Source organism: Vipera ursinii (assembly GCF_947247035.1).
Source record: "Vipera ursinii genome assembly, chromosome: 2".
NCBI classification, from domain to species: Eukaryota; Metazoa; Chordata; class Lepidosauria; order Squamata; family Viperidae; genus Vipera; species Vipera ursinii.
Window position 1 is genome coordinate 279,731,735 of NC_139513.1, and position 72,089 is coordinate 279,803,823.

The 72,089-nt window shown below is 40.2% G+C and overlaps 1 protein-coding gene across 1 annotated transcript; it reads right to left on the reverse strand.

The window, feature by feature from the left end:
• Nucleotides 1–8,112: 8,112 nt before the first annotated feature.
• ST8SIA3 (ST8 alpha-N-acetyl-neuraminide alpha-2,8-sialyltransferase 3) lies at nt 8,113–31,933 on the reverse strand (the record flags this gene model as incomplete). The annotated part of the gene is made up of 4 exons (XM_083352609.1): nt 8,113–8,395; nt 9,952–10,509; nt 26,837–26,959; nt 31,755–31,933. The coding sequence occupies 4 exons, from the start codon at nt 31,931–31,933 to the stop codon at nt 8,113–8,115; spliced, it is 1,143 nt and encodes a 380-aa protein (XP_083208735.1).
• Between the last annotated feature and the right edge of the window lie 40,156 nt (nt 31,934–72,089).

Sequence of the window (72,089 nt, forward strand, 5' to 3'; positions counted from 1 at the left end):
CCCTGCGCGCCTACGTGGCCGCCCTGCAGCACCTGGCCTGCACCGCCTCTGCCTCTCACCTATTCTCCAATTATTTGGGTTTACTTCTATTTGTTGTTGTTGTTAGTTGCGAAGTCGTGTCCGACCCATCGCGACCCTATGGACAATGTTTCTCCAGGCCTTCCTGTCCTCTACCATCTTCTGGAGTCCATCTAAGCTCACGCCTACTGCTTCAATGACTCCATCCAGCCACCTCATTCTCTGTCGTCCCCTTACTTCTATAGAATAGAATAATTAATCTGTTGTGTTGAGAAAGAGCAGAAAATATTGAACCCTGCTCTTACAACACACCTAACACAGGCACAAATTTATCTGTGCCACTTTACTGATTTCTTTGATGGCACCCAATCACAATAATTGAGTCAAATCACTACTTTGGGGCTACAGGGTATCTCACCCTTTTCTGAGACATTCTTGGCATCCTTCCTGTGTGCCAGGGAAGCACTAGTAAGACTTCATGATATTACTAACCTCGTCTTCATCTGCCTAGAATTCATCAAAGAACATGACTTAAGCATGGCAGGCAAGCCTTGTGTGTTCTGTACTGACAGTTCTTGTCAGTGAACACTGTAGCAGAGAGTCCAGTTTTGTAGCTATTTTTTTTCCTTCTCCAGCTTTTCTTTTCTTTTTCTTGGAAGACACGGTAAGCAAACTGATCAATTTTAGGTTTAGGTATTTCCACAAGACGGCTATGGGGATGAAGTTAATTTAACGTTAATAATGACTGAGTCTGTTTGGGGTTAAATCAAACCCTTGGGGGTTAACTAAGTTGGTCAATAAAAACAGAGTGTGCTTAGAAGTGGGATTTGCCTGGCTCAATCAACCTAGTTAATGGCCATGAAGTTTTCATGAGACGTTTGCAATTCTAGGCTCTTTGGTATAATTGAACATTGACTCTCAGGTTGGCTAGAGATTATGACAAGTCAACGGTAAGGTTCTGTGGGAATGTTCTGGAGAGACAGGAGAAAGAAGAGCCACAGCTGGGGCAATGGTCAGATAAGAGATGTCTCAGCCCACAGCAAGAATAGGGTGTGTGAAAAATATCTTGCAAGGGACCCTCCCTAGTTCCCTGGAAAACAAAGGTAAGAGGGAGAGATAGGCTTTCAGTCTTAACAAGACTCTGTTACTATAATCTTAGGAGTTAGCACTCATGGTTTTGGTTTCTTGTTCCCCACTATCTTGAAGGGCTGACATCGATCTTGAAAGTCAGAAAGCCCATCTCTTTCCTTTACTTTCCATGAACACAACTGGGGGATATCACATTGAAAGTTGTCTAGCCGATCAATATTTCTTAAAAAACATGGTCTATTGTGAAAAACAAGGGAGAGGGAGGGCATGATGGCTCAGTGGTTAAAGATGATGAGCTTGTCAAATGGAAAGCTGACAACCTGGTTTGAGACCCAAGCACCACATGAAGGGGTGAGCTCCCATCCCTTGCCCCAGCTCCTGCAAACCTATAGTCATGCTGGCCACAGGACCATGGAAATATCTTTGGACAATGTTGGCTCCCTTGGCTAAGAAACAGAGATTAGCACCATCCCATAGAGTTGGATACGACAGGTTAGGGGAAAACTTTAACCTTTACCTATTGTGAAAAACATGATTAAATGCCTGTGATTCAGACTCAGCAAGAGAATTGAGTTCTCTGAAGTTTATGTAGCACAAGGGTGTCAAACTTGCAACGTCATGTGACATGTCGTGACATATTGCAACTTTTTAGCCATTGCCGGCAATGGAGTGGGCACAGTTTCGCTATGACGCATCCGGCCAGTGGGCCGGAAGTTTGACACCCCTGATGTATCATGGTTTACACCAACTCCAGCTCAATGGCCCTGGAATTACTGTTTCTAAATACAAATGGGCTGTTAGATTATGATTTTTTTTAACTGCAATTTTGGAAAATAAAAGGTTTAGAAAACAGCTACTGTACAACTGACTTAAAAAAATAACACCAACTGATTAATCAGATGGAATTTATAACCTTGACTGAGGGAATATTAGTCAAATCTAAATCTTATCGACATCAGTGAATCTTACTCTCAGATATGTGTATATATAAGTCTGCTATTGATTGATTGATTGATCATGTGCCATCAAGTCGTTGTTGACTCCTAGTGACCCTTTAGGTGGATTTTCTCCATGAAAGCCTCAGATAGGGCAAAGCAAAAAATGGGAATGAAGATTTGGAGATTTGTGTACTCGAAAAAGCAACTCATGAAACTATGGACGGTAGTTGAAATCCTATGGCTAGTTGTGGAAAGAAAATGGATCAAGAAGATACTTACTGAGAACATGGTGGCTTAATATTGCGGGAACCACTGACAGTGTTGATCTAAAAACTGTCAGAAGACTGACCCGCTACTGATTGAGCTTCACTAACATAGAGGGACTTTTCCTCCCACCGCAATGAATTAGAGGTTAGAACTGCACAGATAAGCAATTAATCATTTTAATTGATTGATTTGCATTGATTTGAGATGGATAAAATATTTCTGAAGCAAGATTACATTACGGTTTTCGGATAAAGCACATATGTCATAGCAGTGATCCTATCTGGAGATACATTCACATTTATTCTTGGATGAGGAGAAGGGACAAGCGCCTCTTTCAAGGGGGTGCTTTCTTCATTTATTTGGTAAACATGTCTTGCAAAACACATGTTTGTGTGTTCACACACATGCATCTACCCCAGCCAACTCATGCTGCATCTGCCGTTTGGATGAGCAGGAATACTCTTCAGTTGCTGTGATTTTTTAAATCCCAGTTATAAAAACATGTCATTGATCAAATGCTGTATCCTTTTTCCTCATGCTGGGGAATTCTGGGAGCTGAAGTCCACACATCTTGAAGTTGCTGAGTTTGACAAAACACACTGTTTTAGAGGAATAAATGTGAAGAACTGAATCCTCAGAGAAGCAGTGATTTACAGATTTAGGGTGTAGATATGGCATGTGTTATCCAAAAAAAAAATTCTAAAAACCACTCCGGGTTTGGGGGAAAAATCCTTTGAAATATGGAATCCTTGCTTATCTCTGAGCTTAGCTGTAGACATTTCATTATCCAACTGTAACATCTTCAGTGTAGCCTGAAATGTAGCATCTTCTTCATAGTATGCTAGTAGCACTGAAGACGTTACCTAATTGGGTAATGAAACGTCTGCAAGAAAACATCCAAGCTCAGAGAACACCAAAGTCTCCACAGTTCAGCCCTGAGTTACAAATATTCTCTTCCATTGGTACTTTTAATTACGTCAGAGAAACATTTGTAGCATATTTGCTGAAGCAGAGATATGGCATCTGGATACTTAGGGTTGATTTGATAACCAGGGGATGTTCACCAAATCTTACTAGTTCATTATTTCTTAGAACATTATTCTCTAATAGGAACAATGATGTAATCCAATAAAGCTTCAAGGAGTGGAAGGGCTACCAGATAAAGGCTGCAGAAAACCAGACAGACATTAGACGGCAGAAAAGTAATGCAGAACGTCTGCTTCTTTGCTGTCATCTAGTGTCATCTGAAATTTTTGCTGCTTAAATTTGACAGCCCTATTCAATTTCAGCATTCAGCATTCGAAATGGGAAATTGCAAAAATGCCCAACATCTCACTGTAAGATAATTCAAAATTCTGAAATATGGAGCATAATGGACATCTTAAGACTCAGGGGTTCTATTCTGCTCAGCCAAGTGGCTTAGGGATTGGATCATCACTTCTTTGTAATTCACATCCATGACTTCATCGGTTGAAGAAATGTAACGGTTTTGTCCCAGGAAGGTTTATTTTTTTTTCTCCTTTTGGAAACAGTGCTTGAGAAAAGAACAGACTGACCCCAAACTTCTACCTTGCTATGTGTAGAGAACCGTGGAGATGGCCTTGGATAAAGAATGTAACAGCAAAGATGAATGAAACCCAGAAAGGGAAAAATGCTTTAGAAAAAAACTTAAAATGACTCTGTCTTGACACTGTGTAGTACAAGGAAGGAAGGAAAATGCTGTTAGGCTTTCCAGGATCTTGCCAGCCCTTTGAGATATGCCAGGTCAGAAATCAGATTCAACAAGAACTACTACTAGAACTGTATATACAGAGAGTTGGGGAGCAGGCAACCACTAATCACCACTACCATCATCGTAGCTAAACATCTGTCCCAAAGGTGCTTTTTCAAATGGCAACTGGACTTTCTTGTTTTTCCTTGAAGACGTTTCGCTTGTCATCCAAGAAGCTTCTTCAGTTCTGAGCTTCAAAATTTCAGAACTGAAGAAGTGTCTTGGATGAGGAGCGAAACATTTTCAAGGAAAAACAAGATAGCCCAGTTGCCTTTTGGAAAAGCAGCTATAGGACAACCATGACCTGGATGACTGGGAAATCTCTACAGACATCTGACTAGCTGTGTGTCCAACAATAATAATGTCACCTGATTTGAGAGAGACAAGGAAGATCAAGGAAGCACTGGAAATAATAAAGCAGCAAATAACAGCTATAGCTGAGAAGGTCTGTATATATGAAGCTTGAATTGCACATTATAGGTAGAATTTCCCATTTCAGTTGAATCAGAAACACTTCTATCCATCCATCAATGCAGAGAGAGCAATGAACCAGTCAATACCTGATGAAGAAACAGTGGAGTTCTAGGTGTAAATATGGCCCCACCCAAAGAAATACAGCAAGAATGCAGCTTGGGTAAAGGAGGAGGATAAGAATAAAAAAGAAGCTAAAAGTGAATTAATTTGTAATGCAACAGAAATAATGGACAAAAGGGCAAAGAAGATTGAGGTTTGGTCAGCATCAGATGAAGATAAACTGTATGATTTTTGGTTGAAACATTTGACTGGTCTACAACCACTCATTGGCAAGCAGTTTAATAACTAACTACAAGAAGGTGAAATTGAAGATTGGTTAACATCTGGCAAAAATTATCTCATAAGATCCAGCAAAAGAGGCAGCACCAGGCGATTACAGGCCGATTACCTGCTTACCAACAATTTTCAGATTACTAACTGATGTGGTAGTTAATACAGTCCCACACTATTTAGTTGAAAACCAGCTCTTTCCACCTGAGCAGAAAGGAAACTGCTCAAACAGCAGAGAAAGAAAAGATCAGCTCCTAATTTACAAGATGATTCTGGAAATTGCATGAAAAGAAAGACCAACTTGAATCTAGCTTGGACTGGTTACAAGAAGGCATTAGACTCTCTGCCACATGATAATCAAATGCCTAGAAATAAAAGGAGGCAATAGAAAATATCAGCAGCTTTGAGCAAGGATCAATGGAACAATGGAAGACACAGTTGCAGGTTGATGGTGATAGATTGGAAGAGGTTAATATCAAGAGAGGAATCTTTAAAAGAGATTCACTCTCACCACTATGGTTTGTCATATTCATTTGATTGATTCCCCTGTCCACAATACTGAACAAGTCAGGCTATACAATCAAGCATCTGTCAAGCTATTTTACTTCTTTACATGGATGGTCTGAAGCTGTATGGAAAAATGCCATCTGAAATAGAACCACTGTCTTAACACTGTCCAAGCTATATTGTATATATTGTCCAATAGAGTTTGGACTGGACAAATATGCCACCCTTACTCTCAACAGAGAAAAAAATAGTGAAAACTGAAGGAATCAAGATACCCTATCAAATAACATCCAGAGTCAGGATGAAGATCTCTACAAATACCTGGGCATCCTTCACACTGACAATATCAAGCACACTGAAGTTAAGAGGAAAGTACTGAATACATCAGAAGAGCAAAAAAAAAAGATCTTAAAGACCAAACTCAGAGGTGGAAAAGCCACGAAAGCGATTAATATTTGTGTAATTCCAATCATTAGATACCCAACTGGAGTAGTGGACTGAATGCAAGCTGAACTAGGAACTTGGACAGGAAAACCAGAAAAATAATGACAGTGAATCATGCCTTCATCTGCTTAGCAATACTGACACTCCAATACTGAGCATAGGTGCATGTGGAATGTTGAAAGATCACAAGATAGCTGAAGAAGAAAAAAGAGCATTTGAAGAATATTTGAAAGACTGAAGAAGCTAATGTACCATGAAGGCTTACTGAATACTGAAGAAATCAAACTAGCCTATAAGAAAGACCAAATGAAGAACAGAAAAGAAACATGGTGAAGCAAATTAATATATGGCCAGTGCAGAAAAAAACACACAAACCACTAACAGGTCAAGCAGATGACAACAAGACCTCATAATAGCTAAGAACAGGAAAGTTGAAAAAAGAATCAGAGGGGCTAATTCTGGCTGCACAAAACCACATCTTAAGAACAATTGCATATCAAACCAGAATTGAAAAGACAGCAACAGACACCAACCCTGCCTCTGCCAAGAATCTGAAGAAACAGTGGATTACTTAGCTGCTGCAAGAGGATTGCACAGGCAGATTACAAACAACAGCATGACAAGAAGCAATAATGGGCCATTGGGATAGCTGCAAGAGATACCGCTTGCCTGCAAGCAAGAAATGGTGGAACCACAAAATAGACAAAATAATAGAAAATGAAGAAGCTAATGTGCTCTGGGAAATTGTCTGAAATTCAAACAGACAAGTCTACCCCAGATTTAACAACTGTCGATAAGAAAGACAAAAAAAAGTCTGGCAGTCAACATGGCAGTACCTGGAGACAAAAGCAGAATAAAAGAAACAAGGGAAGAAAAGCACAAACTACAAAGACCTGTAAATAGAAGTAGAGCAACTTTGGCAAAAGAAAACAACAGTAGTACCCATAGTACGCAATAGGCCCCTTGGGTTCAATTCTAAAACATCTGGAGCCCCTTGGGTCCAATTCTAAAACATCTGGAGCATCACTTGAACACAATCAGCACTGACAAAATCACCATCAGTCAATTGCAAAAGGCATCTTACATCCATGACAATACCTTTAATTATTAAACAACATCTGCCTATCCCAGCTCTTTGGGAAGGACTCATTAGGTGGACAAAAGTGCCAGTCTAAACATCTGGCTGGCAAACAACCATAATAATATAGTAATACATTCATGTTTTGCTAAAGGCTGCCACATTCTTTCTCCAAGACCATCTCTGTAGTTCTGTACAAATGAAAACATGCAAGGTAAGGGGATTTTTGTTTTAAATTTGCAGGAGATAATTGGCAGGTCAGAAACATACTGCTTTTATTTAAGCAAACACACTGTGCAAAATGATGGTGTTCTTGCACAAATACCACGCACACAGAATTATTTTTATACTGATAGTGCCACAGGACCATATTAGCTACTTAGTCTGAATTGCACTGATAGTAGCTTGAACAAGTCGTTTCAACAGGAGATCTGAAAAGAAGAAACGTCTTTGAAAATTGGGTCAATGGCCAAATTGCTATTTGGGTATTCAGCTGATCATCCGTGCCATATATAGATGCTTAAATGCATGGAAAATATTGTTGACCTTTCCTTGATTTTGATCTCCATAGAGAAAAACTAGACTTTGGGAACAATTCAATCATCTCTTAATCAGGAGACATTCTCAGTGATCTTAATAGGCCTACTGCCTATTCATACTGCCCTAAACCATCATTCAGTCCAAACATTAGGAAAAATTCTCATAAATTAACACTGGCATGTTCTACTATGAATAGCAATAGCATAAATTCACCCCTTCCCCAAAGAAATCCAGAAACAACAATAAGCTAGTCTGAATAAGCAAACACAGAAGTTCTAACCATTGATAATGTTCTCCTTTTTTTTCCTTTCCAGAATGTGAAAAATATATGACTATGAAAATACTTTAATATTCTTGGCAGCATAGCTAAGACATTCAAAACTTTTCTGCTATAAACAGCCTGGATTTTCCTACTTCAGGAAGATAAGAAATACTTCTGTCTTGCAAAATTGGCAAAGCCACTCTCCTAGGCTTTGAAAACTGGTAATAATAAACGGGAGACCACTCCAGAATTAAACGCTTCCCTGCCTTATTCCCACCAATGCCTTTCCTTTTAGAATTCTGCTTTGAAAAATTGCAAATTCAGTTGGGGGCACTTTTCCCCCCCCTTTAAAAAACAACAGCAACAATCTTTTGGCACTTCAGGTATGAAATCCTTAGGCACAGTGGGATAAAGTCAGTTTTGCAAGTCCTTCACCGTGCATTCGAAAGAGCTGCTGGAATTCGGCGGGCAGCTGATGGGATTCTTGCCATTTCGTAGTAAACTTGGTTCCTTTCTTGTCAAAATAGTGGTAAGGAAGATCCTCTTTATTGTTTGGGTTGAAGCCAAAGGGCCAAAACCCATACAGGTGGATTTCATCACAAATCGCGGATGCAAGGGTATACATCAAGATACCTGTGCTGAGTCGCTTGGGAGCCAAATGCTTGTTTTTCCAGTACCTGCAAAAGAAGAATCCATAAAGTATCATTATTTTGGGGAAATCCTATTTCACATTCATATTTTTTTCTGAGGTTCTTGGATACTTTGGCAGAGCAGGGCCTTTTTGGTGGTGGCAATTCTCAAAGTTCCTTTACAGAAATATCCACCTATCTCCTGGCTTCTAGCTTTTAGTTTTTTATTAAATGTACATGCCGCCTGTCTCACTGTCCTGTGTGACTGGGTGGCTTACAATAGTTTAAAAACATAGATAGAAAAATGTTAAAAATGTTAAGATTAAACAAGTAAACTATTATTTAATAATATGAATGTAACATATTTTCAATTATATTACCAAGATAGTTATGGTGGAAATGTGGATACCGTTATCAACCTTTTTTTTGTTTTTTATAGTTTATTTTTATTCTTTTGCTTGATCTTGTTAGACATCTTTATATACTTTTTGTTTTCAATAGAAATGCTAACTATTAAAATCATTTCAGTGTTATTGAGCTGAAGAAGCTTCTTGGATGAAAAACAAACGATTAAAACAACAAAGTCCAGTTGCCTTTTGGAAAAAAAAAGCACTTTGGGGACTATATTTATTTTATTTATTTATTTATGTTAATCACATTTATATCCCGCCCTTCTCAGAAGACTCCGGGCGGCTTACAATTTAAGCACAAACCAATGTGCTTAGCAATAGCCTTCATTCTATGTATATGCCTGCTTATTAGGGCTTTCATACACACCCCAAGTGGCATTATTACAAAGTCAGCTTAATTGCCCCCAACAATCTGGGTCCTCATTTTACCTACCTCGGAAGGATGGAAGGCTGAGTCAACCTTGAGCCTGGTGGGATGTGAACCTGCACTAATTGCAGGCAGCTGGTGTTACTTAAGGAGGCATTAGCCCACTGCTCCACCAAGGCTCCTATAGTTGTTATCATCTTTGTTGATCATCATGGATGATCATGGTTGATGATGATCATCTTCATTCATAACACAGTGGATTCCCCTCTTATTTATTAGCCGATAAGCTATCTGAACAAATCAAGATTTTCACCTCTGTACTGCACTGGGATGATCTTGGGGAATTTCCTTGCTTTCTAGTCTTTCCTATTTGAAAAGCAGAGGTATCAAATTAATTGATTTTTTTAATGCTTCTTCATGGTTTTCTTTATCGTTGGATGTATTAACTAAGCATTTAATTTTTTAATTAGTTCCGTCTTGCGTGACACTTTCTATAAGGTGCCTCAGAGGCTCTTTTTATATGAAGAAGCACAGAATGAATCCAATAAACATAATAAGGCAGCAAGTCAGATGCCACTGGCTTTTTCTGCAATTTTAAAAAAATTACTGGTCTACTCTATCTTTTGAGGCTCATTTAGAGCAGTTGTTTCTTCTGCGATCTGTTCAGATCCTTCTTAGTTTCTCAGGTCGGCAATGTAAGCGAGATGCTATCTGGGTTCACAAACTATCCATCCTCCTTACAACTGCCATAAATTTGAATATCCTTTGGTCACACCGAAAACAATCGAAGCACCAAAAAGTTAATGATGCACAGCAGCAAATCGCACCTGTTAACATGTTGCATTATATTTCCTGGCCAAGCCAACTGGACTTTTAATTGTCCTCGATGCTCAATAAAGAAGTCTACCAAAGTTCTGGTAATAGTGGCTGAAGTATGGAAGAAAAAAGCTGGAATCCATAGAATAGCTCCATCCAGCTTCTTCAAGCTTAGAAAAAAGTTATTGCGATCTTGAATGGTCAAGAGATTGTTGTAATACTTCTCCAAAATGCTCGGGTTAAAAGTGGTGATGTTGGTTTTCCTTCCAACATCTTTCTGGAATGCTTCGGTGGGTGCAAAATTGCAACGAAAAACAAAATCGTATTTGTCTATTTCCTGCCCGCACTGACTCCCGAGAAGAATCCCACTGTTTCCCACAACGGCGCAAATGTTGTAGTGCTTGTTCTGAATCGGCGACGCATCTGGGAGCAACAAGCGGAAGCTATTGCTAATGGAGAAGACATACTTATGGCTGGAATAATCATAATGCATCAGCTGTCCAATCCGTACCATGTTCTTTGTTAAAGAAAAGTTTTTGATCACATCCACGTGCTGAAGGATTTCTCGTCTAAAAATAATAATAATAACAGATAAACAATGACAATGCATGGTCTCATCTGAAGCATCCAGTTATTGGCAGTGTTTTAGCATTAAAAAGAAACATAGGGTCTCAAACCGTTCGTATACAGGCAGTCTTCAACTTATGACCACAACTGACCCCAAAATTTCTGTTGCTAAGTAAGATGTTTGTTAAGTGAATTTGGCCACATTTTAGGACCTTTCTTGCTACAGTTGTTAAGTGAATCACTGCAACTGTTAAGTGAATCTGGATTCCCCATTGACTTTGCTTGTCAGAAGATCACAGAAGGTGATCACTGTATCCTGGGTTGCTGCAACGGTCATAAAAATGAGTCAGTTGCCAAGCACCTGAATTTTGATCACACAACCATGGGAATGCTACAATGGTCATAAGTGTGAAAAACAGTGATACGTCACTGTCTTCAGTGCTGTTGTAACATTGAACTGTCACTAAATGAATTGTTGTTAAACCGAGGACTATCTGCATTAGGTACAACGGATAGATTCGGTTGGGTTTTTTCGAAAACAGATAAACTTTTAGCATGATGCGCATTTATATTTTTTTAATAGATGAATCAACCACTACTAGGAAAGACTTTAGTTTGGGGACCCTGATTTTCAGTTTGATTACATTTCAGCTTGATTCTAACTATATTCCATTTTGTTTTCTCCTGATGAAACAAACAAAGATGTTCCAATTCTAATTCCTTGAGTAGAGGCCCCCCCCACCACAAAAATCCCATATACACATGTCCACAACTGCACAGTCATCCCAAACTCCTGTGGCGAATAAAAAAATAATAAAATAAATAAATAATATCGATACAAATACACATTTATTTATTTATTTTATTTATTTTAATTCCATTTATATCCCGCCCTTCTCCGAAGACTCAGGGCGGCTTACAAGCTTAGCAGTAGCCTTCATTCTATGTATATGCCTGCTTATTAGGGCTTTCACACACACCCCAAGCGGCATTATTACAAAGTCAGCTTAATTGCCCCCAACAATCTGGGTCCTCATTTTACCTACCTCGGAAGGATGGAAGGCTGAGTCAACCTTGAGCCTGGTGGGATGCGAACCTGCACTAATTGCAGGCATCTGGTGTTACTTAAGGAGGCATTAGCCCACTGCTCCACCAAGGCTCTTTAAAAGCATATAGACAAATTAGCAAGAAGGAAACAAACAAACCAACCCAAAGCTATCAAATACAGACGGATAACTATCAAGCCTAAAATAACCAGTAGATCTAAAATATAAAATGAGCACTATATTCTAATAGACCATTAATAATTTAGAGCATATTTCATACCAAATTCTAGTTAAGACATATCCCTATTGTACAGCTGAAAAACTTTAAATAATAAGCAACCTCTGGGCTGTGGCCCACTAGCAGGCCATGAGCTATTTGCAACTGGGTCATGGAAACGGGGTCAGCGCGCGTGCACACACACGCACCCCACTTGCACAAGCAGGTGAGCGTGTGCATGCATGCTCCATTTGTGTGAGCGGTGGGCGTGCAGGCATGCCCTTGCACAAATAGAGTTGTGTGTTTGTGCTCACACAGAACCATCCCTCTCTCCTCCCCCTCCCCCCCATTCTGCAAAGCCAGAAACATTGGGGAACTCTTGTGTAGACAATGTTAGGAGCTGTGGTGGTGCAATAGTTGGAATGCAGTATTGCAGGTAAACTCTGCTCACTGCCAGGAGTTCAATCCTGACAGGCTCAAGGTTGACCAAGCCTTCCGTACTTTTAAGGTCAGTAAAATGAGGACCCAGATCACTGACAGCAATATGCTGATACTGTAAATCGCTTAGAGAGAGCTGTAAAGCACTATGAAGCGATATCTAGATTTAAGTGCTATTGCTAATGCTATTAATTAGATTAAATGAAGTGGTATCTAGATCTAGTGCTATTGCTAATGCTATATATCAGCTTAAATGAATAAATTCTAGAATCCAAATTTGAGAAGTATTATAGCACATTTCTATGCAAAAAATCATAGTGCAAAAATGGTTTCCAAAGAAGACTGAATAGTAACCTTTTAGATAACCAGTAATTCTAGGTGTTGAAACATCCTTACAGTTTAATTACCTTTCTATTCAGGGGACTAGAGATCTTTTCCAATAAAAAGTGCATAAAATCCTTGTAGTTGTTATCATATACAATGCCATTTCAGTATATTTGGAGGGCATAACTGATCACATAATTTAGGGCTGCATTACTTTTCTGAAAAAGAGTGACATAGACTGGATCTATAGTTTTAATCTTCTTTTATCCTCCCCCAAAAAAGCATAGATCTGGATAAGGAAATGACCATAACATTAGGGATGAAGCTATTGATTTCCTAATAGAGGCTTTATTAGGTTTACCTGAAAGTGGACTCCTTCAAAATCAGGTGTGCCATCTGGTATCAAGAGATCACGACCAATACTCAGTTGTTCTGCCCTTGTTGGACTCAAATCCAAAGACGACACAGTGAAATCTAATTGAATCCAGTTCTTTATTTGCTTACACCTAACAGACTCTTGCCAAACTAAAGCTATAATCATCTAACTTGCATTCTTAGTTTTTGAACTTCTTCCTTTTTTCTTCATTTCACAATTGCTTCTAGCTTTAAAAAAAAACTGCCACAGATGTTGTTTTAAAGTCCTCGTTGTCTTTCATTCATTTGCATTCCTATTCAAATTAATAGTATGCTTAATTAAACAAGTGTATTAGGCTAAGCTGCAAAATATCTTTAACTATTAGCATGTGACTTGACTTTTAAATATTGGCTAATTGCACAATACTTAACAATTATGCAGCAAATTAAATACACATCATAACTTATTACTTAAGATAAATTCTGTGTTACCATGAAAGAAGATCCATTTTTGCCTATTTATTAAGATGCCATATCTTGAGAAATGATTATTCTATTTATGTATGTCATTTAATTTATCAGACTATTCACTTGGTTTGGCATAGTTCTTATTTAATTTTTCATTCACATAATTTTTTGTCTGGTTTTATCAAAGGTGCCCATCTTAGAGCCACTGGTTAAAGACAATTTTGTATGTTGTAACCCTGGATGTTGAAGCTGTGTACCAGGTGGGAAGACAGGACTTTAATCAATCATGGCTAGATAGGGCTAGTTCTAGGATTATGGAGGCTCTTAGCCATGGTACGTTAAGTTCCTACACTCAATGATGAAAAAAGAATAGAAGGAATTATAAAAAAGGAAAGTCAAAACTGAAGTTTGTCTTAGACTCTCTGATCTTCTTGGATGCTAAAGGCCAGGTGGAAATGATTCCATTGCGAGTCCAATGAGGTCTGCTGGCCTTTATGACTAGGCCAGGGGTAGGCAACCTTGGCTCTTTTATGACTCGTCGACTTCAACTCCCAGAACTCAGGAATTCTGGGAGTTGAAGTCCACGAGTCATAAAAGAGCCAAGGTTGCCTACCCCTGGCAAAGGCAAACAGACAATGTTCCCACTCCCTGGAGCTGGCTCTGGTGCTGAATGAAGGTCAGAAAGATACATTTATTTATGTATTTCAATTTGTAATTGTCCAATTTCCAATGACTCTGAGTGATTCACAAGAAACCATAAAAGAATACAACAATTAAAAACAATGCAACAATAGAAGAGGTGAAGAAGACAGAACCAGGCAGCAAGGAAAATACACTTTCTCCTTGAAAGGGACTACACCCATCTTAGCCAAAGCATGGATGATGAGCCAGGTCTTCAGGGCTCTCTGAAATGTTAGTAGGGTGGGAGGGAAATTTTGTTCCAGAAGGCATGCTCTGAGCCCAGAGAAGATGCACTTCTAGACTCCTGATTGAGGGCATTGTTTAACTGAAGGAATTCAGACATGCCAGCCCTGTCAGATGGAATTGGCTGTGCCAATACTAGAGGAGATTTTTCTCAATTGTCTTTTCTCTTTCTCTTTTCACTGCCTATAATATAGACCAGACATGTCAAACTCGCGATGTCACATGATGTCACACGACGTATTGGAACTTTTTCCCCATTGCTGGCAATGGGGTGGGCGTGGTTTCCTCGTGACGCATCCAGCCCACGGGCCAGCAGTTTGACACCCTTGATGTAGACAGTGAGCTCCTTCACCTCTCTTCCCACAGTGTTGTAATACCATCTAATGAAGGGGTCTTCAAAGGTGGCCCTTTTATGACTTGTGGACTTCAACTCCCAGAATTCCTCAGTCAGGCACGCTGGCTGAGGAATTCTGGGAGCTGAAGTCCACAAGTCATAAACCTGAAACACCATAGTTCCCTGATGCCTGAGTTGTGCCATACAATTTCAACAAGAGGACACCAGTGCCATGATGTCGGTCTGCCTCTGGGAACTTCCAATGAAATCACTGAACTGCTTGGCATTGACGTCTTGCCAATTTGGAATTAATCTGAAGAAAAAGATTACTTTTAGGACCTCCGCAATGTCCTCATTCAACCAATTTACCAAGAATATAAAGTATGTGTGTGCAGGATTGGAAACTTCTATCAGCTCAATTTCTGCTGTTGCTTAGTGATGGGATGCTCTGGCATCCATTAGCATTTGAACATGTTGTCTAGGAATTCTGGAAGTTTTAGTCCCAGAGGACATAAAGTTGAAGAAGGATGGAGTAATGCAGGGGTCTCCAACTTTGACAACTTTATGCAGTGCTTTTTTTGTAAAAGAAAAAGGTGCCGGAACTCACACATGTCATACAACCTGCCTTGCCTACCCCACAAGGTTCCATCCAAAAAAGGTGCCGGAACTCCGTTCTGAGCGTACTATGAGAAAAAAAGCCCTGACTTTATGACTTGTGGACTTCAACTGGCTGGCTGAGGAATTCTGGGAGTTGAAGTCCACAAGTTGTAAAGTTGCCAAGGTTGGAGACCACTGGAGTAATGCATGTCATTAATTAACAAAGAACTAATCTGAAATTGATTATTCCACAGAAGTAGGCAATCTCGGGAATACATTCATCTCCCCCCAGAATAATTTTGAACTTCACAGAGAGATAATGCTTAGAAAATAAAAATGGCAAGTATTTGTAGTTTGAGATTTTTATTAGGAAATTATTTCCCACCAATACAGGTAAATTATGTGGGAGCAAGAACTATTTTACATACCTATTTCTCAAAGTACACAAAAAGCAGTTACAGCTGTGTCAATTTATGAAAAAATATCCCAACTCCAAATGCCATTTTAGATGTTTTTTGAACTGCAAACAGATGGCTGAAAAATCTGCTTAATATTTTTAGATTTTTGCTTATTCCCCTACTATTAACATTAGCCATATTAAAGAATAGTTATGGAAATCTCAAAAGCTTGTATATTGTTTTGCACAGTTTGGTTAAGTCCAATAGAATTGGATTTACCTGATATAATGTAATTATAGTTTTGGGATCATCCTGCAAATTGAGAATTTTAGATTCTGGAGTTTTTCCTTTTCCTGGGAGAAGGATAGTTTTCAACTCCAAAAAAATCAATTTATGTTTGTGTGCGTATTCATTGATTTTGTTTAAAAAAGAGTGTAGTTCCTGGCTGCCAAAAAAGGCTACTCACCTTTGCATTAAGTAAAAAGGCAGTTGCTTCTCAAGCTTACTAGGGGAACTTTTTGACTGAGAACTAGATTTGTTCCAGTGAAACAACCTGCCTCCAGAAGTGGTGAATGCTCCAACACTGGAAGTTTTTAAGAAGAGACTGGCCAGCCACTTGTCTGAAATGGTATAGGGTTTCCTGCCTGAGCAGGGGGTTGGACTAGATGACCTCCAAGGTCCCTTCCAACTTATTACTTATTACTAAAACCTAACATTTTGTCCTTGACATTACTATGGCATTCTCTTTTTGGCTATACACCATTGTAGAAGATTGTTTCACTCATCAATGCTAATATTATGATTCGTTACATGTAAGGTAAATAATTAGACATTAGATGGAATTGATAACAGGAAATGCTGCTGAAATTATTAGCCTTATAATTTAACTCTCTAACCTTATTTTCTAGATACGTATTTGCTCTATCAAATCCTCAGCTTCTCTGGTGCTCACACCTTTAGCAATAGCAATAGCATTTAGACTTTATATACTGCCCCATATGGCTTTAGAGCACTGTCTGGGCGATTTACAATGTCACCATTATTTGCATATTGCCACCAATAGTCTGGCTCCTCATTTTACCAACCTCAGAAGGCTGGAAGGCTGAGTCAACCTTGAGCCCCATCAGGATCGAACTGCAGGCTGTCGGCAGAGTTTTCCTGCAATACTGCAGTTAACTACTGTGCCCCCAGTACTCGCTTTGCTAAAATAGAACTGATACAGAATGAGTTAAAGACTTTCTCATTCTGATGCTTGAAGAAGTGGTGGGTTGGAGATGACAGAAGTTGGAAACCAATAATCTGCATTGCCCCAGGATGAAAAAAGTTGTTTATAAGGACAACTGGTAGACTGCAAATTGCACAGAGTTCCTCTCTGATGAACATTTAGTACAAGCAGGCTGATGGGCTTGTATTGATTTTTGATTTGCATGTACCACATAATAACTTAATTGGAATACAGGAACCAGTGTTATCCCAGGTCAGCACTGTTTTACACTGACCAAAGTGGTTTCTTAGTTTTTCAGGAAGAATTTTTTCCACCCTTCCTGGAGATGTCAAGAGTTGACATATTTTATCATTAGACTATATCAATCCCCCACCTCAATCTTTAAGTCTTCAAATCCTCAAAAAAACTATGTGGATTAATTTGAAATCTAAAATGAAAAGAAGTCATGATAACTATATTTAATAATGCTTTTATAATTAATTTAACTAGTGCTTTCTTTCCTTCATTTTCCTCTGTTTTTTCATTATTGATATTTAATCAAAGTTTTACTTCTAATATAAAATATTATAGAATCAAATAAGTACAGCAGGGGTCCCCAACCCCTGGACCATGGACCGACACTGAGCTGCAGCCAGCCAGGAACCAGGCTGTGCAAGTGAGTGAAGCCCCATCCATGTACATGTGGGATCCAGACAGTGCATGAAACCACGTCCCCCTGGGTCCACGGAAAAACTGCCCTCCACGGAACTGGTCCTTGGTGCCCAAAACGTTGGGGGCCGCTGAAGTACCCTATTTCTCTATGTCAATAATATTAAGACATGTCTTAGCAAAAAATAACCTGTGTGGTAAAGGATTCCTTAAATATAATATCTGGTTTCATTGGAGGTTTTTAAGAAGAGATTGGACCTAGAATGCTTGAGCCAGGAGTTGGAGTGAGAATTTAACTAGAGTTGTAGAATTCTGTTATGGAGTCAAGGATCGGAGATAAAACAAAACTCATAATTCTTTTTTTGGTAGTATAATGTTTATATGTTACTATATGTAGTCCTCAATTTATGACCATTTGTTTAGTGACCAAAGTTAGAATAGCACTGAAAAAATGACTTATGAACATTTTTCACACTTATGACCTTTACAGCATCCCCATGGTCATGTGATCATGTAGCCTTGGTGGAGCAGTGGGCTAATGCCTCCTTAAGTAACACCAGCTGCCTGCAGTTAGTGCAGGTTCGCATCCCACCAGGCTCAAGGTTGACTCAGCCTTCCATCCTTCCGAGGTAGGTAAAATGAGGACCCAGATTGTTGGGAGCAATTAAGCTGACTTTGTAATAATGCCGCTTAGGGGGTGTGTGAAAGCCCTAATAAGCAGGCATATACATAGAATGAAGGCTACTGCTAAGCTTGTAAGCCGCCCTGAGTCTTCGGAGAAGGGCGGGATATAAATGGAATTAAAATTTAAAAAAAAATCAAAATTCAGACGCTTGGGCACTGACATGTATTTATGACAGTTGCACTGTCCTGGGGTCATGTGATCACCATTTATAACCTTCCCAACCTTATTCTGAAAAGCAGAGTCAATGGGAAAATCTATATTTGCTTTATGACCAAATGATTCATTTAACAACTGCAGTGGTTGACTTAACAACTGTGGCCAGAAATGTTTTAAAACAGAGCAAAACTCACTTAACCATTGTCTTGCTTAGCAATAGAAATTTTGGGGTCAGTTGTAGTCATAAATTGAGGGCTACCTGTAGATTAAGATTGCTAAAGATTAGCTTTTGATGAAATGTTACATGCATGTTCTAACTGTCATCAGATTGAATCCAATCATGCTTACCCAACAGAACTTGAATCTGGAAATTGAATCAACTGGAATAAATTAAGTTGATTTTACTAGACTGAATCCAGGTACAGATAATTGTTTGGAAGATGCTCTGTTCTATAAGTCACAGACAGATGGAGTAGACATCCTATTCATATATAATATTTAATTTAATAATTTGATTTCTATACCGCCCTTCTCCCGAAGGACTCAGGGCGGTGAACAGGGCAATACACAATAAAAATCAAATACAAAAATTAAAAAACCATTAAAAAACCATTAAACATCATGCCCATAAAATCAATACATATTAAGTTAAAAACTAATTTTAAAAACCCAACCCCATCCCGTCAGACCAGGCCAGCTTGTTCGAAAAAGAATGTTTTAAGATCGCGCCGGAAGGAGCGAAGGTCGGGGGCCGTCCGGAGCTCAACCGGTAAGCGGTTCCAGAGGTCTGGCGCGCCCACAGAGAACGCTCTCCCCCTGGGGGTCACCAATCGCCATTCTTTGATCGGCGGCACCCTGAGGAGGCCCTCTCTGTGGGAGTGCACTGGACGGAGGGAAGTTGACGCCGGTCGCAGGTGTTGCCGTAGGTAATCCGGATAAAAGAATGGATAATTTACATTTTCCAAGTGTTTTCTAGCTTGTGAAGATGGATTATTGACACCCATGCTTAGAAACGATTGGAGGGGATGTATTATGGAAGGTGGTCCAAGTTAGATTAAAAGTATTGTTAGCACAATTTCTTTTACAATAACATTATAACTAGGATGTTGTAGTATTTGCTTCAAGAAACACTTTTCTTCATGCCTAGCATACAGCAAGACCACTTTGCCCTGTAATCAAGAAACCAATGTAATTTTCAAACTCTGCTGGACGGTGAATGAAATGTCATTTTGAATGGAGCTGCAATTTGATTGCTACACAATTTTGAGAAAACCTTTTCAATAAAATAATAATATCTTCTGTTTCAGGAGGCAAGAAAGAATTTGGAAAAAGGAATTCCTTCTGCTTAAATTGCTTGAAGAATAATGGAGCTGAAGTGAGCTTTTCCAGTATTATAACTTGGCCTCTTGAGCAACATTTGTCTGTCTATCCTTTGCAGACGCAGAACTCTTTAATATTCAATTTGGGGAACATTGAGAATATTAACATTTTCCCTAAAGTAAATAAGCCTAATAAAAATGCCATTAGGGTTTGCATTTGCTCATCATAAGTAAACAACCTGGTTCTGATATAATTACTTATTTGCTATATTCATCTTCCTCTTGATACTGAAGGGTACAACTTGTTCCTATCCCAAAATTCTGCAATGTGGCTCAAGAGCCTTTCTAAAAGTGGAGACCACATTGCTTTTTAATGAGATAAAGGGGTAAAGCTTTTAGAAGAACTAAAGTAGAAGTACTAGAGTGTAGTGCTACACTACAATATATGTAGTTCTTCACTGAAAAGTGAAAGAAGCAATAGATATAATAACACAGAAGCTGTATTACTGTGTTTAATGAACTCAAGTTGAATTTATCGTAAGTATTGAAATATATAAGTTTTTTTCTACATAGGAATATTGAATTGAAACAAGAAATATCTCCTTATTTCTAGGTTGGATCAAAGAGAAATCTAATCTAGAATTAAGGACAAATTTCCTATTTCTGAGAACAATTAACCAGTGGAATGGCTTGCCTTCAGAAGCTGTGGATTCTCCAACACTGGAGGTTTTTAAGAAGACATTGGACAGCCATTTGTTTAAAATGGTATACTGTCTTCTGCTCAAGCAATGGGTTGGACTAGAAGATCTCCAAGGTCCCTTCCAATTCTGTTATTCTTTATTTCTGTCCTGGCTTCATTCATGTCTCAGTCTTATCTCACCTTCAGTGCATGCCCTAACAGTTATAAAAAATCAAGTGCATCTGTTGGTCCATTAAAAGTTGTGCAGACCTTAGAGTATAGAAATGTAGCTGTGTGATGGAAAAATATATGCTATATCTGACATCAATATTACTCTTAAAATCTGTATTAGTGTAGACTCTTTCATTTTTCCTATAACATCTAAGAAATCTTTCCTTATGTCTTTTGATGCCTTTTGTGCATGTATGGAAGGCAGGGATTGCCCATTTTTTAGTTGTCTTCCACCTTAATATGGAGTATGGCAGAACAACATATGTAGTATGATGGTCCAACACAGACTGAGTATTACAAAAAGCTATCCCTATTTTTCACAAAGGAAATCTTTATGAGATATTAAAAAATGTATCATTCTGGACTTCTGGTTTAATGTAGCGGTGTGACGGATGCAGGAAGATGGTGCTCTGTCTTCCGCGTTTGATTTTGCCCTGCTGGGGACCCTAAAAAGGATTGAAAGTCGCTCCAGAGAGGCAATGAAGAAGAAGGGGACCCTCATTGATTGTGGGAGGGTGGCAGCCCTTTCATTTTATCCTCCAAACTGGCAGGGGAAAGGCTGGATACATTCATGTGGCCAGTCAGAAGCTGCTGACAACCAAAGAAAATAAGTACTAATGAGCAACTTTTGAGCAACATGGATGGCACTGGGTGAGACCCTATTCTCTCTTTATGACTTTAAGACTTTTTCCTTGAAAAAAAAACCACCCAAAGCAAAGAATCCTCCCTGAGGAGAGAGGGAAGGGGAATTTCTGCCCCATTCTCTCAGGAAAAGAAAAGTAGCAAATTAATTGCTTGGGGGAAAACAGAAAATTACAAGATTAATTTGGAATCAATACATACATATATAAATAGCTTTGAAATTTGGGGACTAAAAGTGCTTTTGAGGTTTTTTTGTTAAAAAAAGAGAGTTGAAAAGCTTGTAATATAAGTTTGGACTTAAAAAGCTGGAAGACAGCATCAATGACATCTAGTAGCAAGCCACAGGACTACAATTTATTATGTTTAAGGGAAACTTGGCTTGAAACTCAGACCCAGATAAGACTTCTGTTGTCCTTGGAAACTTTCACTTTTCTAGACTTCAGCTGGGAAAAGGGGAAAAAACTCTTGGGCTGCTTATCTGTGCGACAGAGATGATAAACTATTTTGAAACTGGCCTGCCTGGACCACGAATATAAATACTGACTTTTAGAGCTGTGCCGTGGAGGTATTTACCTGTAGAAGAAACATACATTATGGAATGAGATGATGGAATACTTTGGATTATAAACCTTTGACTGATGAACAACTTTTAATTGCTTTTTTCTCTCTGGACAGAAAGAATATGTTTTTCATTGGACAGAAAAAACTTGAGTTTTACTTATATTTGCTTAGGGGAGGCTTAAGGATGGATAACTTGGAGCACAAATGACAATTGACTGAAACTTTTTAAATCCCTAAATAGATTGGACTATAGAAACCACACATAAAAACAAAATGGATCTTCTATACTCAGCTTTAAATGGTAAAAAACCATCTCTAACACTTATCTCCGAAGTCTCCAGCTTGACATATCAACAAGAAAATGTTGACAAAGCTCAGAAGGAAATTCTTTGTATGTTAAAATTAATACAAGAGACAATTGTCTTAGCTCATGATGAGACTAAAAATAACACAAAGGAGATAAAAGAACAATTTTCTAATCTAAATCCAGAAAATGACTATAAAGAAGGAATTAGTAACTCAGAAAATAGAAAGAAAATTAGAGGAAGTGGACCCAAATTTGGAGGACCTAAAGGAAGGAATTAACAAACAGACTCAGACAAATGAAGAATTAAAAGATGTAGCAATAATACCGGAAACTGAAAATACATATTTCCTGTAAAGATCTCAGAACACTCTTGTGGATAAGGAAGAAGAGCCAATTGAATGGAAGATAAAGCTGTTGGGAAAATTGTGGGAAATTGGAGAAGGAGGGAGGCTGTTCAATGAATATTAACGGGCTGAGCATTCTTCCAAAAATACCTTAACCAAATTGTCTTACTTATTCCAAACAATATACTGTACATAAAAATAGAGGAAGAACTACCTGATGATTCAAAGGCACTGACTTGGAAAGTTAGTTGGCAAAGGAAGAAAGCTGGAGTAAGATTGAAGACAATAGAGATCCTGACCCATTAGATGGCATATTATAATATTAAAGGGATGTTTGAATATGGCTAAGAGAATAGATAACTGTTAGAAATAGAAGTGCTATTAGAACTAGAAAGATAGGATTTATAACTAGAATTTTACATTTCGGTATGAAAAGGGAAATATGAAAATGCTAAGAGGGTTTGAACAAGGGAAGCTGTTGGTTGCCCAAATATAATTTATTATGAGAAAATTATAAGTGATAGAGACACTTTGAACACTGTTGGGAAATTATTATTTTTTTAAAAAAGCGTGAAAAACAGGATATTGATTGAACAAATGAATATTAAGTGCAAATGCAATTAAAATGTTTTGGTTAGAAAAGATATTTTAATTTGACACTACTGATATTACATATAATATTAGAAAAATGTAACAAAGATGCTGGTATTCAATTGCACATGTATTAACAGCAACAAGAACTGTATTTGCTCAGTATGGAAAATGTCTAACACCGGAAGAAGAGAGGAAGCACTGGATGGTGTAGTATTGTATCTAGATTGAGGAAGTTAATATGTACCACTGAATTATTCATGAAGCCAGACAACATGCTGTTTATTAAGTACTTTTGATTGTAAAACTAGAAAATTAATAAAATACTTATACAAAAAAAAAGAAATGTATAATTTTAAAGCAATTTTGGAGGTTGTGCACAAGACTTAAAACTTCTATTTTTATTTTTGCTGGATGCTTAGTATTAATACCACACAGTTTCCCAGGGTGGGGGAAATAAATATAGATGGGGCAAATATTTGGATGTGGTGGAATAAAGAAATATCAAGAAAGATCTGTGTAATCCCTCTTCTTGCACTTCTTCCCGATTACCACTTCTTCCCGATTACCAATTCTATCTTACATTATAGATATAGTTCCTGATACAAATCCATGGTCAGAAATAATAATTATAATTATAATCTTATTCTCTCTCTCTCTCTCTCTCTCTCTCTCTCTCTCTCTCTCTCTCCACCCTTTATCCACTCATTACTTTATAAGTAACTCAAGGTGGTGAACATATCTAATATTTCTATTCCTATTCCCCTGCCCCCACGCACAACAACATCCCTCTAAGGTGAGTTGGGCTAAGGGAGAGGGACTTGTCCAAAGTTACTCAGCTGGCTTTCATACTTCAGAGGACTAGAATTCATAATCTGGTTTGTAGACCAACATTTTAACCACTGCACCAAACTATGTTGACATACATTATGTTAATAATGTTATTACAGATTACAAATTACATGTTACGCACACATATTAACTATGTTAACATATACCAAGCATACTGAATTTGATATAACAGAGTTTGTATTTGAAAGCCAAACTTTCTGCTTTATCTGTAAAAGAAAAAAGCAATATTGTATTTATCTGACAAGGCTGTCCAATCTTACTTCCAAATAATTTAGTTTTAAAATGGAAAGATAGCTCAGATTTAATAGCACAGTAATAGAGGCAGATGATTTGGGTTTTTTCCCCTGCATAATATTTATTTTGGAATGGGTTATTTAAAATACTATTATCTTCCTTTCAGATAATCATGAGGAAAAAAATGGGGAGAGATTTCTTTTAAGAGTAATATAATATGAACTGCATTGAGTATTTAGGAAATTTTGTTGAATACTGTACATGCTAAGAATGATGTACTTTTTCTCTGTTACCCATAAATAGAACAAAACTTCAATTATTCATAATGAAATTAATATTCTTTGTAGGAAGTGATATTTCTTTTTCTTTTTGAAAAATCTGGTTTGGATATAACAGTATAAAGAAAGTTGCGGTAGGGTTCCCTGGAAATAATACGGCATTGTGATCCTCTTGATGGAGAAATTCTATAATGAAATTGAAGCTAAATGGACTGTTGCTTCCTTAATGAAATTTCAGATTGTGTTTGTGTCTGTCCTATAAAGAATATTAGAATGGAACCTGAGTTGATAACATGCTTCACCCAAATTCCATTGTATTTGTTTTCCATTCCAATTTTTAAAGCTATGTAATCCACCGTCCATCTTCTTCTCAGTGCAATACCGAATAAAATGTAATCAAATCAACCGTTAACATATCTACTCTTCTTACACAGAACTGAAGCTATTTCCATCCTATTTTATTTGATTTGATTCCCATCTCCATCATCTCCAAAATTGTATTTAAAATAGTGCAATATTGAAACAGCTTGGTTATTTCAACAAAATAGGTAATTTCTAGCTAGGTGGAAATCCATATATTTCACTCAACATGGGTGGCTGTAATCTTGGCTCTCTGTTAGCTAATGACTAACACATTATTACAGAGATTTAAAAAATGAATAGATTACAAAGGAATGGCTCATATTTCCTATATTCCCTCTCTTTGAAAAAAAAAATTGTCCTCATGCTATTGGCAGCTAAAGGGCTGTCTGCTAATGGAAGTGTTTCTCAATCTAATATATTCTAGTCGGTTTATTGTTCAGCTCATATGGCACTGTAAAAAAAACACTTATCAAGTTTCTTGGTATAAATAGTGTTTAAAGAGTCTGGTTATAATAAAACCTGATTTTATGGCCAAAGCTAACCAGGATCACACCTCTACTTTCTGCTGAACAATAAACTGGCTAGAATAGATTAGATTGAGAAACACTTCCATTACCAGGGATCCCTGCCAGTTAATCCCAGAATCTGCCACCACAGTTTGACCAGCTACATTGTCATGCTGGCAGAAACATCGAAAAAAGAAAGCTACGGAGAAGGAGGTAAGTTATGCCAATCCTCCAGACAATGTCTCTCAATCTTGGCAGCTTTAAGATGTGCGTACTTCAACTCCCAGTCTACATGATAGCTGGGGAATTCTGGAAGTTGAAGTCTGCACATCTTAAAGATGTTAAGATGGAGAAACCCTGCTCTGGACTATTGCTTCCTAGACAGTTCCAGTCCTAAAGACTGAACTGAGTTCTCCTTTCAAACATCTCATTCTGAAACAATGATAATTTCAATAAATGTAATTCAGACTGGGTAGCCTTCTGCTGCTTTGGCAAGTTACTACTAAGCAGTGCTTTTTTTGTAAAAGAAAAAGGTGCCAGAACTCACACACGTCATAAAACCCGCCTTGCCTACCCTACAAGGTTCCATCCAAAAAAGGTGCCGGAACTCCGTTCTGAGCGTTCTATGAGAAAAAAAGCCCTGCTACTAAGTATCTAGCAACAGAGACTTCATTAAGGCAAATTAATTCTCTAGGAATTGGGGATGTGACATGCGGAGGAAGCATGCAATTTCACTCTGTGTTATTGCTATAGTTACTTGTAGTTCTTTCCTTATATTATACATATATTGCATTCATTCTTTAATTGCCCTGCAGTTGCTTCACTCTATTTGGTAGTATTGGTCTACACCAGGGGTCTTCAAACTTGGCCCTTTTATGACTTGTGGACTTCAACTCCCAGAATTCCTCAGCCAGCAAAGCTGGGAGTTGAAGTCCACAAGTCATAAAAGGGCCAAGTTTGAAGACCCCTGGTCTACACTGATGCATTTATTAGGCACATTGTATCATACTATCCTGGGACAGAATAGAAAGCCTAAAACAGAAGTCTCCATTGGTTTAGAGCAGAGTGGGGAACGATGGCCCTTTTATGACTTGTGGACTTCAACTCCCAGAATTCCTGAGCCAACATATTGAATTGAAGTCCACAAGTCATAAAAGGGCCATCATTCTCCACTCCTGGTTTAGAGTCTTTGTACAACCTGATCTCTTTTGAATGTACAGGGAGAAATATTGCTAAAAAAAAAAAAGAATAACGGTAGCCCAACATCTTGTATATTCTTGGCAGGAAAATTACAACCTCACTTCATATTAATACACCTTGGCTTAATTCATATAATTTAAAACAGCAAGATATCCAGTTCAGTGTCCCCAAATGATCCCTTCATCTTTCAGACTCAAATGACTTGAGAGATAATTAGTGCAGACATAGAAATGCATCTCAATATTTGGGACATTTATTCCCTAAGACACTGATACAGAGGTTGGATATTTTTTGACAACTTTCAAGGGCACAGTTGTCTGTTGCCAAGTGGCTGTGCTTAAAAGGGTGGATTTGCCTCAAATCTAGAATCATCCTGAGCCTAGCATCACTTGTCACTTTTTTTCTCACCTTTGTTGTAAGAACGCTGTTCTGTTGAATGTCCACTTGGGCGATTTGTCCTGCACCTCCTGATTCAAGGAATTTGTGTTGGGTACAAAGGAAGGATCAAGGAACTTCAGTGCAAACTGTGACCTAAAACAGTTCACATATTTATGCAATCAGTGAAAAGTATTTATGACATTAAGGGCCAAAGTAAGGATGTTATCATTTCTACTCACTCTTACCACCTCTGTCCATTAGAAGAAGACATTCTCTGATGTATGAGTCTCAACATCTAAACATGTTCAGATAGGTGGAAATTACCAACTCCTTTTCAGATGAGCATTTGTTAGAAAGGCTATTTTTCTATATGGAGGAAGGTCTTCATTCCCCAGAGGAAAATACAGGTAGTCCTTGACTTACAACCACAACTGAGCCCAAAATTTCTATTGCCAAGCGAAACAGTTGTTAAGTGAATTTTGCCCCCATTTTATGACCTTTCTTGCCACAGTTGTAAAGTGAATCATTGCAGTTGTTAAATTAGAAATATGGTTGTTAAGTGAATCTGGCTTCCCAGATTGTCATTGTTGGTCAGAAAGTACAAAAGGGGATCATGTGACCCTGGGACACCACAAACATCATAGATATAAGTCAGTTGCCAATCATCAGAGTTTGGATCACATGACTGTGGGGGATGCTGTAACGGTTGTAAGTGTGAAAATTGGTCATAAGTCACTTTTTTCTGTGCTGTTGTAACTCCAAACTGTCACTAAATGAACTGTTGTAAGTTGAAGACTATCTGCATTCCAAATATTATTGCCCTTCTTACAGCCCAGCTGCCAGGAAATACATTACAAATAGGTTGCATTAGCTATAAAACTTGTATGCTATGACTGGAAACAGGATCAGAATAGTTTAGCAATTCAGTTTCTAATTCCTGAAATTGTAACTGGAGACACCGTCACCTGGATATGTTTTAGGGGGTCTTCTTTTTCCTGTAAAATGGATACTTTATGATTCTGAGTATTCCATGGCACTTAACTGAACTTTATTGATCTCCAAAGAGCCCAGCTGGTTAGTACTTGGAAGAGAGACAACTATATGAGTCCATGGAGGTTAGACTTTAAAAGTTTACATCTATCTATCCATCATCTCTCTCTATCATCTATTGCAAACGACTTCTATAGTGCTGCAGTTTTGACCTGTTCTCCCTCTTCTCTAAGTTCACTTTTTAATCTCTCTTTTCAAAGACCCAATATTTCTTCCATCTAGTTTTCCATGAGTATCTGCTCTCTAACTGTATGTTCTCTACTTTCAGACTCTTTTTTTGTTTAACCCTTCCTCATTCTGTTTTTCATTTCACTGTCTGGTTTGTTCTCTTCTTTGCAAGACTATGTTTCTAAGATCCCCTCTATTGTGGAGATTAATCACATCATCAATTCTTTGAATGTTCACTTGTAAGCACCTAAATTGAAAGCATTTATGAACGTTATCATTAGGAAAACTCGTCTCACTAAACCAAGGATTGGAGATGTTTATGATTGTCCAAAGATAAACAAGAGTTTAAGCTGAAAGGAACCCCTGGAAAATCAAGAGGGAAGGCAAGAAATGAAGCTACCAAGCAGCCAAGTGGTGAACAGAAACATTCCAAAAAGCAGAATCATATTCTGTGACATTGAGCTACAATTTCCATTATTCTTTATCAGAAAGTAGAGATTGGGAGAAATATAACCCCAATTTCTGGTACTTTCCAGATTCAGGAACATAGGATTTCTCTGTTGTTTTGGATGATATTTACACAGCAGTTTCCAAAAAATTGGTTCAAGGCTATAAAAATTACAACTTTTCTAAAGGTTGTACAACATTCTTTGATTCCAATGGAATGTTTACTAGATTTTCATGAAATGCAAGCAAAATGACTATTCACAGACATCACTTGCCTTTATGATGGTAGCAACCAGAAAAAGAAAAACGTAAATGAAAACCTGTCATAAAAATGAACTGAACTGATTATGAATCAACAATACATTTAAAATAAAGTTTGGTTCCATAGATATTTCCCATAAACATTTATGGGAAACTGAAAATTATATGAGCACTTTGGTCAAAAATATGGGATAATATTAGCCCTAATATGAAATAATACATGACAGTCCCACATGCAAACATTTTTGTAAGTCTACACATTTATGCAAAGATCATATCTGATGAGTTATATGAGAATTTCAAATTTTCTTTTTAAAAGGGGTAGGCAAAATATAGACTTCCATTTCTTACTGAATCATAGCTCCTAGAGGCCTAGACAATCTGTTAAATGTAGTTCAAACATGTGGTGGACCACATGTTTCCTATTCTTAATCTAAAACATCCTCTAATCTGCATATATTTTTTCTAATTTATTCATTTATCTGTCATGATTGAGTCAATATTCTTTAAATTATCACTTTGCATATATGATAACTTCTCCATTGCAATTCCATAAAAAATGAAATAAAATTATTTCCTCTTGTCCTATGATCTGAACCAATGCATTCAAATTGCAACAAATCATATCCTAAATCGTAAGAAACAGTCTTAATAATTAGGATTTCAGTTAAGTCTGAGAATCAATTTCTTGATGGTACCAGCTATTAGACAGTGAACAGACTTAAATGGTAGTGATCTGTCTTCCATTAAAAAGATATATAACTGCATATTCCTTCCATACCCAGGTGAACATGAAATGGGTCTTCCATTGGTTTGTGCTTAAATTGTAAGCCGCCCTGAGTCTTCGGAGAAGGGAGAGATATAAATGGGATTAAAATAAAAAAATAAAAAAAATATTATCCTTATGATTCTATCAGTCTGTAGAAACCTGATCAGATATTTCTGATGAGTCTCCATGACAAGGAATGCTCTGTACAGAAAATGTCCAAGCTGGGCTTCCCCAACTGGCTGAAGCAAGTTGGGAGCTGCTATATATTTGGGAGTCACTGGCTTGGAAAGGGATGCTACAGTAACCTAGGGGGTTAATGATGACTATGAAATGGCTTATATGTGCTAGAGTCAATGTTAAGATAAGAGAACGGAGAAGCAGTTTCCCAACAGTTTGCCAGCAGATTCCATAAAGATAGAAGGAGTATTGTAAGCTTGGTATTGTTTACTTTGATTGGGCGCAGTAAGCTTACTAATAGGTGGCATCTTTATTTTATTTTATTTATTTTTATTTTATTGCATATATATACCGCCCTTTCCCTGAGGACTCAGGGCAGTTTACAGGGAGTTAAAAATCAACCATACAAAAGTTAAAAAACCAATTTAAAAAAGATTAAACCAACCCTGTACTATTAAAAACCCCAATTAAAATAAATTTCTCCTCAGCCTGGGCCCGAGAGCTCAAAGAGCCAGGTCTTCAGGCCCCAGCGGAATGATCGGAGGTCGGGGGCAGTCCTCAGCTCCACTAGCAGCTGGTTCCACAGGGCAGGTGCTCCCACTGAGAAGGCCCTATCCCTGGGTGTCACCCGCCGGCAATCTCTTACCGGTGGGACCCTGAGCAGACCCTCCCTGTGGGAGCGCACTGGGCGAAGGGCGTTTGATGCCGGCAGCAGGTGTTCCCTCAAATACCCCGGACCCAGGCCATGTAGGGCTTTATAGGTGATAACCAGCACCTTGAATTCCTTGGGACGCTTTAAACCACTGGGAATAATATTCAAATGGAATGTTTTAAACCCTAAGTGCTCAAAACCATGCCAAATCTTCATGGGTCTGAACCGAAGAGCAGAAAACAGAGGTGCGATCAGCACCATGGACAGTGGCCTTGCTACTCATGCCTGGCTTGCGAGAGGGTTGCCGCCTTCTTCCGCTTTCGGCATCTCTGCCCAATTTTAACTCTTCCCAGCCATAAACACAGGGCGGTGGTGCGGAATGTCAGAGACGATTCCCCCACAACGAGCCTGAGTGGGCGGGTGGTGATCCACTGGCCGAGACACCCTCCCAAACTGCCTTAGTCTAGGGCAGCGTTTCCCAACCTTAGGAACTTGAAGATGCGTGGACTTCAACTCCCAGAATTCCCCAGCCAGCTCTGCTGGCTGGGGAATTCTGGGAGTTGAAGTCCACGCATCTTCAAGTTCCTAAGGTTGGGAAACGCTGGTCTAGGGTACATTTATGTCTGGCCTCTGGGCGTCCAAGGAAGGCGAAGAATGAAGAAGCCTGAATTATTCTCAAGCCTGGCTGGAACCACCCTCTCCCCCCCCCCACTCCTAAATTTCTGGCCTTTGGCTCCCCGGCTTTAAACGGGAAAACCAAACACGGGGGGGGGGAAGCGCCAGCGATTCGGAAGGAAAAGTCAAACAAAGGAATCCGCCGTCTTCTCCTGCCCGGTTTGATAGGGAGAGCCCACACCGGACCGGGAGCTGCAAGGAAGGCGGACTGGGAGAGGAGGAATTGCGAGGGAGATTAGAGAACCCCCCTCGCTTTCCCTTCCTCCGCTTTGCTCATTTAAAAACTGCGTATCTGCGATTCCCCAGCGACAGGGAACACCTGGATCGTCTTCCCCTTCTACGGCCAAAGAAACAAGGCGCCTGCGCCATTAGTCCGTCCTCCGTCCGGAATAAACATGAACCGGCCAAACCGTCAGCTGCCCATCATATTATACATCTACCCCCCCCCCACCCCACTCACCCTACCCCACCCCATCCCGCTACCCCCGCCGGCCACTGATGCAAAAGCTCAAAGCTGCGCGGCCCGATCGATTTCCACACAAAGCATTTTAAAGGAGGGGGTATTGTACGGACGGCACAAAAGCCAGAAAGGGGTAGGGGTGTCCCGGAGCGTGGATTCAATAATAATATTCCCCTCTCCCCTCCCCTCAGCTTGCATACCCTCTACCCATCTCTCCAGCATGCCTTTCCTCGGGGAAGGGAGGAGGGGGAAGGGAAGACAATCTATGTATAATTTGACAAGCACTCACCTAAATCCGGCATGGAGCATGTACATTCTTGGCACTCCCGTGTTGGCATATTTGGGAGTGGTGAAGATATTGTCTTTTTTCAGGGACACGTAGCTGATCAAGGACAAAATCAAGAGAGCCACGCTGACCATCACTAGCCCCAGAACACTCACCACTCGGACCATCTTGCAGCTTCTCATACCTAGGGCGGGAGGGAGGGGGAGAGGGAGAGAGAGAGAGAGGGGGAAAAAAAAAGATAAACCCTGGGTTGTGAGAGCTACATTGGAGTTAACACACCCAGAAAGGAGGGATGGATGGAGCTGATGCCTGTGTGCTTGAGTGTGTGTGTGTGTGTGTGTGTGTGTGTGTGTGTGGCTAAGAGCTAAGGAGGGGGAGGGAAAAACACATGCAACTAAAGGATTAATGCACAGTGTACTGGCACACAGATGCACATGAGCTCAGGCAAATAATAATCATAATGCAATAATGCTGGTTAAGATCCAGAGTGTTCAAGAAAGAAACTGAAGGCTTTATTTTACCGTCTCAAGAGCAAGCTTTGCAGACTAATTGCAGGACAGCAAAATTCATCATGTAATAAACAGCACTAAACATTGCCCTTATAGCAAAAAAGATAAAACCATTTACCATTGATCAGCGGCTGTAGCAAAATTCCACAAGCTGACTATAAGCAACGCCATGACTGAGTTGCTAAAATCATTTGCCAGAGGTTTGGATTTAAATGTATTAAGAACAACTGGGACCAACAAGCTGAGAATATTTTGGCAAAGAGTGGGCTAGGAACTTATGGGACTTTAACATTCAAACAAGTCTTGTTCATAACATGCCTAATATAGAAGTTACTGAAAAGAAGAAAGTCTAGTTCATTGATGTTGCTATACCAGGTGATGATGGGATAGAGGAAAAGTAATTAGGGGGAAAAATGGCAAAATATTGAGATTTGCAGATCGAAGCTGAATGCTTATGGAAAAAGAAATTTGCTGTTACACCAATTACGATTGGAGCGCTTGGAGTAATACATAAAGGATTCCCTTGATCTTTGGAAATTTTGAATTTATTGGACCTGAGCGCCCTAATTCAACAAAACAAACAAACAACACTTTTCTTGGAATTGCCTTTATTCTCAGATGCTACTTTAATGTGTCTTAGGTTCTTGACTAGGACTTGAGTTATTAAGTTTCAAGTAGTCTTTGTGATTCTAATTCTAGATTATACATAATATTAATTCAATATCAATATTATGATTTGTGGCACTATCTGGAGACAGCAGTAAAGAGAAAGAACTGTAGAAAATAACATAACACAAGACCTATAAATAGAAATAGAACAACTGTGGCAAAAGAAAGCAAAGATAGTGCCAATGGTAATAGGTGCCTTGGGTGCAATCCCAAAACATCTGGAGCATCATTTGAACACCATTGGCATTGACCAAATCACAACCATTCCATTGCAAAAGGCAACTTTGCATGGAACAAACATCAACATCTGCCTATCCAAGGTCATGGGAAAAACTCGATAGCCGGACAAAAATGCCAAATCCAGTCTAAACATCTGGCTGACTGTGCAATCAGCCATAATAATAATAATGCAGCACAGGAACTACAGCTTGAAACAGCAGTGGGAGAGTTGTTTTAAAACAAACAAATAAAATAGATTCTTAAAGGAAGAAGAGAATGGTGCTTTCTTGTTCAGGAAACTCTAGCAACTGTTGACTAAACAGATGATAAGTGATAGATGATAGATAATGATGATGGATGATGATGATTATCTAATATTGGAAACACATGAGATCCTAGAAAACTCTGGAGACACTTTGGTGTCCCATCTGGAGTTTGGCCATAGCAGAGCAGGACCACAGATATTTCTGTCTAAGGAGCAAAAGCTCCAGAGAGCAATGGCCTTCTTGAAAAATGAACCCTGCTTACAAAATGTCATGAGAGGGCCGTTTGCAGCAGAGAAGAAAGAACATCTGAGGCATTACTGATGATTTCCTTATAAAGCTAAATGCATCAATATCAGAAATTCCTAGGAATAAAAAAAAGAACACTCTTGGAATTTAGGTCTCCACCAAATGGAGGAGGGAAGAGCCAGAAAATAATGAGAAAGAAAGAATAACAGGCTGGGAGAGTAGAAGATGAAAAAGACTCAAGTGAGGTCTAAGCATAGGAACAGAAGTTAGAGTGTTGTGGATTGTTCATGGTTCATGGTTCATGGTATATAGTCTAAATAGCTAAAATGTGTTCTAGATCAGAGGTCGCCACAGTTTTTAAGATAATCACTGCAGTTCTTAAGTGAATCATATGATTGTTAAGCAAATCTGGCTTCCCCTATTGACTTTGCTTGTTGGAAGCTGTCTGAGAAGGTCACAAATGGTGATCACATGACCCTGGGATGCTGCAAGTGTCATAAATGCATCCTGGTTGCCAAGCATCCAAATTTTGATCATGTGAACATGGGAATGCTGTCATAAATGTGAGGAGAAGTTGTATTTCACTTTTTTCAGTGCTGTTATAATTATGAATTGTCGCTCAACAAATAGTTGTATACCGAGGACAACCTATAGCTTGCTTGAGGCAGAAGCAAGGGCAAGAATGATCATAGGAAACCTTTAGAACTTTAAATAATAAAAATAACAATCCTACAAGGATTACTAGAAACTTTGCAATTCTATACATATATAGAACAATGCTTTCCAGCATGTGGGGGCTGTGGATACATTTAGAAATCTGGGGAAGTGGTACAGGAACCACCATGAAATGGTTGTTCTGGCCCTCTGCATGAAGATGACTTACAAAATGGTGCTTTTTGAACTTGGACAACCAATCTCCTTAAAAAAATTGTCCTCCTTTCCAAAACAGGCTGACACACCTTTCCCCCCACCAACGCATTAGTGGCTGAAGTTACTGAACTTACCCTAATGGGGTTTATTTTTATCTCATTTTTGGACACCATATAAGTCTTATTAAATTGAGAACATTTTTCTTTTATCCAGAAGGTCAATCTACTTATCAATTATACAGTTTAGTTATGCTTGATTGCCCAGTTAGGAGACTATTCATAAATCTGGCTTTTTATTCTTTTTTGGAGTGCTACAAAATTATGGAGATTTATTTGGATTCTTGCACATAGCATCACTTTTTTATTCTATGAGTGTATAGTAATACAAGTACTCCTTGACTTGCACCAACCATAACTGGGCCAGAATTTCCATTGCTAAGCAAGGTTATTGCTAAGTGAGTTATGCTCAATTTTATGACCTTTGATACCATGGTTCTTCAGCAAATCATAGTGGCTGTTAAATGAATCAGGTGCTTGTTAAGTGAATCTGGCCTCTCTTTGCTTGTTGGAAGACAGCTGGGAAGATCACATGACCCTGGAATGCTGCAATTGTCATAAATACATACCAGTTGTCAAGCATGTGAATTTTGATCATGTCACTGTGAGATGGTTGTAGTCAAGTCACTTTTTTCAGTGCCCTTATGCCTTCAAACTCTTGCTAAATGAATGGTTGTAGTCAAATTGAGAACTATCTGTAGTTTATAGCTATTGATATGTATGACTGATTCTTACACCTAGTGGCTAAAGCAATAAACTGGTCCAACAGATTTATGGACAGGGGAAGCTCTGATTTATCTTAGAGTGGGTTATCTTAGAGTGGGTTAGGATGCTGAGTTTGTCGATCAGAAGATTGGCAGTTTGGCGGGTCGAATCCCAAGTGCCGTGTAACAGAGTGAGCGCCTGTTACTCGTCCCAGCTTCTGCCAACCTAGCAGTTCGAAAGCACGTAAAAATGCAAGTAGAAAAATAGGGACCACTACGGTGGGAAGGTAACAGCGTTCCGTGCGCCTTTGGTGTCTAGTCATGCCGGCCACATGACCACGGAGACGTCCTCGGACAAATGCTGGCTCTTCGGCTTTTTTTTTTTTAATTATATTTATATACCGCCCTTTCCCTGAGGACTCAGGGCGGTTTACAGGGAATTAAAAATCAAAATGTACAAAAGTTAAAACCAGTTAAAAAATATTAAATTCACCCTGTACACTTAAAAACCCCAGTTAAAATTTTCTCCTCAGCCTGGGCCCGAGAGCTCGAAGAGCCAGGTCTTCAGGCCCCGGCGGAATGATCGGAGGTCGGGGGCAGTCCTCAGCTCCACCGGCAGCTGGTTCCAGAGGGCAGGCGCTCCCACTGAGAAGGCCCTATCCCTGGGTGTCACCCGCCGGCAATCTCTCACCGGCGGAACCCTGAGCAGACCCTCCCTGTGGGAGCGCACTGGGCGAAGGGCGTTTGATGCCGGCAGCAGGTGTTCCCTCAAATATCCCGGACCCAGGCCATGTAGGGCTTTATAGGTGATAACCAGCACCTTGAATTTCACCCGGAGGGCAACCGGAAGCCAATGTAGCTCGCGGAGTAGAGGTGTTACATGGGAGTATCGGGAAACCCCCATTACAACTCGCGCGGCTGCATTCTGCACCAGTTGAAGCCTCCGAGTGGTCTTCAAGGGCAGCCCCATGTAGAGAGCGTTACAGTAGTCCAAACGGGAGGTCACAAGCGCATGAGTGACTGTGCGTAGGGCGTCTCGGTCCAGATAGGGACGCAACTGGCGCACCAGGCGAACCTGTGCAAAAGCCCCCCTGGTCACGGCTCCTATGTGATCTTCAAAATTGAGCCGTGAATCCAGGAGGACGCCCAAGTTGCGAGCCCTATCAATGGAGATGAGCACCGGCCCCTAGAGTTGGAAACGACTAGCACACTTGTGTGGGGGGAACCTTTACCTTTACGTATGACTGATTCTTACACCTAGTGGCTAAAGCAATAAACTTGTCCAACAGATTTATGGACAGGGGAAGCTGTGATTTATCTTAGAGCCGTGCAAAGCTTCAAAAGGGTGTTTTGCTTCAATGATGCTTCATATGAAACTCTTAATTGAAGGGCTGCAAGATGCAATATGCTCTCCTATTTCTAAAGAGCAAAGTACATTGTTTTGGCCTGTATCCTTTGGACAGCCTCCAACAGCACCTCCAGTATTTAGAAGAAGTTTCTCTTCACTGTAGAAATATCTTGTGGATAATATTGGAGAGAGCCCTTGGGAGTGTCTTTGAAGTACCATAAGAAGCCTGAACCTCATGGAGGTGAAGAGCATTTTTGAAGTATGAAGTATTTTACTGAAGCAAACTGCTCAGAGTGGAAACCTCATCTACCTAAATCTATATGTACATAAACCTTGGTCTGGAATCTAATCTGGTTGAGACCATATCAAAGAAATCAAAATGTTTTCAGTGACCTCTGTAGGACAATTTGCTTCCTCAGTGCACTTTCCTGAATAGAGTTGCTAGAGTTCAAGTGAAAGTTATGAATGAATCCAATGTGGCATGTCACAAGTCAAGTAGAAAACATGAGAAGACTTGACACAATATTTGTGGTCCCACCAAAGTGGCTTTAATTGATCCAGCTCATTGCTGCTCTTCCCACAGTGCTTGCTCACCTGTAAAAGCCCATGCCTGACCAGACCTTTCCCTTCAAATGGGAGATTGGATGAGATAGATCTTGGAGAGCACACATTTCTCCCTGTGTCATGTAATAAAGAAAATAATAGGGGCCTAGTGGAGGTATTAGCAAAACAGTCTGTTGCAAGGCATTCTGCAATGCAAGCAATCATACTACTGTCACACTTCTTCTGACAATCTGTAAACCAGCTTCCCAAAGTTAATTCACCATAAGTGGCTTCTCATGTCAGGCAAACTGTCTTCTTGTTGAACTACATAAGAGCAGGACGTTTCCAAGATGTTCCAATATGCTGTGCTGACTTGAACACTAAAGGGAAAACTTTTCAAGGTCATATGACAATTTCCACAAGTTAGAGCTTCGGCAGTAGCTCAGGTCTCTGTCTTTGTCCTCTTTTGTTCGTCCTGGTTGAGGAGGGAAGCCCCAGGACCACGGAGCTGTTAAATTCTGCATTCTACTGTCTTGAATGCTGTCCTTCTGGGTTCTTTCAGACATGATTCATGGAGCCTTTTTCTTCTGGCTGTAAAATGTGATTGCAGCAACAGTGGGGTATGGACAAGAGCAGTAGAGTTTTTGAAAGGAGAACTTCATGCTGACTACTCAGAATGTGCCTTAAAAAAAAGGCCCATAGGCTCAGCCAATTTGATTGCTTCCCTGTTTAGCTCAGCTGGGGCATACGAGCTGAATTGCCCCTTATTTAGCCACCACAGGGAAGATGCTGTGTGGTGCTAAATTACTTATTTTATTCCATCTCCCTGGTTTCCTTTCACCATAATGAAGGAAAGCAGAAATATGTAGAAAAAAAGCCACACACAATGGAATGGATCATCCCGATTTAGTCATGCTTTGGACAGGTATAGTAAAGCAATATTCAAGAACACTGAGGCTGTTAATATGGAAATAACCAGGTAATTTAATTATGTGCATGCATGATCAAACCCCTTTAAGTCAATGGGCTCATTTCTTATATGCAAACATATTTCTGTCTTAATAGAATGGTGGTGAAAAGTAGCAATTATATCTGATCCAGGCAACATTAAGCAATAGTTATATGATCTAGGGAAGTTTTATAGCTAGCACAACATACGTGGCAAAAGTATTAAAGGTATAAATATGTTGTGGAGTCAAATACAAATATTGTCGAATATAGAATATACATTTTCCTTTGTTTTTCTCAATGTACACTAAACAAATTAGGGTTAGGCTGACTCATTTAAAACTGGTGACTTGATGAAGAGCATTGGTGCCTAAATTCTGTAATTTAATTGCATATAGGCAAATTGCATATAGACAAATTGTTGAAACCATGAAAGAAATGCCTTTAAAAAGGTATATAAAGAAACAGTGATTTGTGAATGGCACAAAAGTAGAACTGTTTAGCTCTTCAGCTATCCTAGGTTTTGAAAACACCATGATGATTTGGAGAAATAAAAAAAAGAGCCAGATCATCCATCTTATCAGGATGTACATCTATTAAATGGGCTGGAATTTAATCTTAAAGCTTTGATTAACCTTTTGATACCATTTAATCACACAGGGCTTCATCTTGCCAAAACATGATGAAAATGGCTCTTTAGCAGTTTAACTATATTGTAGACCATCTGCAACTGCACAGATGTTGTGGATGTTGACTTCATTTTCTCAGGGTCTTGCGGAAGAACAGGTCAGAACAACAGCTAATGACCCTCTTTTACCGGTCTACTATAGAGAGCGTCCTCTTGTACTGTATTGTGGTTTGGTATGCTGGTCTGACAGCCGCAGATAGGAAAGTATTACAGAGGGTGGTGAGCACAGCACAAGACATTGTAGGCTGTCTCCTCGCCAGGGCTCGCTGCCTTGGAAGAGTGAGGAAAATTCTCAGGGATGACTCACACCCTGGATGGTATCTCTTTACTCTCCTACCATTGTGTAGGAAATATAGGAGTATAGCCAGCCATACCAACAGGCTGAAGAACAGCTTCTATCCATGGGCTGTTAGGCTTTTGAACGGGATATAATTTTATAAACTTTATGCATGATTGACTTGCAAGGCCGGTGTGTTGTGCAATTAGCTCACATGTTATAATAAGATGGAGGGTTTGTGTCACTGTAAATTGGGGGTGGGGGCACGAAGGGAGGCCCAGCCAATCTCAGTGTATACATGGTTGTACTTTGACAATAAAGGTTCATTCATTCATTGCCCTAATAAGTGTGGCTTATAGCAGGAGATTGTGAGAGTAGTAGGAAAGATATCTGGAAGGTTTTAGGCTGCCTATCCCCACTTTGACTATTAAATATATTTGCTGAGGTTAGGGAAATAAGCAGGCAATGTCCTAATCTCATAATCTGAGATCCTAGTTCTTGGATGAGGTCAAAGAAAACTTCCAAAATTGCTACTAAATTGTAGTTTTAAATGTGATATAAGAAGAAAACGATTTGTAATTGTTCAGAATTTGCAGTGCATGCACAGGATCTAGCACAATGACTCAGGCTAAGACTATCTAGGATTTGTTTGATCTTCTGAATCCTGAGAAAGTGAGCACACAGGAGTGAGTAGCTAGATTCAAGAGATGTTTAGCAATCTGAAGGCAGAACAAGAAGCAATGGATGGACATTAATCAAGGAGAGGTGCAACCTAGAACTAAGGAGAAATTTCCTGACAGAACAATCAGTGGCATGAGTTGTCTCCAGAAGTTGTAGGTGCTCCAACACTGGAGGATTTTAAGAAAAGATTGGGCAATCATTTGTCTGAAATGGTATAGGGTTTCCTGCTGAAGCATGGAGTTAGACTAAAAGACCGCCAAGGTGGCTCCCAACTCTTTTATTCTGTTATATAAGGGATAGGATAATACCTTCTATTTTCAAAGAGGTAATAACACCTTCAGCTGATGAGGCCATGACTGAGTAGAGGCAGTCTTTAAAGTAATTCAGTCCCATGTAGGGCTGTATAGGACCTCACCAGCACCTTGAATTGAATGTGGAAGCAAATTAGTAATCTGTGGAGTTCATGAAGCAAAGGTGTAACATGTTCTAATCTAAAAAGGTAAAGGTAAAGGTTCCCCCGCACATGTGTGCTAGTTGTTTCCAACTCTAGGGGCCGGTGCTCATGTCCGTTTCAAAGCCGAAGAGCCAGCGCTTGTCCGAGAATGTCTCCGTGGTCATGTGGCCGGCATGACAAGACGCCAAAGGCGCATGGAACGCTGTTACCTTCCCACCGTATTGGTCCCTATTTTTCTACTTGCATTTTTACATGCTTTCGAACTGCTAGGTTGGCAGAAGCTGGGACAAGTAACAGGCGCTCACTCTGTTACGCGGCACTTGGGATTCGACCCGCCAAACTGCTTGACTATCTGATCGACAAGCTCAGCATCCTAACCCACTGAGCCACCGCGTCCCTAATCTAGGTGGGGATATAACTGCCTGTGCCATTGTATTTTCTACCAATTGAAGCTTCTGAATGCTCTTCAAGGGCAGCCCCAGGTACAGTGCATTACAGGTAGTCTTTGACTTACAACCATTTGTCTAGTGACCTTCTGAAGTTAGAACAGCATTGAAGAAGTGACTTATGACCATTTTTCACATGACAGTTGCAGCATCCTCATGTGATCACCTTTTGTGACCTTCTGACAATCAAAATCACTGGGGAAGCCAGATTCACTTAACAACTCTGTTACTAACTTGACAACTGCACTCATTCACTTAACTATGGCATGAAAGGCCATAAAATGGGGAAAACTCATTTAACAACTGTCTCAGTTAGCAAGCTATTTTGGGTCCAATTGTGGTTGTAAGCAGTGGTGGGATTCAAATATGTGAACAACCAGTTCTCTGTGTGGATGCCGCTTCTGGAAGTCCATTCTGGGCTTGGGCAACAAAAAATTAGCTACCAGTTCTGCCAAAGTGGTGCGAACTGGCTGAATCCCACCACTGTTTGTAAGTCTATATTGTAATCTATATAGGAAGTGACCTAGGGCTAGGAATAGTTCCAAATACTTACAGGAGATTTTTTCCCCCCTCTTAAAACCAGCAAGTGAGCTTGACTAATCTCTAGAAAATGTAGTACATTCTTGAATGGATAGCACTTGTAGAGACACCTGTAGGCTCTGGGTTAGACTCAGAAGCCAAAACACATCCTGGAGAAAGGCCATGACAGACTGCTTTCAGAATTATTGTTAAGAGAACTTCACGGAAAGGTAGGAATCAAAACTTGTCTTTATTTTAATCATGCAATATTTCTATTACATTTCCACTGAGTGAATATTTACACGGTTATTTGTCCTATTTAAGAACTGCCCATCTAACTCACAGAGGTACTCCGAGAGGTGTAAAATGAAATACGGCTTCAATTTTAAGGAATGAATAGTATTCAAACACCATGTTTTACCCTGGGATTTGGTGAGCTTTTGCAAAAATTCCAAAATGTCCCACAAGACCCACTTGCAGCCCCTGTGTGTGTGTGTGTGTGTGTGTGTGTGTGTGAGGAAAATGGGGTTTCAACAATATGGCAAGGCACAAAACACAAAGTAAAGCACAACATAAAGTAGCTTGGAGATTAAAGCTAATCATGTTGATCTGAAAAAGCAGCTGTAAGATTTTTAGCTGAGCTGATTATACATGCTGGGAAAATGCAAAGTACTTTTGTTTCCAACTCAGTGTTGTTCTGAAACACTCTTCAGTGTTAGTTTGAGCAGGATTACTCTGTATATGTGAGTGGGTAAGAGTGGACTCATTGGGATGTATCCGATAGGAGAGTTGGAGAAAATCAGAACATAACATTATGTGTAACATTGTACTATGTAGTTCATGGTTTCTATACAATCGTGTGTGAACTGTGGTCATTCCATCTTATTCAATAAACTGTAGTTAAAAAGCACCCAAAAAATCTGCTTAATCCAGATGGTAGTCCATCTGTAATTTGGAGACCAGTTTTAATATCTAGAAACTCACATTTGCGCAGGAGTTTGAGAGTTCTGAAATGCTATGAACAATCTTTGGGTAATAAGCTTATCTAAAAGGAAGTGATACTTTTTAAACTTAGATCAAGATGTTGAATTTAACACACTAAATGAATATGCAGCCTTCACATGCATAAATGATTAGTAGTAATATCGGTTGTTTTCCTGACTGGAGAGATGATAAACCCATCCTTAGGAACCATTAGGAAAAGTTAGCTAAGGTTGTCTAGAAGGCAGAGCCTTAAATTTCTTCTGTCTGTCTGTCTGTCTGTCTGTCTGTCTGTCTGTCTGTCTGTCTGTCTGTCTGTCTGTCTGTCCGTCTGTCTACCTACCTATTTATTTATTTATTTATTTTATTTATTTATTTATTTATTTATTTATTTAATTGGATTTGTATACCGCCCTTTCCCGAAGGACTCAGGGCGGTTAACAGGGTAATTAAAACAAGAAATACAAAAATTAAAAACAATTAAAAAGATTATAACAGTCCCTGAAAAAGTAAAACCCCCCCAATTAAAATTAGAATTAAAATTCTACCTACCTACCTACCTACCTACCTACCTATCTATCTATCTATCTATCTATCTATCTATCTATCTATCTATCTATCTATCTATCTTCTCTTTTAGGTTAGTGTTTTTCTAACTTGATCATTTTCAGATGTGTGGACTTTTATCTCCCAGAATTACTCAGCCAGCATTCCCCCAATGGTTGACAGCTGCATTTGTGTTTGTATGTTTGCATATCTTTAAATGGAATCCTGATATCTTTTAACTGAACCTAGTACAAAAAAAATCAAATAAACTTAGAATTAAACAATTCCACAAATTTATTTTGAGTATCAATTCAAGAGAGATGGCAGGCCTCATTATTCATTTCAGCAAGCTGAATTTGAAATATTAAAAAGAGATTATTGGGGGCTATTTTGTTGAACACTTTATAAGACATACTTATCCATCTATTGCAATTCACCGGAAACCTGAATGTAACCTTTACTCACTTCTATATAACTTTTAAATTCAATTATCTATTGATTCATGATCATATCAGTTTCTTCTGCCTGTTACATATAGATATTTATTTGTGTTCTGTCTCCTTCCTTTTCTATGTCAATTTGTGCGATGCTGGTTAAAAATATCTGCCCAAATTGGGCTACACAGAGATTTTTAATCTAAATATATGGATTTCCATTTATGAAACTATGTTTTGTGAAATTTGGAATATAATTATAGCATAGTTTGTACATTAGTGAAGAAAATATAGGTGAGGTCATAATGAAAAAAGAGTTAATTCTTAAAGGAATCTTTGTATTTTCACATCTTGATTAAGTTTTCATATGTGTACTAGTTTTACTGAAAGTACCAAAATAGTTAATGGTTAGGCAAGGAGAGCTGAGCTCATTAAGTAGCCTCACACTGCAATGCATAAAGACATAAATTCACTTTGCAGCTACTACAATTGTTGGTTGAACAGGGACAAAAATAGCAACAACTTAAAACTATACACAACTAGGTACCTTAGCAATATAATATGTAGAACAGTCCAGTGCACATATTCTGGAGGGAAAGAAGTTCCTTGATGATGGGCTCCATCAGGAGCCCAAAAGCTTTGAAGAATAAACCTTTAGTTTCAATGACCAACTAAGATTGTATCCTGCATAAAAAAAGTCACTGAATCAGGAGAGATCTCTTTAGAATGACACCTCCTATGATGCACAACAGTGTCTTCTATAAACATGTAGGCATTTGCATATTGTGTACTATGTTTCAAAGATATGGAAGCATGGCCAAGAGACTTTTGGAGAGGTTTTGCTCTCCTGTGCCAGGGTGAACAAGGAACACCTTCTAAATGGATCTTGTAGGAGAAGACCAGGCTGAGTCCAAGAGCAGAGTCAAATGCATCATCAGTTTAGTAGCTCTATGCCCCTGTAAAAGACCTAAGTCCAGCCCCCTCCCCACCCACCGTGAAGCCCACTGACTCTTATCTGGCACTCATTTGCCTTGACATTAGGTTCTTGTGTATAGGTAGCATGAAAGAAACTTCTAGTACTTCAAACTCTATCCTTGCACCAAACTTCAAACTCTATCCTTGCACCTGACATTTCTAGGGACTCTACAAAAATAATAAGGCATTGTAAAATCATTTTGATTATTTTTAAGCATGAGCCATGCCAAACAAATTTTGAGTCTTTTTAAAATATAAAATTACAGGTTATTTGTGGGACTGCCTCTCCCTATGAGTATCTAGCTGTCCTACTGGATTGAATAGATCCCTTCCCTGAAATTTTGTCAGCTGATGAGTCATTGGAAGTGTGCCTTTTCCATGGTTTTCTCCTCCCTTATGGAATGACTTCCCCAACCCCTGGAGATCTGGCAGGGCCCCACCCTTTTAATCTTTCAGAAGGACTTTCCACCCAGGCACTGGGGTAGAGTGGGGATGACTGGAGTTGGTTGTGTGGCATCCTAAGGGGATGATTGAGGCACTGAGTTTTATTTTGCTTTTATGATTTTATGTCTTATTTGGGTTTTTTTTTAAAAAAAAATAGTTCTGGTTTTATTTGCTCAGGCAGATCAATCTGGCACACTCCTGATTCCATCAATTAAATGATGCCATCATTTGGGATCCCAGAACTGCGCCTTCTCTGTACAGTATCACACAAAGTTCTCCAAAAGACTTTAAAGGGTCTCACGCTACTGTATTTTGATCTGGCTCTTCCCCCAGGCCTTTGGTGAACTTGATTAAAGCACCCATTTCTTCTTCTTTTCTATTCCCCACAGTGCCATTTTTGCCTTTTCCCAAGTTTTTGGGAGATAGTATATAAATTTAATACATTATTGATCATTGCACAGTCAGCCAGATGTTCAGATGGATTTGGCATTTTTGTCTTCCTATTGAGTCCTTACCAAGGACCTGGGATAGGCAGATGTGGTTGTTTGATGGTATTACAGATATCGTCGCAGGATGGAAGCAGTTCCTGGTAAGGCCGCCTTTTGCAATTGACTAATGGCTAATTTGTCAATGCCAGTGGTGTTCAAGTGGTACTCCAGTTGTTTTGGGATTGCACCCAAGGCACCTATTACTATTGGTACTACCCTTGCTTGCCTTTACCACAGTCTTTCTATTTCTATTTATCTTCTCTAGTTCTTTCTCGTCTATTCAGCTGTCTCCAGGCACTGCCACATCCACTATTCAGACTTTTTTGTCTTTCTTATCGACAGTTGTTAAGTCCAGGGTGTTATGTTGTAGGTGCTTGTCTGTTTGAATTCTGAAGTCCCAGAGCAGTTTAACTTTATCATTTTCTATGACTTTCTCTATTTTATGATCCCACCAGTTCTTGCTTACAGGCAAATGATATTTCTTGCAGATCTTCCAATGCACCATTGTTGCTACTTTGTCATGCTGCTGGTTGTAGTCAGTCTGTGCGATCTTCTTGCAGCAGCTTACCAGGTGGCCCACTGTTTCTTCAGCTTCTTTGCATAGGCGGCACTTACTGTCTGTAGCTGTCTTCTCAATTTTGACTTTGTATGCATTTGTCCTTAAGGCTTGGTCTTGTGCAGCCAGAATTAGTCCCTCGGTCTCTTTCTTCAACTTTCCTGCTCTTAGCCATTGCCAGGTCTTGTTATTATCTGCTTTCCCAGCTATTTTTTTTAATGTACTGACCATGTAGTGCTTTGTCTTCCCATGCCTCTATTCTGTTCTTCATTTGGTCTTTCTTTTAGGCCAGTTTGGTCTCTCCAGTAGTCAGTAAGTCTTCCTGATATACTAATTTCAGTGCATCTTCATCATTGTCCTTCAGATATTCTTCCAAAGCCATTTTTTCTTTCTTCTTGCAGCATTCCACATCCACCTATTTGCCTTGGTAGATAGAGTCTGTTAATGTCACTGCATGGATGAAGGGCATGATTCATTGTCCTCTTCTTGTTGGACTTGATCTGTAATAACAGATCATTATTTCTCTGTTTTCAATCACTGTGTATTTGCGATGGGTAAACACCTTTTCTTCCAGTAGTTCTGCAGCTACTGGCCCTGGTTGCTCAGCCAACAGTCCTGAGTCTTGTAACCCATTTTTCACCAGATATCCAGGAATTCCAACATCTAGTGCGGATCTTGTTAACCCGGGTGACTGACTCCTCTGATGAGACCTTTCCACTATGGTTGAACCTCTGGCATAGCTCTCATCTTCCTCAGAGTACACAAGCCCCACAACCACGTCAAGATAGTGCCTCACTGGGTGTATTATTATTATTATTATTATTAATGGATGGTCATACAAATCTAATAAATATTTTTAAAGCTAATACTTCTATTAAATAAAAAAATGAGCTTAAAAATATGGCTATACAAAATAGGCTGCAAAAATCCAGTCAACCACTAGATGGCACTTGGGGTTTCCCATATAGCTTTGCTGCCCTCTGGTGACCAACTAGGCTTCAGAGAAGTGATATTTTAAGCTCATGTTTTCTGCAATAGAAATAGTAGCTTTAAAGTAATATTTAAAATCTGGCAGGAACAGTTAAATAACCATAGTATGGAAGGTGTTCCACTGTAATAAATTCAGCCGAATGTCTGTTGTGTTGGAATATTTTCCAGAAGGAAACAAAAGGGCAGGGATTTTTTTTTTTTGAACTTCACATTTTTTAGAGATGGTAGGATGTCAGTAGTCCCCAAGAGGGAGCGAAAGTAAATGAATCATTGCAAGAAATTGAGGGATATCATCCGTTCTGAATGGCGGAAAGAAGTCCAGAATAGTATCTTCATTGATTTTTCTATAATTGACACAGAAGCTTAGTTTGCCTTAGGGCCTCCAAATGAAAGAGGTGGTAAGGCCTATGTACAGGAAGCGGCTTTCTGCTACAACTGGTGCAAAATTGCACCTCAATTAGTTGTGTTTTTCAAAAGGGCAATAATGCTTCAGACAAGCGTCTGAGTTGATTAGTCTGCATTTTCCATGGTTCATTCAGGGAAATTAAGCTGTTCTCATGACATGGCAATGCTGAAAAAAAAGCAAAGCCAAAGAAAGACCTGACATACTTATTACAGGTCTATGCCTTCATTGGGAAAGATATTAATACAAAATACAAGGGCTGACAGCTCCTTCTCTGACACTGTTGTGCAAGATTCCTTCCTAACTGGGTACCAATGAAATATCCTGTAGATTTCCTCCATAGGGTGAGATGTATTGAAGTTTCTGGAATGTACTTTCGAAATAGTGTGTTACCTGAATCTAAATTCATGGTGTGATGTGCCATTTAAAATACTGAATCAGTATCCATTTTATTTAGTATCCATTTTATTTAGTTACGTTTCCTATTTCCAGACTGATTTCTTACTGCTTCTATTTTTTCCCCTTTGTCTTAGTGGTTTGGCAAAACTATCTGCTTTATGCAAATATAGCCAAATGATTGACTTTAAAACAAGATGGCTATTCTCAGCTCAACTAATTAATTGTCAGTGGGGTTGTTTTTTTTTTAAAAAAAAGAAAAACGGATTGGCAAACTAAAGCTGCCTTCAGTTTTCCTGGTAGTAAATCCATATGTAGTTCATATTATTTATTGCTGTTATAATAAACTTCATGTTCATTCTACGATTCTTGAAGAGTGTGGAACAGCTTCGGGCAACCTATGACCTTACAGCAATGGGGAGCTTTCGGCCTAATTTACATGCCTAAATTCAAAGCCCTTCTGCATCTCATCAATTTGATCCTCTGCCAAAAATAAAAGATGTCCCCCACCTTGTCAGTCTGGGACGGAGGGAGAGAGAGAGGGAGGGAGGGAGGGAAGGAGGGAGGGAGAGGGAGAGGGAGAGAGGAGGAAAAAAAGAGAATTTCCGAGGGTACTATCAATTCTCAATTTGGTGATCTCCAGTGGACTACACCACTACAGGAGTCTTTCAACTCACAAACATTCATTTAGTCTCCATTCCAAGTTGAAAAAGTGACTTACGCCTAGTCCTTGCACTTAAGATTATTGTGACATCTCCATGGTAATGCAATCAAATTGTAGCACTAAGCAATTGGCCTGCATTTAGAACAGCATCCCAGGGTCTCGTAATCTACATTTACGACCTTCCCAGCTGGCTTCTGACAAGCAAAGTCAATGGGGGAAGCTGGAATCACTTATCAACCACATTATTCACTTAATGACCACAGTGATTTGCTTAACAGACATGGCAAAAGGGTTGTAAAATTGGACTATTTGCAGTGATCCCCAGCCTTCTGACTAAAAACTCCCATTACTTGTCCCAGCTCCTGCCCACCTAGTAGTTCAAAAGCATGCAAATGCAACTAGATAAATAGGTACCACTTTGGTGGGAAGGTAACAGCATCCTGTGTGCCTTGGCATATTATTATGATGGATACATGACCTTGGAAATGTCTTTGGATAATGCTGGCTCTCTTGGCTAAGAGCACCATCCTCTAGAGTCAGACACAAATGGCCAGGAGAAACCTTTACCTTTACCTTTAAGATCTGGTAATAATTGCCATGTTTGTGCATAATGTAATTCCTCTATCTGTTAAACTTATAAAGATTAAGAGTCTTTTCAGATAATGGAAATTTAGGTAGGTTAGCAAATACTTTGGAAGGCAAAAGAAAATTCTAAATTACCTTAGAAAAATAGAGCTGAAACTATTGGGATGAATTTTAATGAAAACAAATCCAAAAGCCTTCCCTTAGGAGTGAATCAAAGAACAGCTATATGATGGGCGAGACCTGCCTTGGTAGAAACATAGGTGAAAAGCATCTGGAGGTGTAGATGATCATAAGGATCGTATCTCCCTAGCAACACAATCAAGACTGGAAAAGAGCAGCCAGCAACAATTCTGTCTGAACATGAGTTAATCGGATTGATTGGGAGTAATGTTGCAACGATACGCAAGAATCCCAGCAAGTATCATAGTCTTCAGTTGTGGAAACCCTCTATAGACAAGTTGATCCTGTTGGATTCTGGTTTTCTTCTTTTCACACTTTTGGTTTAACAAAGAGGGTGCCAATCTCTTCTGAAAAGGAGAACATAGCCTCCTCTCATAGCTCAGGAAGGTATTAGCTCTTCCACTGAAGACAAGTGCTTTGGGAAGGTAATGATGCTCTGTAGTCTGCAGATACTTGCAGGGGGGGGGACAAAGGTCACGCTAAAGTGGAAATGGAGCCATCCCCCAAAGACACCAGCTAGCATATGTTAATGAACAAGTTGTAACACCAGCTGTAACTCTAACTGAAATGGAGTAATAATTCACTCTGCATTATGGAAGACTGTAACCTGATGACCTTCAGGGCCACTCATTTTGCTGTCCAAGTGGTGGACACAAACTCTACTCTCTTTTCTGACGGTTCTTTATTTTTGAAAACGTAGAGCAAACGGCAGTGTCAGATGAGCAAAATGCCACTTGCACAACGGGATCTTATTATCTTCTCCCCCTGCTGTCCTTCCAAGGTCCTCAACGTTTCTTCTGGAGGAGCCTACAAGTCATTGGAGAAGACTTGGGTGGAATGCAGGCAGGAGGTCATTGATGATTACCTTATACTAGGAGCGGAGGAACTAATTCTATTTCTATTCTGGAGGTAATCCTCCCCTTATGACCACAGCTGAGCCCAACATTTCTGTTGCTAAGTGAGACAGTGGTTAAATGAGTTTTGCCCCATTTTGCAACCTTTCTTGCCATAGTTGTTAAGTGAATCACTGCAATTAAGTTAGTAATGCAGTTGTTAAGCGAATCTGGCTTCCCCGTTGACTTTGGTTGTCAGTAGTTTACAAAAGGTGATTATATGACCATTGCAATCACCATAAGTATGAATCAGTGGCCAAGTGTCTGAGTTTGATCACATGACCATGGAGATACTGCAATGGTCATGTGGAAATCAGTCCTAAGTAACTTTTTTCAGTGCCGTTGTAACTTATTAAATGAACTGTTGTAAGCTGAGGACTAACTGTACCCCAGAATGGAATAGTATTCAATAAAAATCCTATTTCATGGTGTGGGACACTCAGTCCTAAGTCGATGAAGTATTGCCAGTTAAAAATTATCTCAAGGATACCCAGTCACGTATTATGAAGGAGGAAATTTCTTTCTTTCTTTCTTTCTTTCTTTCTTTCTTTCTTTCTTTCTTTCTTTCTTTCTTTCTTTCTTTCTTTCTTTCTTTCTTTCTTTCTTTCTTTCTTTCTCTTTTCTTTCTTCCTTCCTTCCTTCCTCCCTTCCACCCTCCCTCCCTCCCTCCCTCCCTTCCTCCTTCCTTCCTCCCTCCCTCCCTCCCTTCCTTCCTTCCTTCCTTCCTCCCTCCTTCCTCCCTCCCTCCCTCCCTCCCTCCCTTCCTTCCTTCCTTCCTTCCTTCCTTCCTTCCTTCCTTTCTTCCTTCCTTCCTTCCTTCCTTCCTCTCTTCCTCTCTTCCTCTCTTCAGTACTGTATTTATATATCAAATTTCTGTACCATCCAGCTCACCTAAGTGACTCTGGACAGTTTACAAACAAGATAAATAATATGTAAAACATGACTAAGACTACAGTCAAAATAAAAACACACACCAAGATTTAAATGAAAAGTGAAAATCACAGTTAAAAAATTAACAAAGCTAAAAGGTTCATAAAGTGCCTTCAAGCTACAGCCACCTGCAGGTTTGCTTAAACTCTTAGACCCCCTTGGTAATTGGCAGAGCCCAGTTACTTTCTATTTTTATTTCTATATCTATTTTACTTTATATTTTTTTACTTTATTTCTTTTTCTACATTTTACTTTTATTCTTTTATTTTTTAAAGTATGCATTAGTGCTTTGTTTCTTTCATTATAATGTTCAATAAAATTATTATAAAAATAAAGGATATCCAGTTAGGTTAAGACAGGTTTCCTGATTTGAAGTCCAGAAAGGTAAGTTAAAGGGAGGTCTAACTCTGTACCTGTCAAGATTTATTTTACAGGGATCAAGGCTTAAATCTCACAGGGGAATTAACGATATTTCTTCCCATGAAGAAGAGAAATCAGGTACACGGTGTAAAAGAAAGTGCCCACAGTATCACTTTGAAGTTGAACAGAATTTAAAAACAAAATAAAACAGAATCCATTGATGGAGTGATCACTTAAGAAAAGTTCTCATATTGTTATGTATTCATTAAGGAAGGAAAAAAAAAGAAGACAGCCATTTTAAGTCCACAGTAAAATTCTACTTTGAACAGTTACATCTTTCAAAGTGAATCCTTTGATGTTGGTGAAATACAGACTCAAAGCAGCAGTGCTTGAAAACTGGGTTGCGTGCGTGTGTTTTAATCTTTTAAAAAGAGATGCTTGTTAGCCTTTGCTGGGGCATTTGAAGTTCTATGAATTCATTATCAGAAGCAGTTTTATTAATCCTCTGACATTCAGGTTTGCGACTACCAGCCTTGCCTGTTCTTGTACATTCAGCAAACAGAACTCCCCTGGAGAAATGTGCAAGGCAGAAAGCAGCTTGTATACTAATAATTGTCTTCCCTTAAGAATCTTCCCATCATTTGGTCTTACAAAGTCAGCTGCTTTGTAACTGCAAAGGTAGACAGTCTCCAAAGGATGTTCCATTATTTTCAAGGATGCTTTAAAGTAAAGGTAAAGGTTCCCCCGCACATGCGTGCTAGTCGTTTCCGACTCTAGGGGCCAGTGCTCATCTCTGTTTCAAAGCTGAAGAGCCAGCACTTGTCCAAGGACGTCTCCGTGGTCATGTGGCCAGCATGACTAGACGCCAAAGGCGCATGGAACGCTGTTACCTTCCCACCATAGTGGTCCCTATTTTTCTACTTGCATTTTTACGTGCTTTCGAACTGCTAGGTTGGCAGAAGCTGGGACAAGTAATAGGCGCTCACTCTGTTACGTGGCACTCGGGATTCGACCCGCCAAACTGCCGACCTTCTGATCGACAAGCTCAGCATCCTAACCCACTGAGCCACCGCATCCCTAAGGATGCTTTACTTCCTAGTAAAAATACTTATGGATTCCACTAATCTCATGCTACTCCTATTTAACTCTCGCTTTTTCCAATCTGAGCCACATAACAACCCTAAAAGGTAGGCTAGGCCGAAAGATGAACTCCTCAATGTCAGATGACCAGTTTATTCACTGAATGAGGCTTTGCAACAAGAATACATACAGCACACACACACACACACACACAAAGAGAGAGAGAGAAAAAAAAAATAGTAAGGCTTAGCTAAAATACTAATTTATTTTAATATAAGCTTCTATTCATTGAGATCAAATTAAAAACATAATTGATATGATCTCTCCTCTTATTTAATAATTTCCCTATTCTTTCACATTTTAAAACAATACAGTTTGGTGGCAGGTTTGGGGAGAATTTTAGGGATCGCAGCTCCATCACTAGAGGTTACTAAGAAGAGATTGGACAGCCAATTGTCTGAAATGGTATAGGGGGTTGGACTAAAAGATCTCCAAGGTCCCTTCCAATTCTCCTATCCTGTTATTCAATCTATAGGTTCTACTTCTGACGTGATTGGCAGGACATTGTAAGTTTTGAAAAGTTGGCTTGCATGCAGTAAATGCATAGTGTTTGGCGGTGCTTTTTTTTGTAAGAAAAAAGTTGCCGGAACTCACATCTTGTTAATCTTTTATTTACCCTCTGCATGTAGTCAATCACTGTACACACACCCACACATGCCAGTTGTGTAACGAAACATAACAGTTGCCACCCGCAATAAGCACTCAGTGCATGACCACACAACCAATCACAAGCCACGCAGTCCACAAGCTGAGCAGTGCCATCACAATCAGCGCGGATGAAGTACGCATGCATTGGTCTTGACACACAAACAGCCTGCATGCACCGTTTTAATGATTTTGCCGCCGACCTGCTATGCTCAACAGGGCAATTCAAGTCCACATGGATCAAACATCAAATTTTCAAAAGTTACTTTTAAAACTTGGAAAATCTGTCAAAAAATGGTGCTGGAACTCCATTCTGGTGAGTTCTATGACAAAAAAAGCATTGGTGTTCGGTAGACATAATGACCCATTGGTGGTTTTAAATTTTGCACTAAGTTTGTGGAAAAAAACAACCATTCTCTACCAATGGCAGCAAAACACTAGTGGGAGGCTTTACTGGATGAAGTAAAGGATTTTCTGTCTCTCTGTTCTCACAAAATATCAAAGATAGACATGGATATTAGTTGAATGGTCTCATCAAGAGACCTGTTTAGAGCAAGCTCAACTGCGCACTTTTGAGACCTTATGAGGGCATTTCTATCAGAAAAATAATTCCCCTTTGAAGAACTACAACCCTCAAATATTAGAGAAGGTACAAAAATGGGAAGGGATTACACAGCAATATATTTATGAAAAAAAGTGAAGTATTGGCCTTCTTCGGTAAAGGGACAAGAAGGTGAATACTGGTGCTTTAATGAAAAAAGGGAGAGTCCTTCTGTATGGAAGTCAACTCCTGCTGATTTCATCTGTGCTGTTTTCTTGGCCGAAATATAAAAGTGGTTGCTACTGTTTTCCTCAGGGATTAATAATAATAATAATAATAATAATAATAATAATAATAATAATAATAATGATGATGATGATGATGATGATGGTGATGATGTTGGAAGGGACCTTGGAGGTCATCTAGTTCAACCCCTTGCTCAGGCAGGAAACCCTATACCCATGGTGGCGAACCTATGGCAAAAGTGCCACAGGTGGCACTCAGAGTCCACTCTGTGGGCACGCATGCTATCACCCCAGTCCTAGGCCTTCAGCTGGATTTTATAAAATCTTTTCGCTTTAGGCCTCTGCCGCCATGTACAAAAAAAAAGGTTCGATCAATCAATCAATTTTAATTTCTCGCGGGAAAAAAAAAGTTCTCTCAAAGTTGGAATTGATTGCTTGAACTTTTTAGTCCCACCCAGTCTGCTGTTACCAGTGCAGCCATGCCCACCCAATGGGCCATGCCCACAAAATTGGCCACACCCACCCAAAGGGCCATGCCCACCCGGCACCCGATGATATGTAAGTGGGTTTTAGGTTGCAGTTTGGGCACTCGGTCTCTAAAAGGTTTGCCATCACTGCCTTATACCATTTCAGTGAAATGGCTGTCCAGTCTCTTTTTAGAAACTTCCAGTGTTGGAGCATTCACAGCTTCAGGAGGCAGGCGGTTCCACTGATTAATTGTTCTAACTGTCTGAAAATTTCTCCTTAGTTCTAGGTTGCTTCTCTCTTTGGTTAGTTTCCATCCATTGCTTCTTGTCCTGCCTTCAGGCGCTTTGGAGAATAGCTTGACTCCCTCTTCTTTGTGGCAGCCCCTGAAAGATTGGAACACTGCTATCATGTGCCCCCTCGTCCTTCTCTTCATTAAACTAGACATACCCACTTCCAGCAACCATTCCTTATATGTTTTAGCCTCCAGACTTCTAATCATCTTTGTTACTGTTCTCTCTACTCTTTCTAGAGTCTCAATATCTTTTTTACGGGCTTCCGGTGGCTCCGTGGCGCCGGAGACAGCCTTCCCGGGCTGCCCGCGGCTCAGCTGTGTGATTTTTCGCCCGAAACAGCGCCGATCAGCTGTTCGGGCGAATTTGAAGCCCCCTCCTCGGGAGAAGAGGAGGGGGTGAGCCCCCAGGTAGGGGTCGAGTTCTCCGGGGCCGCCTGAGCTTGGGGCTTGGGCGGCTGAAGGATTGAACTCCCCCGTAGCCTGGGCTGCTCCCAGCTGGCTAGCGTCTCTGCTCCGGACTTTATGGAGCAGAGCCAGGCGTCTGTGACCATCCCTGCTTGAAGGAGAGACTATGAAAGGAAAAGAGCAGGCAGAGCAGTACAAGAGGGAAAGATGAAGAGATGAAGAGGATTATTTTATTTTACTCTCAAGCTTGATGGACTTTGTTTAAAACTTAAAGTGAAAGTGCGTCACAATTGTAAGTAAAAGATGGCGGCTAAACCTCCCCCTAGAACTTTTCGGAGTGCTGGAAATTCTCCGGTGCAACAACAATCATTACTGCAGGCGTTGCATTCTCCTGATGTATTGATATCGAAGGATCTTGAAAAACATACCCAGTTAATTTTGGAGTCAATGGGTGTTAAATTTGCACAGATGGAGGAGAAATTGGAGAAATTGGAGCAGAGAATGGAAGAAAGGATGGAGCAGAAACTTAGAGAGATGAAGGTAGACATTTTGTCCTCAGTGCATAAAGTAGCTAAATGTGTGGAGGTGCTGGATGATCAAGTGGAAGACTTGACTCAAAGGAATGCTATATTAGAAGCAAAAGTATTGGAAATTGAAGATTTAAAAGACAAAATGGATAGCGAACAGAGTTTGGCTCAATTTTACCAGATGCAGTTTGCTGTTAGAATTAGAGGCCTAAAAGAGAATATTAAGGAAGATTTAAAGCAGCTGGTTTCTGAGGCTTTTGAGGGGGTATTGAACCATCCAGCATCTGAAATAAAACAAGGCATGGACAAAGTGTTTCGTGTGAATTCGTGGATTGCTAAGCAGAGAAAGTTGCCTAGAGATGTGGTGGTTTATTTTGTAAAAAGGGAAATTAGAGATGAAGTTATACAAGCTGCCTATGATACTAAAGTTGTGATTGCTGGTCAAGAAGTTTTGGTTCTAAAAGAAATTCCTCCAAAGATTTTAAAGAGAAGGAAGGACTTTATATTTCTTGTGCAAGAGCTCAAGCAAAGAGATATAAGGTTCAGATGGGAGATCCCAGCTGGGTTGAGCTTCATGTATGATGGCAAAAGGTACTGTTTGGGTACTGTGAAGCAAGCGCATGATTTTTACAACAATGTTTTAAAAGCAACCCCATCAACACTTCTGGAAGCTGCAGAGGGATCTGGAGAAGGAGAACATCAAGAGGATGAAGATGGACAGATAGACGAGAAGGGTACAGGAGGAGATCAAGCTGCAACTCTTTTGGATGATCCTAGAGAACAGAGGGTGACGCGTGCTGCCTTAAAACGCTCAAAAAAGAAATAAGACCAGTAGAAATCTATGGAACTTCCACAATATACTTATAGTTAAGTGGTAGTTGTGTTTTTAAGAGTTTTGGGATGATATGTCTGGTAACAGAATGTTCAATTTGGAATTAATGGACAATTTACTACAGAGGAAGAGGAAGAAAGTTTTGTGGGTTAATGCGGGTTAATTTGTGTAAGAACTATCTATTATAGCCTATTTTGGTTAGAGAGGTTAATAGGGATAGGTGCTTGTGATGTGTAAGTGAGAACATGTCTAGGTAATAGTGAATTGTGGAAGAACATAGATGGGAATGATGCTAGTTTTCTTTTATTTTAGTTTTTTATACATATTTAGTATTGTTAAGGATTGGTTTACTCTATATAAGCTAGAGAGTGATGGATTTTAGAGTTTATAATTGTTAGTATATGATTGTTTATGATTGCTTTTTAGATATATACCTTGTATTTTGCTCTGGGAAGTCGGGGGGGGGAGGGGGGGAGGAGGGGAAGTAGAGGGGGGGAGGCAGGGGAGGGAGGAGGGAGAGGGGGAGGGGGGGAGATAGGGGGGAGGTAGGGAGGGGAGGAGGGAGGGGGAAGGGGGATTTTTCAAAGGAAAATTGTATTTTAAAACTTTTCAATAAAAAAAAAATATCTTTTTTACATCGTGGTGACCAAAACTGGATGCAGTATTCCAAGTGTGGCCTTATCAAGGCATTGTAAAGTGGTATTAACGCTTCATGTGATCTTGATTCTATCCCTCTGTTAATGCAGCTAGCACTTTTGTTTCTAGACTACAGTTCTGGTATTCTCTAGTGCAGTGTTACTCAACCTTGGCAACTTTAGGTTTTATGGACTTCATCTCCCAGAATTTCCCAGCCATCTGACTGAAGAATTCTGGGAGTTGAAGTTCATACATCTGAAAGTCTTGAGAAATACTGCTCTAGTGGTTTCCAATTCAGCTATTAAGGAGGCCCAAGTCTGCTTGAATTCTGAATCCAGACCGGGTCAGTCAATGGGACATATATGCCACACTCCAGTCCAAAGACAGGCAACTTAATTCACCATGTTCTGATACAGCCGTTCAGATGTTGTGGTTTGCTCAAGCATTGTTTTGCTCACATCATGGCTGTTGATCATTAGGTGCCAGTTCTATACTGCCCATTCAGGTGAGAATAGAAGGGAAAGAGTTTAGAAATTTTAAATGCCACCAACAAAAGATCAACAAGCAACATTTTTGCAGAGGGAAGACAGTTGCTGCTGTAAACAAGCAAATTACAAATATGCAAAAAAAAGTATTACAACTCTACGTATGTTGCAGTTGTGCACTGATGTTATGGCATTTTATAAAACCAGTACACAAATGCCAAACTCATGTAGTTGTAACACTACAACACTACTACTGCCTGTCGATGGCCTTCAGGTTAGGCTGACACAGGAAATAAAGATTTGTCCCATGTTTGGGGCCTAGCAAGGTAATCTAAATAATTAACAAGCATTTGACACATATCTCCCCTTGCTTCTCAGCTAACAAAGCGAGAGAGAGCCTGTGGCCTAGAGGTGAAAACAACTGCCTAATGTGCAATCAGCCCAGGTTCGAATCTCAGAAGGGTATGGCTGACTGATGAAAACTAATAAGTTTGAAATGCATATCAGTCTCCCTTAATTCTTTGTTAGCAATTTAAAATTTACACAAATATGAGAATGCATTGAATGTTTGGAAGATGGCTGCTCCCTGGCTAAGTGACTATGACTGCAATTCTGTGAAAATGTTCATCTGCATTTAGGTTTGAATTGCTGTCTCTTGCTAACCATATGCGTGTTCAATTATGGATTTATATACAAAAAGCTGAGGCTGAAAATGGTGCTGGGGAGATTTAGAGATTTAGTTTATCCACCCTCCCATTGCTTATTTGTCTTAAACCTTAATCCTTTCCATTCAACTCTCCAAATCTCTTCATTTTTTTTAATAGAGCAATTATCACAGACAGTAGGATAATTGTGCAAAAATTAATCTCGGGGGAATGAGATCAATTTGGGCAGGAGAAGAGCTATAAGACAAAGGACTTGGCCCTCTGTTATTCAAGTCTTCGCCTCTTTGCCCTTGTGGTCTTGTCCTGCTGCTGGAACCAAGTGCTTTTGCTAAGCACAACATCCAAAATCTTGCTTTTTTGGCTGGATTGCTAGGGGCTGGGGTAGAGGTGAGAGCAGAGAGAAACAGAAAAACAGAAAAACCATCCTTTCCATATGATTCCAAAGGAAGAGACCTCAGTTAAACTGGGAGATACAAGAAGAAGCAGCATCTGGTGACAATCTACAAAGGGATGAAGAAAGTAGATATAAGTCAGTCATTGTTAGGACTTTGGTGTACCACATACACACACAACACACACACACACACACACACACACACACACACACACACACACACACACTACAGGTAGTCCTCGACTTACAACCACAATTGACCCCAAAATTCATGTTGCTAAGTGAGACAGCTGCTAGGTGAATTTTGCTCCATTTTATGAGCTTTCTTGCCACAGTTATTAAGTGAATCACTGCAGCTGTTAAGTTAGTAACAAGGTTGTTAAGTGAATCTGGTTTCCCCATTGACTTTGCTTGTCAATCACATCATGCTGGGACACTGCAACCATCATAAATATGAACCAGTTGCCAAGCTCCAAATTTTGATCATATGACCATGGGGATGCTACAATGGTCGTAAGTGTGAAAGATGGTAATGAGTGATGTTGTAACTTCAAGCAGTCACTGAATGAACTGTTGTAAGTTGAAGATTACCTGTACATAATTTCTTATGTCTTCCCCAATGCACTCTAGGCACAACAAAGGGAATTTGCAGCAAGGAACCTCTTATTCAAGTATTAACCAATTGCATAATGTTTAATTTCAGCCAGACCCTGAAATGCTTTAGATCAGGGCTTTTCAACTTTTTCACCCACTGTACCACTTTTACCATATGGCAACATCCGAGTACCACCAGTCGCCTAGCAAGGTATCAAAAACTTGACCCCCCCAAAAGGAAAAAAGTGATGAAGTACAGGTAGTCCTCAACTTACAACAGTTCGCTTAGTGACTGTTTGAAGTTACAATGGCACTAAAACAAGTGCCCCCCAAGCCACAGCTGAGCAAGACACCTGCCTGCCTACCCAGCGGCGGTCTTCCTCCTGTCCAAGGTTTTCATTGTTGTGAGCATTTCTGTTAAGGATTGGCAGCGGGGGTGGGGTGGGGGGGTGTTTGGTTTTTATTCCCCCCCCCTCTGCTGGGTGGTTGCAGCAGGTTTTGGTCACTTCACATGACTCTGGGACACTGTGACCATCATAAATATGAATCAGTTGCCAAGCATCTGAATGTAAATCACAAGACCCTGGAGATACTGCAACATTCCAGATGATTGGCGCTTCTTCTGGGCTCAGCAGAAGCGCCAGGATCAGTGTCAAACTCCAGCTGGAGCCTGGCGCTGATCCTGGCGCTTCCGTTGAGCCCTGACAGCCCTGCCGTCTCTCACTCAGGCTTGTGCAGTGCTGCCACCGGTTCAGCTCATTCCCCTCCCCCGCTACCACTTTTCTAGGATGGTTGAGTACCACCTGCCAGGTGCCAATGTGCCACAGGTGTTTACCATACCACTGGTTGAAAAGCCCTGCTTTAGATGTTCACATAGAAGAACCTCTCATTTATTTGAAGAGGCTTAATCTCAAGAAGCTGCGTCTGTCTTGTACTGCAGATGGACACAGGCTTTGCAGGCTTAATTCTTATTCAGTCGCTGATACCCATCTGCAAGCTTGGCCCACTTTTCCCTGCTTCTTTTGGTCACCCAAAACTCCAGAAAAAATGGCCATTAGTGGTGCAGTAGAAAGGTAGTGGACTAAGACTGGGAGACTCAGATTTAAGTCCACCATCAGCTATGAAGGTTCCATGCAGTGGGTGTCCACAGGCTGTGGTCAAAAAGACAAGGGGGTGGTTGCAACGGTGTGATGGCAGAGCTGCTCATTTTTAGTTGTGTCAACATAAAAAAAAAGATGGTTCTTCAGTCTCACTGTTATGGCTGCCAATCTGATTTTTGGACTCTCTCCGACACCCCTGGCCCTCTGCATGACATAATTTGCCTCCAATAAGGTGGTGGTTGTGTGGAAAATTACAAGGCAGCTGTACATCACCTTCAGCTCCTGGAGGAAAGGTGGGATTAAATTGAACATATAAGTCTTTGAAAATATGGCTAAAGGCAAAGAAAGTGGGTGCCAGGCACAATTCCCAAAGGACAACACTTCAGATATTGGAAGGAAGAGAGAAATAATTCTTCTTCTGCCTGCCTGAGAAGTGGATCTCTAATAGCAAAGGGGTATTTTTAGAATAGCATCTATTGCATACCTTGATGTGCAAACAAATTCTTCCACAAATCTCAAAATCCAAGCATGTTCTCCTGCAGCTCTTAACTTCTAAAGAGGTTCTCCTGCAGTTTTTTGTGAGATGGTGACCAAAACTGGCTGCAGTATTTGAGGTGTGGTCTTACTAGGGCTTTATAAAGTGGTACTAGTACTTTGCATGGATTCTATGCCTCTGTTTTGCTTAACCACCCTGGCCAAAAAAAAAAAAAAGGTCATACGAATTGAGTGCATCTCTTTTAACAACTGGCTTGCTTGCCACAGAAATCCTGGTCTCATTTGTGATCATAAGTTGAGTACTACCTGTATATATTTTAATAAACTAAACTGAAGGGAGAGATTGCTATTCTAAGTTGTTTGTTCTCGTCATTGTGGAGAGAATAGCGATGGAGACAAATGCAGATTGTTTCCAGGTGGCTTCTTGGGGTTTGGGAGGTGACAACAGATACAAAGTGGAAGCATGTTCACAATCGTTGGGAACGGTGTTTCCTTGGCATGTGGTTTGCTTTTTGAGAGGACCCCAAAGTGCCCATGTTCCCTTGTTATGAAGCATTTAATGGCCCAGCACATGGCATCAGGAAATAAATTCAATGTCTTTCACCAGCTACAGCTCAGTCAATTTCAACCACCGGGCCTCTAATTGGGCTAGGAGCGATTTCACCTCCGTTCGCTTTGCCAATAAAATCATGTTCTTTATGGCAGGGAGTAGATAAACTAGGAAGATACAGGATTACCTCTGTGGTTGCATATTACCGGCAAAGTCTCCTTTGCAAGGAGAAATTATTCCCATTCTCCCTACCCATATAATTATCACGGGGCCCAACGCAAAACTTTGGATGGCATCACAAATTCAGAAGCCAAACTTGAACAGCTTGTTGGGGAAGGAGGGGGGGAAGGTATGAAGCTTACAACAAAGCCAAGACCCGTTCTTGCATTGCGCTAAACGCCGGGAATAATAATGCCTTATTAATAGATCTCCTTCTGAGATTTCATTCTTTTTTTTTCCACACAAAAGAGCTCCATCGTGGGAGGAAGGGAAGAGAAGGAAGGAGAGAGTAAGAGGTACAAAAGAGAAGCTCACAGGATTTGAACTGACAGTCACTCCACTGAGGACCATTCTCGCATTCACGCTGTGGATATTTACTGGATGGTAAATATTCTGATAGATATTTATGGAGGGAAGGAGGGAGAAATCAGCAGCTAGAAAAGATAGCAGAGCCCTATGGCAGAAGAGGACAACTCAGGCAGTTGCTTAGCAACAAGTCAGCTGGAGAGTTATCTTTACCCTGTTCTTATTTCTGTTGTTTTCACCCGGCTCTAATGGATGATCAATCCTCTTCTGACCCTCCTCCTGTCTTCACCCCCAAATGTTTGCTTCACTCTGATAACAAAATGAAAAAAGTGGAGATGGTTGGCTTGGCAACTTTCAGCTGCCTTTGCAGCCCAGTTGCTACTGGAACTTCTAACGTGGTGTCCCCATCCTCCCTGCATGGGAATCCCAGAGAACAATATCAAAAATATTCCTATTATTGCAAAGATATTAATGATAATGGTGTTTGCACAGTCTTTTTCAGGAGGGAAAGCAACAACAGCCCTGGCAAGAAAGCAAAACGGTTTAGGCTTTGCAAGAAAAGGGGGAAGTGGAAGGCCAAAACAGCATGGGTGTCTGGGGAAGTGGGGAAGCACCGTCACTTGCATCAAAATGACATAATTTATGTCCTTAACATGACGATGTCATGACAACAGATACCTCTGAAAGAACCTTTAAAAGCTTTATTCCCCCAACCTGGCACCTTCCAAACATACCGGAAAACAAGTCCCATAATGTACAGGTAGTCCTTGACTTACACCAGTTTAGTGACTGTTCAAAGTTACAATGGCATTGAAAAAAGTGACTTATGACCATTTTTCACACGACCGTTGCAGCATTCCCCACGGTCACGTGATCAAAATTCAGATGCTCGGCAACTGACTCATACAGTATTTAGGATGGTTGCCATGTCCTGGGGTCATGTGATTACCCTTTGTGGCCTTCTGACAAGCAAAAGTCAACGGGGAAGCCAGATTCACTTAACAACCATGTTACTAATTGAACAACTGCAGTGATTTCCTTAACAACTGTGGCAAGAAAGATCGTAAAATGGAGCAAAATTGAGTTAACCACTGTTTCACTTAGCAACAGAAATTTAGGGCTCGATTGTGGTCGTAAGTCAAGGACCACCTGTACTCTACCATCTCTGGAAGAAGCTAGCTTAGTTTATGGGCAACTTAGCTGCTAAGCAGGAGAGAGAACTGTAAAAATCGGCCAGCTGGAGGAGGCATAAATAAGGCTGGTTGTGAATAAGACTGAGTGATTAAGACAAGAGCCTTCAAACTGTGGGGTCAAGACCCCCTGGGGGAGTTGCGAGAAAATTAGAGGAATCTCATTTTAAAAAAAAATCTGGCCAGGCTTGTGAAAATTCATCCTGTGCTTTTCTTCTTGCTTTGCCTGCTCTTATCTGCAGTGGGCAGTTGTGGTACTGCAAAGTTTGAGAACTCTTGACAGATAATTTTTAAAACTGAATGATTAAAAGGAAGCATTATGCACTATTTCTTGTTCAATGCTAGCCCAGTGAAACCATATTATTCAGGAGGGCAGATTCATTTATCAGATATCTCATAGAGTGAAAACCTCAACAGAGGCAAGGGGGAACCCAAATTCAAGACCACGTTCAACCACTGCATGACTTCGAGCTGGTAACCAAACACATAGAATTGTTTTTAGGATGGAACGATGAGGAAAGCCTAAGTCCTTTGCCTTGAACTCTTTTGTGGTAAAGTAGGATCCAGATGTAAATAAATTACGCGGAACAAAAAGCAGCACCAATTGCTAAAAGAACACAGTGAAACCTTAGCTGGCAACTGTAAAACATTTGAGGTTATGCAATCCTCACAAAGTGGATTTGTTAATTGCATCTTGCAACCCAAAGTTTATTTTGAGGTATAAATGCAGCTCCTCCCAAATTACATTTTGAAAGTTTAGTTTGAGAAGTCATGTCCTAAAAACAGATTATGCAAAGTCATCTTTCCATCTAAAGAGTGTGTTGTTTCTAAAAGAGAAGAAAGTCTTGTTTCTGTATGCTAAAAGAGAAATCAAGGAATTTGTCAAAATTGGAAACAAAACAAAACAAAACATCACCTTAATAGCCAGTAAATGTATGTCTACAATCCAAATAGTTAATGCTACTGTCATAAAAATTACAGCACTCTGTTTCAAATTAGTATTACAACTAGGGGTTTTTTTATTGTACCAGTTAGCGCTATGATGGGATTAAAGCATTAATGGCGACAGGTCAAAGCAAACATTACTGTTCAAGGAACTTTGGAACTAAATCTCCTTATTGTTTCACTGTCATTTGTTTTGGAGTAATTATTATAAATGTCTTTTATATGTAATCTATTATAGGCACAGCCTGGATATTTGCAAAGCCCAGACGAAAAGAAAGCTACCTTTCTTCCCAAGTCTTGATAATATTCAAGATTCCTGTCCAAGATTAGAGATAAAACAGTTATCACTTTACAAGTCTGATAAAAATTTACAGCCTTATTAATGTGTCTTTGGGTTGGGTAGGAACATGAATATTTTCACCTGGTGTAATTTAACTGAATTGGGGAACACACCCAACTTTCTAGCTTTCACATTAAAAAGGAAAAAAAAATAAGCAAGTGCTGGTCATGCTGTAAGATGCCCATCCTACTATGGACCCTACTCTCTTAACATCATGGTGTTGGAAGGGGGCCACTTTTGTCCCTGAATCCAACTCTCTACTGACTGAAAGTATCCATATTCAAATATCAGATGGTGAATTTTGTTTCGGTAGATCCTGTCAAGCAGATTCCATCATCTTCCTAGGGAATTTATTTATCAAACTATTCTTAGCGTTACAAAGGATTTTCCTAAATTCCACAAGACTTTGCCTTTCAGTAATTTAAGGCCATTATTTCATATTCGGAGGCAATGCTTATGGTTTTCTGTAAGGTATTCCTTTATATGATTAAAGGGTAATATCATATCTCATTTTTTTCCCTTTAGGGCAATGTCTAGTCAACCCAGTTTAAAGAAATAAAACCATGAGAAGGAAGAGGATGTGAATATTTGAATCACAGAAAGACTGTATTTGGTCACAGTTTTTTCTTCATGGTAAAATATGACATATGTTTATCTTTTAGCAATGGTTCCCAACTCTGCATTCATACATATAAATTAGGTAAAGGTAAGGTAAAGGTTCCCCCACACATGCGTGCTAGTCGTTTCCGACACTAGGGGCCGGTGCTCATCTCCGTTTCAAAGCCGAAGAGCCAGCGCTTGTCCGAGGACATCTCCATGGTCACGTGGCCAGCATGACTAGCCGCCAAAGGCGCACAGAACGCTGTTACCTTCCCACCGGAGTGGTCCCTATTATTCTACTTGCATTTTTATGTGCTTTCGAACTGCTAGGTTGGCAGAAGCTGGGACGAGTAACAGGTGCTCACTCTGCTACGCGGCACTCGGGATTCGACCCGCCAAACTGCCGACCTTCTGATTGACAAGCTCAGAGTCCTAATCCACTGAACCACCGCGTCCCTTACATATAAATTACTGTATACTTATTAAGATGGGGAAAATTACAATTGTCATTGTTGGCAAAAAATTCTGCCCTGTAAAAATGAACATGTTTACCTGGAATATTTTTCAGGTTGGTTTGTGGGGAAAAAGAGTACTACGATATGCTTATATATGCCTGAGATGATCATTACTATGTTTATAATTGTTACAGAAAAGATTGGAAGGTGCTTTTTCAGTGATGTTTCTTCTTTTCTTTCTTCTTTTCTTTTTTTTGTTATTCACTTTTTTCACTCTTTTATAATCTTTTCCCTTTTCTATTTCTTCTCCTATATCTTGGTAGTTTTCAAGAAAAAATGTTTGTAAAATTTTGTTTAATAAAAATTAAAAACAAAGCAGAAAAACGAGCTCTTTTTTTTTATTAAAAAGTTTTAACATACAATTTTTCCTTTAAAAATCCCCCTCCCCCTCCCTTCTCCCTCCCTCGAGCTCTTTTCTATATGAATAATTCTCTCTCTCTGTCTGTCTGTCTCTCTGAAATTACTAACCTCTGGTTAGCACTACAAAAAGTGAGGAAGAGATTGAGGCATATAAATTTAATAAGTAATTAAACAAATAAATAAAAGACACGTATCACCCATAGAGATGAGAAGGGAATGTGTTTATATATATACAAAATTACAAGAGAGATTTCAAAACAAATAATATCAATTATTTCCTAGACCTTGTGGGCAATTTATAGGGATATCCAGCACCATCAGTACAGATCACCATGTATGTTATTTGAGCTCAACATTTTTAAGAAGTCTTTAATTGATGGACAAGAAGGGATGCATTTGCTGCAACTATTGTTCAGCCACTGAGAGAGAAAATGCTTTGTTAAACTACTGCTGTCTATCAGTACATCCTTATCTATGCTCTTCCTAACTCTATTTTTGGTATTCCAAATGGATGCACTTTTAGATATTTGGCTGTCTTTATTTCTGTCCTCATTATCTGGATGGCAACTGAGGAACAATAAGGAATAACGTGCCTTAATGATTGAGCATCTCTCTGCATCCTGCTGTGAAATAGGAGCCTGGGCAGTTGGAGGAGTACAGGAGCAGTTTTCCTATAATTGCAAATTGAATTGGGAACCTCCCAATTCAAATACTGGTCTGAAAATGACCCCCCCCCCCAAAGAGGGGGGGGGAAAACAACATGGGAAAGTGAGATCTGCTGTCTCAAAGGTGCTTTTTCAAAGCACCTGTTCAGAATTAATCTTTCTACACACACACACACACACAAACATACCACCACCAGCAGCAGCTGGCCAGCCAGAAGTGATGAAGCTTCTTGGATGAGAAACGAAATGTCATCTTCTTCCTCAAAGGGGAAAAAAAACACCCATCCAGTTGCCTTTTGAAAAAGCATCTTTGAGGCAACTCTGACCTGGATGACGGAGAGCCTCTATAGATATTAAAATCTGCTGCCCATCTTTTAGGATCTGGTTGCTTCCATCAGTTGCTTCCATCACAGGATGATGCACATCATCCTCGGCATACAACTGTAATGTAGCTTGTTTGTGACAATTGTATGTCACGACATTCGTAAAACGGGTTCTGTGACTAACCCAAATTTATGACTCTTTGGTGATGGTCGTTAAGAGAACCAATGGACTGCTACGACTGGGGTTTTCCCCCCAAAAAAACCAGAAATCTTTTGGCAGAAACATTGTAAAACTGTCATGTGACCACTGGAGACGGCCTGTTGGAACTCTGAAATCCATCAGTTCCCTTTTTGGGGTCAGAACTAACTTTGAAAGGTTGCTAAGTGACCGATCATAAATCAAGGACTACCTGTATTTCTATAGTTGTATAATTACAGATGTACCACTTCTGTGTAGCGATTAAGGCACCAGGCTAAAAACAAGGGACTGTGAGTTCCAGTCCCATCACAAGCCAAAAGCCAGCTGGGTGATTGTGGACCAGTCATTTTCTCTAAGCCCTGCAGGGACCAGTTCAGACAATTGCCAGGAGTCAAAATTGACTTGAAAGCAGAGCCACACAAACACATATCCTCTTAAAAGCTGAGAAAATTCTGGACTAATCTCCTGACTGACTCTCAAAAAGAAAGAGGGAGGTTCCTGGATCCATGCCTCCAATAATTAAATGCCACAGCATCACACTTAAAATCATACTGGTGTCAGATATGTCTCAGGGATGCTGATGTATTGTACTGTGTAGGTCAGACATGTCAAACACAAGGCCTGGGGGGCGGATCCGGCCCGCAAAGTGGTTTCATGTGGCCCACGAAGCCATCCTGGAAACAGTGAGGGAACGGCCCCCACTGCCTTGGCCCTGGCCCAGAGACCCTCCTTCTGCCAGAGACCCTCAGATCTGTCCCACTCCTGCCCAGGCCCCCATAGGCACCCTTGATGCCAACGATGTAGAGCTGGCCACGCCCACCCAGTAGGCCATACGCACTCTGGCCACGCCCACCCAGTAGGCCACGCCCACCCAGGCCACACCCACCCGGCCCCTTGCGGGCAACCGTAATGCTGATGCAGCCCTCAATGAAATTGAGTTTGACACCCCTGGTGTAGGTCTTCAAACGTGGCCCTTTTATGACTTGTGGATTTCAACTTCCAGAATTCCTCAGCCAGCATGCCTGGCTGAGGAATTCTGGAAGTTGAAGTCCACAAGTCATAAAAGGGCCACGTTTGAAGACCCCCTGGTGTAGAGTGTTTGCAAGAGGAATCTGGCTACCTTAGCTCAGACATTTTCACAGGTAGTCCTCGACTTACAAGAGTTCGTTTAGTGACCTTTGGAAGTCACATTGTCACTGAAAAGAGTGACTTATGACTGCTTTTCACACGACGGTTGCAGCATCCCCAGGGTCACATGATCAAAATTCAGACCTTTGGCAACTGACTCATATTTATGACAGTTGTAGTGTCCCAGAGTCACGTGATCCCTTTTTGCAACCTACTGACAAGCCAAGTCAATGAGGAAGCCAGATTCATTTAACCACCATCTTACTAACTTAACAACTGCAGTGATTCACTTAACCAATGTGTCCCTAAAAGGTCGTAAAAATGGGGCAAAATCCGCTTAACTGTCTCGCTTATCAGCGGAAATTTGGGGCTCAATTGTGGTCATAAGTTGAGGACTACCTGTATTTTGCACTATCATTGCAATTCTGCCTTCTGCTTAATGAAGCATCTCATACGTTACTGTCCAGCCATAGTGCTCATCTCCGTTTCTTGGCCAAGGAAACCAGCGTTGTCCAAGGACATTTTCCATGGTCATGTGGCGAGCATGGCTAGGTACCAAAAATGCGCGGAATGCTGCCACCTTCCCACCGAAGTGGTACCTATTTATCTTACATTTGCATTTGATTTTCGAACTGCTAGGTGGGTAGGAGCTGTGGCAAAAACAGGAGCTCACCCTGTTGCATGTTGCTCAGGTCTCAAAACCAAGGGAATAAATGCCTGGATTATTAAGGGATCACTTTGCAGTGGAGTCCTAACAAGGAGTTAAAATCAAACTCAATTAACTGAAGACAGTGACTGCCTCCATACTTCTTCTTAGGAGATTGAATACATTTATTAAATACATTTTCCTTGATTCCATCGTGTTGCAGAATGCAAGGCTCTACGGTTGTAATCACTTTAATGTACTGCTGCTCCAGGAGTTTGCGAAGGCGCTTCAGTGGCAGGATTTGCAGGAAACGCATTTCTGTTGCTACTTGCGGCAGAGTGTCATTTGCAATTCTGTTTCAGCGTTGTCTTGTGGGACAATTGAATTCTCCTATGCAGTCAGTGTCACATCTTTTTTTCTTCTCCCTGATCCTTTTTCTTCATTTCTCTTTCTGATGGCGTGCTCATTTTAAAGGCTCCATACTTTGCCAGGATTTAGTTTCTGTCGAAAGAGAGAGCCCACTGGAGTACGAGGGTTTGCAATGCAGTATTTCTTTTATTTCAAAATATATCAGCAATGTATTAGGGCAGGGGTGTCAAACTCAATTTCATTGAGGGCCACATCAGCATTGCGGTTGCCCTCAGGGGGCCGGGTGGGTATGGCCAGGGTGGGCGTGGCCTACTGGGTGGGCGTGGCCAGAGTGCGTATGGCCTACTGGGTGGGCGTGGCCAGCTCTACATCGTTCGCATCAAGGGTGCCTATGGGGGCCTGGGCAGGAGTGGGACAGATCTGAGGGTCTCTGGCAGAAGGAGGGTCTCTGGGCCAGGGCCAAGGCAGTGGGGGCCGTTCCCTCACTGTTTCCAGGATGGCTTCGCGGGCCACATGAAACCACTTTGCGGGCCGGATCCGCCCCCCAGGCCTTGTGTTTGACATGTTTGTATTAGGGGAAGCAAGCAGGTTTCCAGAGCTAGGAGAAAAATCTATTAGCCTGCCGTTAAGTATGCAATGATGCTTTCTGGTTTTTTTTTCCCCCAAGCCATGGAACTGCCAAGGTGGCTTTTCCAGACCCTGCAGCATATATGTTTACTTAAAAGTAAGCAACTGAGTATCCCAGCTGAAGCAATGCACGTTGTGCAGGGTGCAGGGGAAAAAAAAAGCACTGAGAGCCATATATGTTGTTTGAATCCCAAGCTGATTTCAGATAGATACTTTCAAACACACTTGGATAAGATTAATAGTAGACTTCCAAGGACTTTTGGTCTCCTTCAAATAGGGCAAAAATAAGCAAACAATAGCATCCCTTGAACTCTATGGGGAATTTGCCATGTCTAGGCATCCTGACCTTGTCACCTTTTCATGAGATGCTCGCCCATATCAATTTGATGAATAAATATACACAAATTAAAGGTTATATATGATTATTGGGGTAAAGAACAGTCACATCATCATTTAACAGCATCATCAAACTCGTCCTATTATTTAGCTTTTCTCCCCCAGTTCAGTTTAGAAATACATTTTTGACAGAACTACTAAGGGTTTATATAAATGTGGGCATGTTGAAATATTTTTTTCTCCTACGCTCTTCTAAAAGAGTGTGATGGATATATGCATGCATTTATGCAATAAAACCAGTTTTTATATCCTACTATAATCATGCTATAATATAAACACTGGATTCTCTCATTCTCTCATTCACACATAGAGAGACATATACAAATTAACCAGCCCCACCTTAAACCGGACGCTAAAAATAATAGCATTCAAAATTTACTGGATGACTTAATTACATAGTCCCTCTACTTCACAGGAGAAAGGACCATTATATATACTAACTTGAGCCCTTCAAAGAAAAGCAGGATATGCTTTTGCATCTAACTAATTCACTAATGATCAAATAAATATGTTCCAATCTCATAGCAATTCTGCAGAGAAGGCTAGTGCAATCCGATTTCATTTTCATTTCTTTGAGCGTAGGTGTGCTCTAGCAAGGCATTCAGACTTAATCAAACAGGTTTAACTTTGCATAGTTTATCTTACGTCTTTAGCAAAAAAATCAAAACCCATTTGGTTGCTCAACAAAAAAAAAGTATTTTAAAATGAAATTTGTTAGCTGGTAAAGCTGCTCCTTTGGGTGAACACAGCTCTTCTGCAACGTCTTCTTTGTTTAGGGAAATCTTAGGTGAGATGTTCACAAAGGAAACCGGGTGTAATTTGAAAACGACAGGGAATCCCAGCTCCCTGATCTCCCTTCTTTTCCTTCAGCCCATCCGAAGGAGCTGAGATTCCTTGGCTTGGTTTTTATTTTTCTTTTCTCATCACAAAAAACCCCCCAAAATTAAAGTGTTGTCTATATTCGTTGGAAGGGTAAGCTGAAGGTCAAAGTGTAAACTCTACTAGCTGCACCATGATTTTGTGAGAGGGATCAATACTTCCATGACAAGCAATATTCACGCTCCCTTCACAAGAGAAGAAGAACCCGCTTGAGTGACAGAAGGCACCAGAGAGAGAGACATGAAAAGGAATGTGCAAGTAGCAATAGAAATGCATTTCCTGCATATCCAGGGCAACCATTCTTTCCCGGGCGCTCAAAATGGGAAAAGTAATTGATCACAATCTTCACTCGCTTGAGGCATTTCGCTTCCTAGTCCTGAAATGAGCAGGCTGAACCCCAAACCTGGCAAATAGGATGCGTTGGATGAGAGAAAAGGTGCTTTACAAAAAAAAAGAAGCTAAATTGAGCAATGATATCTGTGCTATCAGGACTGTGTCTATTAGATAGCAAACGTTTTCTTGAAAGGTAAAGTGTCCTGTACCAGGCAAGATAAAAGGGATGGGAAGGAGGGCATGGAAAAGGGTAAAATGGTGTGAATTATTATTATTAGACTTGAGATTCCTTCCTCAAGAAAAGGAATTGGTGCTTCTAATTAGGTGAATTTTTGTTATTATTGTTCAGTTGCTAACTCATGTCTTCACGACCGATGGACCATTGCATGCCAAGCCAGTCTGTCCTCCTCCATCTCTCAGAGTTTATCCAAATTCAAGTTCATTGCATCAATGACCCTATAAAACCATCTCATCCTCTGCCATCTCCTTCTCCTTTTGCCTTCCGTCCTTCCCAACATCAGGGTCTTTTCTTTTACAGGACCCCCTGGGACTGACATGCACTGTTCTGTTCCAGCCTAGGACGGGCCCTGTTTGTGTTTCAGGAACAACCCCTTTTTCCTTTTAGCAATCAATAGCAATCAAGGAGGGACGCGGTGGCTCATTGGGTTAGGACGCTGAGCTTGTCGATCAGAAGGTCGGCAGTTTGGCGGGTCGAATCCTGAGTGCTGTGTAACAGAGTGAGCGCCTGTTACTCGTCCCAGCTTCTGCCAACCTAGCAGTTCGAAAGCACGTAAAAATGCAAGTAGAAAAATAGGGACCACTACGGTGGGAAGGTAACAGCGTTTCGTGCGCCTTTGGCATCTAGTCATGCTGGCCACATGACCACGGAGATGTCCTCGGACAAGTGCTGGCTCTTTGGCTTTGAAACGGAGATGAGCACCAGCCTCTAGAGTTGGAAACGAGTAGCACGCATGTGCGGGGGAACCTTTACCTTTACCTTACCTTAGGCTGGAAAA